This window comes from Polypterus senegalus, chromosome 15 (assembly GCF_016835505.1).
Source record: "Polypterus senegalus isolate Bchr_013 chromosome 15, ASM1683550v1, whole genome shotgun sequence".
NCBI classification, from domain to species: Eukaryota; Metazoa; Chordata; class Cladistia; order Polypteriformes; family Polypteridae; genus Polypterus; species Polypterus senegalus.
The window spans coordinates 1-52232 of NC_053168.1; the positions used below are offsets into that span (position 1 = coordinate 1).

The following is a 52232-nucleotide window of genomic DNA, read 5'->3' on the forward strand; positions in this document are numbered from 1 at the left end:
TGTCTCAGCACCACACCCTTTCTGATCCCCAACAGACCAGAGCCCAGTGGCTCTCCGGAGATTCCAAGTATGATGCTTTCCCCCATTCCCTTCATATTGCGATAAGCTATTCCCACAGAGAGCAGTCCTGTCTGCCAAAAGACAGGTGACATCACCTAACAGGGGACATCTTAACATACAAAATTTAAACCCATCAATCTCTCCACGCCATTTCCACCTTTTCAATGCTAGAATCGGTCTGGTGCCATCTCCAAGGAGCTTACTTAATGGTGCCACGTCCGCAGTGTAAAAAAGACCAAAACTAGTCCAGCTCTGGATGGTGTGGAGAGAAGCTGAAGGGACTTCTAACAGATGTCCTGGGAGCAAATGTAGAAGCAATCCTGACCCCATGGTATGACATATAGAGGCCTCTCCAGCAGAGGCCAAACAACAAAGAAGAAGAACAGAACAAGGAGAGGTTGGGATCAGCGGCAGTCACGAGATGACATTACAAACGCACAGCCATTCAGCGGCTCTTCAGGCACACAAGGCCCATCTCGTGGGACACTTCGTATCATGGAGTTGTTGCAAAACGGGAGGGGAGAGCAGTTTTAAATTGGATGGGTGCTGCTTAGATTCATGAGTCTACAGGGTGGTCCAGATCTAGTTATGCAGATCCTGATCGTCTGGATGACTCTGATTTATGTGGGGGCGATTCCAGTTCGGCGCAAAGACGATTCCTCATGTCGTCAGTTCGCACACTTCTTGATGGTCCGGGATTTTTTGGGTGATTTTCTACGTCATAAACTTAAGTTATAGCATAATGAAAACTGCATAATTAGATCTGGACCACCCTATAGGTGTGCATGTCAAAGCAAGACAAACGGACGCCGAGTGAGCAGTGAGGGGGGTGAGGGCTAACGAAGTAGGTACGCACGTGCAGTTAGCAGCTCCTGGTGGCCATTAGCACAAAACCTACGCTAATAGTATAAAGTGTCTGAGGACCCAGTGATAGCTTAGCAGGTACCGACTGAGCTGGCACAGAGCTCCCTGTGGGTACCAAGGGAGATGGCGAGGATGGAGCTTTGGTTGTCCCCTCATTGGCATTAGTCCATCTGGCTACAACCTACTAGATGTCCCAACAGGAGCTGGCAGCACCCATTACACATCTCGTACATGAGTGAAGCCAGTTAATTAGCTTTACATTACATCAGACATTACATTGACAGAACATATTGCAGGAATCTTTTCAGCTGACAAGTCACTCTGTGATTTAAAGCTGCCTTTAATAAAACTTCATAGTGATTTGGATAATAATGACGGCTTGACATTTGTTCTGTCAGGACAGTCCAAAGTCCAGAAAGCCATGTGGGTGGGGCTCGCAGTACACGGCGAATGACATCTCCAGTCACTGCGGTGTGAATTCACGTGTGCACTTGGCTACCACAGTGCACGTCTCACAGCGTCTAGTATGGCAAACGGCACTTGGAGGCGATGCCATGTCACTGGTGTCCCTTGTTTCTTGGCACTAACAGCAGACATTTGCCACTGTTGCACATGCCCATCCACGCCTCCTTCATTACCTTATGGCACCGTGACCCTGTGTTAGGATGATGACTGACTGACCACATTCTGTCTTTTACCTCTTTAATCATAAGAAAATGATTCTTGAATATTTATGTTGCTGCATTTTTAAAATGTTATTAAGATACGACTGACCTTCAGGCAGGTCTCCACACTCTTCAAATAATCCAGCATTTACGTTAGAAACGTCTTTGTGCTTTGGTTCAGAAATTGTCTCACCTACAACAAAACAAACACAGACGTTACAGGAGTTCTGATCCATTCCTCCATCTCCCCAATTTATAAATGTAATCTTTTTACTGCCCAAGTCATTCCCAGTAGCAGAGACCGGCAGGCACCAATGCCAGTCCACCACTGAGCACACTCACACATAGTGGCCAATAGAGGCCATAGAGGCCGCATCATCAGCCAGTCTAAAGAGTGCATGAAACTGGAGAACGTGAGGTAAACGCACACGGGAGAGGAATGAAAATGTAAAATCACATCGGCGGATCAGAGGAGAATCCAAGCAAAGTGTCCGGCACCAAAGTAGCAATGCTGTTCACGTGGTCACCACCTTAGGACCCATCAATCCCCACCAACACCGTGCTCAGCCACTGAATGAACCTTCTGATTTACTGCTGGAAAGTGTAAAGTAAGGACGATGACATTAGGGACGTCTGGTGGCGGCCACTGGTCTGTGACAAAGAGAAAGTTGGACCAGACAGTCCCCGGTTTGATCCTAATGCAAAGTGGAAGCCGTGTTTTGGTGGAATATGAATGTTATTAAATGAATCCACCCTGGTTCTTGTTATTACTTTTAAATAAAAGGCTTACATTCTCTCACCAGAGCAAAGAGTGAAGTTGGTGTCTGACAGCAGGGACAGCAAACATCAGCTGCATGCAGGGAAGAAAAGCAAGAAATTGCTTAGGAGGGGAACGCAAGGCAGAGTCAGCAATTTTAAGATCACCAGTTTGATAGCAAAGAGTTGTAAGGTGCTGGGCGAGCATGTCGAGTGTGAGGCTGCGCAGCACGGAGCTTCTGCTCACAAGACTTGGAGAAGAAACCAAAGCAACAGTGCAGGGAGAAGACTTCAGGCCTATACATGGAGCCCAGAGACGTGAATAGGACTTCAAGATTTCTCTAATTTAGATCTGGGTGGCAGGCAGGCAGGCAGGCAGACAGACAGACACAGAATTCATTGGTCCCCAAGGGCTATTTTAAGGGCATCGGGTAACAAAATTGGAGATGACAGATTTCTCCTCTCTTTCAAGCTCAGTCTTAGGCCAGACGCCGACCACACGACTTTGAGTCAAGGAAGACTTGATGACTGCAGTTGCCGATCTCATTGCCTCGGGAATGTCAGATTACATGACGAGGAATCGCAGAAGAAGAAAAGTTCACGTAACTTGTCAGCACACTTTCAAACTTCAAAGGCAGAGCACGCTACGACTCGCTAGGACTCTCCAAGAAGGCAATGAGCGACATTACATCACTGAAAAGTCACACCAAGTGACCTCAGTAACGTATTAGGTGACAGCTCTCATTTGTAAATCACTGCTGACCTTACAAATCACATTACTTTTAATTCACGTTACTTATTAACAATAACTGAACCCTTTATTGAGTGAGCTGACGAAGACCAAAAAGAGGGTTAAATATCAACGCGGCTCTTCTTCTCAGCCAGACGAAGCACCAACTGCTCTTGGGCGTCGTGAGGTGGCTGGGTCTTGTATATGGAGTTCGGCCGGAGAGGTCGCATTGTGTTTGATCTTTTTTTTTTTAATTTCTACTATTGGGTCCTGATGATGCATTTCTTTGCTAGCTTGCCATTGGTCAATTCTACAGTAAAAATTTGATAAAAAAAGCAAGCTAATAATGCAATAACTGAGTCAATAACTGTCCGTGTGAAATCATTCAGCATTAAAGAAGAAAGTAATCAAATAACTCATCAACGCTACATATCTGGGGACAATCCCGCCAAGTTGAACTTTTTATTGCTAATCGAGACCAAGACACATTTTTGCTTTATTTGTAACTTTACCGCCTAATTCATTGGCACAAATAAAACTGACGACAGGAGACTCTTGGAACAGCCGCACCACTAAGAAGTGTGAATCGCCTGCCACCCACTTGAGCAGCTATGACACACGTCAGTTAATAAAAATCATTTCTCATGGCCACGACTAACCTGCAGAGTGCGTCGGATTCTCTCCAGAACTTCCAACTGCTACTTCAGTCGGCTGACCAGCCTTTGGCTCAGAAGCCTTTTCAACTGCAATTAAAACAACAAGAGAAGGTGACTACACGTTTATCAAAATATGCAGCATAAATGGGGGCGCCAATGGAATACAAAAGCTGCTCTGACATGGCAGGCTGTCACTTAGTAAAGCAGAGAAGTAACAGCAAAGGCCCAGCTGAACGGCTGCTGTAAACTGGGAGTTTAGACTTGACGTGGGCTTCACTCTCCACTCCTCAGCATCCATCATGCATCTGTAAAGACACAGTGGGCATGGAGTCTCCACTTCACACAATGAGAACAAATCTGTGCCACGAACACCAAGGCGCCGGTAAGTCAGACACCCGAGTAGCAACAGGCGCTCGAAGATAACAAGGAGCTCATTGGTGGACATCACCTACATAAACATTAGATTGTCCCGTGACCGAGTAATCTCACCAACCTTTAGGATGATTTCCAAAATCACCGAGTATTACAGAATCAACCTTCGGAAAGCTGGCCTGTGGCGCGCTGCCTTGCTTCATACCTGTGTAACAAGATAGAAGAGGAAAAAGATGGTCAGTATCTCAGTTATTTACTTTATTTTATATAATCTTTAACAGCAAACACCACTGCCAGACACGTGACGGGATCAACAAGATCATCATTAAATACCAACCCTTAAGAACCGCATCAGCAGTGGGCACCAGGAGAACCCTGGATGTGCCCGACAAACGTCAAGAAGGGCACGACGACGCTGACAAAGTGGCATGAAGCATGGCTAAAGAAAAGGACCACATGGGGCCGTGGACAGGGGGTTCTGAGGTGGGCTCTCAAGGCTAGCGGGTATTTACTTCTTCTGTCCTTATACTGCGTATGTGCAAACTCTGGCGCTTATTTAATACTTTTAACATCGTTAGTGAAAAGCTTCTTTACAAAGCTGACACACGCACTTCTTTACATACTCAACGTGTCAACTTGAACTGCTGTGCGGACTTGTGCTTCTCCTGATGCGTCGCAGGTCCTTCTCATATGAAGTTAGTTAAACATTGTCGTCATGAAGGTCACCGACCCTATCAGGGTGACATCTGAAGGTCTCTAAAGTCCAACTCTCCGCCACCCTGCCTGGCCACTTGCGCCACGTGTCTGTGTTTCTTTGTGGGAAGTAAAACTTCCCCGCGTTTATGGAAGACGTGCCCTTAAGAACTGCAGCAGAATTAATTTCAGGGTAACTGGCAGGACCTGCTGGACTACAAAACTGTTTAAAGAGGTAATTAGCAAACACCTGGCAACTGTCATGGCTTCCAAGTGTCTGGTAAACGCTAGTGTCCAGCTGGGCAAGGTGAACCCGCATGTGGCAGCTGATCTGGAACTCACTGGTGAAAGAAGGACGTTCCTGTAAAGTGAAATTCCAAAAAGGAAGATAAAGACGATGACATCTGGAAAAGACCTGACCGGGCAAGTGGCATTTAAGGTTCATGTTTTGGTAAATGGTGCGTGTTCTGTGGAATAAATCTTATTTCATTTGTCATTTTTAAAGGTCTGATGTAAGCGCCGTTAATGGCAGACACCAGTGGTCAAGTGTGAGCTAACAGCCTGTTGAATAGTGACAGTCAGTCCCACTCCACCTGACTGGAGCTACACTGGGGTGACACTCGGTGACATTGTCCGAGGGGCTTTACCAGCCTCGCCTCTGCTTTCTTCCGCCCTGCGTGTCCGTCTTTCCCTTCCATCTTCTTCTCAGCACAGATTCTGTCCAACACATTTGCTCTTTTTGCTGCTCTTATCTGAGGTACAGACAGCCCTGGAGAAGATCCTCTATGGCCTTCCACCCTCAACTACAGAAGCTCGGGGGTCTCCAAATCAGCCTTGCTAGAGTTCAGTCACAACTTTGGATTGAACAAGAATTTCACAGAAAAAAATGCAATGTTTTAAAAACTACAAAAATACTTTCAGCTAACAAAACTGAGCCCAAATGCAGAAACAGATGGCAAGTCCTGAAATGTCTTATATGATTATATCTTTGGTCCTGAGGGTGTTGCTTGTAAAGTTACTACAGACACACACACACAAAACACAACATATCCTATATATCTCTAAATACGCAAAGTCCTGATCACAAACTGATATTTGGGTGGGTGACGCTTGTACTTGGCAGGTCAGTCAGCGATGCCAGCAAGGGAAAGCAAAAGAGGGCACACCTGATGAGCCCCAATTAGGGCAAAACACGAGTCACGTACTCTTTGTATTATTTGGCAGGTATCACCCATTATACATGAAATAAGATGTGTGTATATATATATATGAATATGTGATAAGTACATATATCACTCAACAGGAAAAGAGTCAAGGCCACGTATTACTACTCGGGAGGTCAGCTCTGTCTGCTCTTTCTGGGTTAACATTAATATGCCGTTGCTGAAATCAATACAAACATGAAAACCCCTCCCAGCATTCATCATCGCATCTCCCCAGCAGTCCCAGTGCTGCTACTGCAGAGCAGACCACAAAAGACCCCAGAGAGGAAGCTGCCAGATACCCTGCCGGAGGTTCAAGGAGCAAATCGGACGAGCTGCCTAGACGTGTACAGTGACAGACTAACCTGGAGGATGTGCGTCGGCAGAACTCCCACTGGGCTTCCCGTTGACCACCGGCGTTCCATTTTTGAGCAGCAGTTCAGCTGTGTGTGAAAAGAAGAGACACAATTGTGCGGTGAGCGACTCACTTCTGTACACGCAGCCTGTGTGTCCTTCTGCATAAAGCCGACAGTCTCAGATAAAGTAAACGTCCGTCTGGCGTGAGGGTCACTTGAGCCGGCAGACCTCGTGTAGCTTAAGGAGGCCGACTGGCACTTCAGGGCACACAAAGCAGGGCTGGGCAGTTTAACATTTCAAAGACCCGCTACACCAGCGCAGCTTACGGCAAATAACTCATCAACGCTACATATTTGGGGACAATTCCGCCAAGTTGAACTTTTTATTGCTAATCGAGACCAAGACACATTTTTGCTTTATTTGTAACTTTACCACTTAATTCTTTGGCACAAATAAAACTGACGACAGGAGACTCTTGGAACAGCCGCACCACTAAGAAGTGTGAATCGCCTGCCACCCACTTGAGCAGCTATGACACACGACAGTTAATAAAAATCATTTCTCAAGGCCACGACTAACCTGCAGAGTGCATTGGATTCTCTCCAGAACTTCCAACTGCTACTTCAGTCGGCTGACCAGCCTTTGGCTCAGAAGCCTTTTCAACTGCAATTAAAACAACAAGAGAAGGTGACTACACGTTTATTAAAATATGCAGCATAAATGGGGGCGCCAATGGAATACAAAAGCTGCTCTGACATGGCAGGCTGTCACTTAGTAAAGCAGAGAAGTAACAGCAAAGGCCCAGCTGAATGGCGGCTGCTGTAAAGGGTGGGGGAGTTTAGACTTGACGTGGGCTTCAGTCTCCACTCCTCAGCATCCATCATGCATCTGTAAAGACACAGTGGGCATGGAGTCTCCACTTCACACAATGAGAACAAATCTGTGCCACGAACACCAAGGCGCCGGTAAGTCAACACCCGAGTAGCAACAGGCGCTCGAAGATAACAAGGAGCTCATTGGCGGACATCACCTACATAAACATTAGATTGTCCCGTGACCGAGTAATCTCACCAACCTTCAGGATGATTTCCAAAATCACCGAGTATTACAGAATCAACCTTCGGAAAGCTGGCCTGTGGCGCGCTGCCTTGCTTCGTACCTGCGTAACAAGATAGAAGAGGAAAAAGATGGTCAGTATCTCAGTTATTTACTTTATTTTATATAATCTTTAACAGCAAACACCACTGCCAGACACGGGACGGGATCAACAAGATCATCATTAAATACCAACCCTTAAGAACCGCATCATCAGTGGGCACCAGGAGAACCCTGGATGTGCCCGACAAACGTCAAGAAGGGCACAACGACGCTGACAAAGTGGCATGAAGCATGGCTAAAGAAAAGGACCACATGGGGCCGTGGACAGGGGGTTCTGAGGTGGGCTCTCAAGGCTAGCAGGTATTTACTTCTTCTGTCCTTATACTGCATATGTGCAAACTCTGGCGCTTATTTAATACTTTTAACATCGTTTGTATGCCAGCTTTGTAAAGAAGCTTTTCACTCAGTTGTTTACGTACTCGTCAACTTGAATTGCTGTGAGGACTTGTGCTTCTCCTGATGCGTCGCAGGTCCTTCTCATATGAAGTTAGTAGAACAAATCACAGCACAGAAACTGCACTCGTTAAAGCAGTCAATGACTTGTGGGTCAATGCAGACAGAGGCCATTTATCTGTTCTCATCCTCTTAGATCTGAGTGCCAATTTGACACTATTGATCACAACATTTTTAGAAATCGCCTTAGTCAATGGGTGGGCCTCTCTGGCAGGGTCTTAAATTGGATTGAATCCTACTTGGCAGGTAGAAAATTCTTTGAATTGTAATTACCACAACTAACAAAGACCCCTGATATCCTATATGGTGTACCACAAGGCTCTATCCTAGGTCCGCTGCTCTTTTCGATTTACGTGCTTCCGTTAGGTCAGATTATCTCAAGGCATAATGTGAGTTACCACAGCTATGCTGATGACACACAGCTGTATTTATCAATAGCACCTGATGACCCGACTCTGTTGTTTCACTAACACAATGTCTTACTTGTGTTTCTAAATGGATGAATAGTAATTTTCTCAAGCTAAATAAAGATAAAAAAGAAATTGTAGTGATTGGCAATAATGGTTATAATGAGGTTATTAGAAATAAACTTGATGCATTAGGATTAAAAGTCAAGACGGAGATAAAAAGCTTAGGGGTAATTGTTGACTGTAATCTGAATTTTAAATCGCATATTAATCAGACCACTAGGACAGCAAACAAAGCAAATTCTCTTATATCATTGAAAGATGCTGAGAAATGAGTTCACACGTTTGTTTTCAGTCGTCTAGATTACTGTAACGCACTCCTCTCAGGACTACCCAAAAAAGACAGAAATCACTTGCAACGAGTGCAGAATGCAGCTGCTAGAATCCTAACTAGGAAAAGAAAATCCGAACACATTTCTCCAGTTTTGATGTCACTACACTGGTTACCTGTGTCATTCAGGATTGACTTTAAAATTCTGCTTATGGTTTACAAAGCCTTAAATAATCTCGCCCCATCTTATATATCGGAGTGTCCGACACCTTAGATTCCAAATCGTAACCTTAGATCCTGAAATGAGTGTCTGCTCAGAATTCCAAGAGCTAAACTTAAAAGAAGTGATGAGGCGGGTGGCCTTCTGCTGTTGTGCACCTAAAATCTGGAATAGCCTGCCAATACGAATTCGCCGGGCTTATACAGTAGAGCACTTTAAAACACTGCTGAAAACACATTACTGTAACATGGCCTTCTCATAACCACCTTCATTTAATCCTGATGCTCTGCATATTCAATTAATTATCATAACTATTCATGGTGGGTCTAAAATCTGTACTGTCCCCTACTCTCTCTTCTGTTTCTTTCCCGGTTTTCTGTGGTAGCGACCTGTGCCATCACCACCTAATCAAAGCCCCGTGATGTTCCTTCATTGATGGATTAAAGGCCAGAAGTCTGCATGACCATCTTCATCAAGTCCTTCTATGAGAACCCTGAATACCATGAGGACTGATTGAGGTCATTGACGTCCGGTAGAATGCCTAGAGGGGACTGGGCGCTCTCGTGACCTCAGACCCCCTGCAGATTTTATTTTTTCTCTCCAGCCGTCTGGAGGTTTTTTTTGTTTTTCTGTCCTCCCTGACCATCGGACCTTACGATCATTCTATGTTAATTAGTGTTGTCTTATTTTAATTCTTACTTTGTCTTTTATTTCTCTTTTCTTCATCACGTAAAGCACTTTGAGCTCCATTATTTGTATGGAAATGCGCTATATAAATAAATTCTGTTGTTGTTGTTAGTAGAACATTGTCATCATGAAGCTCGCCGATCCCATCCTTCTACAAAGAACATCACGGTGACATCTGAAGGTCCCTAAAGTCCAACTCTCTGCCACCCTGCCTGGCCACTTGCGCCACGTGTCTGTGTTTCTTTGTAAACCTCCCCAGCATTTATAGAAGACGTGCCCTTAAGAACTGCAGCAGAATTGATTTCAGGGTAACTGGCAGGACCTGCTGGGCTACAAAACTGTTTAAAGAGGTAATTAGCAAAGGACCGGCAACTGTTATGGCTTGGAGTGTCCGGTAAACGCCAGTGCCCAGCTGGGCAAGGTGAACCCGCATGTGGCAGCTGATCTGGAACTCACTGGTGAAAGAAGGACATTCCTGTAAAATGAAATTCCAAAAGACGATGGCATTTGAAACAAACCTTGGTTTGGTTTCCAGAACCCTCCATAAAATACAAAATTATCACTGGATACTTTTTTTTCTGGATTATCAGCATCTGGCTCCTTGATATCTGAAATTTAAAGACAGATTCAAAAACTTCATGCAATTATATCACTAATTCTTTTTTCTTTTTTAGATCCCACTTGAAACCAAAGTGCCGTTATGACCAACGCTGCACATTCTCTCTCTGATACGCCACTCACCGTTCGGCTCATTGAGGGCATTGAGCGGCGCACACACACACACACACACACACACACACACACACACACACACACACTGCGGCTGTAGCTGCTCTTTTTATCTTTACCCATCTCAGACGTCTTCTTTTGTTTCAGTCATTCTCGTGTGTATTTGTGGGTTGTTGTTTGTCTGTAAAGTGCCAAAGATGCCCCCGGGGACAGATATCTATCTATAAAACGGATGTGATTTTTCTTTTCATATGCAGATTTACTTTGGTTTACTATGAGATATGTCAGAAATACAACAACAAAAAAAAGCTTTATACGATTAACAAAAGCTTTTGACGACAGTTAAAGCAGATTTGTTCATCTCTGCACGTGGAAATTGAAAATATTGTTAAAATGGATCTCCCACAAACTTCCAAAAAGCAGCCGGCTGTAAAATGCATGGATGGAACGACGAGGACTGCGTGACGCTGAGACGGCGCGGTCAGGTGAGCTTTAGATTCGGTGCCAATTATTATGTGCAGGAAGATTTAACCGAAGTGGACAGAAACCAAGAGCAGGGAAACATGGAAAGAAATCCACAAAGGTGTCGCTTGGTACTTTACAGTTAAGACCGAGCTGTTCAAAAGTATCAAATTAACAAGAATTAGAGACGGACAACGCCAGCGATCATCAGCAGATGGACCGAACACATCAGGCCATTTAAATGATAAAAAGGAGAAAAAAAAAAAAATGGACCATTAAAACAATGAGGATTCTCCTCGACATCAGACGTGATGAGGCCTTGGACATCTGCTGGTCACCTCCCTGTCCTGCAGAACGAAACTTCTAATTTAATATTCCAACAAGAAATCCTGTCAAGTTGGAGTTGTAGGGCAGAGACAACAAAACCGAAGTCTTTTGGAGAAATTGGGGCAAACGTGAAGACAATCAAGACTCGAGTTGGGTTTGGGCAAAATAAAAGAGAATTTGTTTCTGCAGGGTCAAAGTTCAAACTGAGTGACCTCTTCGTGTTCCTCTGACTTGTTTTAATAAAGGAGATTGTGGGGAGGATTCAGACACTTCAGTCATTGAATGAGGGGACTCCATTGTGTGCAAAGCAGACATTTCAACAATGCTGTATTGCATCTCCTCTTGGGGTCACCAAGAGAAAATGGGAAAAGACGCAAGTTAGTCACATGACCTCGATGACCTGAGACGATCACAGTTAATGTGGAGTTAGTGACAATACGACGAGGGAGGGACAGACACTTCATTCATCCCCTCAGGGAAATTCAGGCATCCAGAAGCTCAAACACATCAGTTACATTGTTAACAATTATTATAAAGGCAAGGAGAGCAAACATAAATAAATAGTTAAAAAAGTCCAAACTGGTCACCTGTTACGGTGTTGGAAGGCAGAGTGGTGACCCGAGCAGGAATCACTTGTGTTGACAACGGTGTTCTAAACTCTCGCGGCGGCAGAAACAAATGATCTCCTAAAGCGCGGTGAGGGAAGACCCCTCTGAGCTGCCACAATGCTGTTGTCAAGGGCGGCCTGTACCTCCTCCACATCCTCGCCACCACAGTTCCCAGTGAGTCCACAGTCCCGCCCTGCCTCGGAGTGCTTTAAGCATTCAAACTGCCTCCCCAACAAACAGGACACTGGCAAGGACTGCCTGATGGCGTACACTGAATGGCCGGAGGACGACCAGTCTCTCCTGAGGACAAACAGCCTGCTCTGCCCTCTTCCTGTGGTGTCCCCAGACCAGTCCAGACTGTCATCAAGCCTCAATGTCCTCCCCTCCCCTTGGATGCTGACAAATTAGTCAAGTGGGAGCCCCGGCCTCCATTGGGTTCAGGACCAGGCGTTTCCTTATTGTTTCAGTCACTGAAAGCTCCAATCAGGTCGCTATGCCCCCTTCCTGCCCATTCCTTACACACGCCACAATTATTATTCCTTTTCTCAAAGTGTTTCTGTGATATTTGGGCCTCAGTCCTCACACATTATATACACTTCACGTCAACATTTTGTCATTACTGCTGTAGTTAGTTATAGGTTCAACATTTGCTGTCATCGCACACTTGGACAGATCGGACAGCCATAGTCCACCATGCAGACAGTCGCCCTGTCGATGTCAGGGTCTGCCCCATTCTCCCGTGACTCCAGCAGGACTTTCCAATCTGTACACTCACAGCATCCCCTCAAAGACCCTCGAGCCACAGGTGTCCGTCCACGTCCGGTTGCAGGCAGCCTCAATACTCAGGCTTTTGTTAGACTGTGCTCTGATTTACCGAGTGATGGGCAGGACCCCTGATGTTGGCATAACACTGTCCACTGCTTTATTTTCCCTGGTGGGACAGTTGACATACTGTGAAAAATGAGTCAAATGGGAGGAAATGTGGACAAGATTGAAATCCCTGGAAATGGGTCCGTAATCGCCTGACAGTCTTGTGAGCGATGTCACATGTCACTCTGGGCTCCGCCCAATGGTAACAATGTGACAAAAGTCTCAGAGTACATAGCATGGTTTGATAGTGACCCCCAAGAGTTCAACATCCCGAGATTTGTCCCCAAACACTGCCAGTCCCCCGTCTCTTTCCTTTCCAGTGTCTCTCATGTCTCTGTCGAGTCAGGGATGTCATCCAACAGTCTCCGTCAAACACATTAAACTACATTCACGAAACACCCGCTGGTTCTCCACAAGCGCCTTCAGCTCCTTTGTTAAGCAAAGAGTTGACATTCGCCGTGAATGTCCATCTGCCAGCCTTTAGTGTAGCACAGGCTTGAAGAGCTGAGATGTTCAACACCACCTGAATGAAGGAGCTCCTCCTGTAAACTGTCTTACTAGCCGATCCTTCACATAAGCCACTTCACTAGCCGTGCTAGGAGCCATAGGGCCGGGCCGCGCTGCGCTGCCTCTCGGTGTGGCGCGGGAAGGGTCCTGGGCCATTAACCTGCCTGTAGAAAACACTTGTTTGCTATTCCGCTGCATTTGACCCCGAGAGCTGCCCTGGCGCTTTAGTGGATGGGAGGATGATGGGGTGAAGCACACGAGGCACGCTCTGCCGTTAAGGCCAGTCCCCAACCAGTGCTTTCCACAAAGACTTTTTCTTTTTTCTCGTGTTATTTAAAAAAAGCCAAACTAGCCTGGCTGAATTAGTGCGGTACTGGGAGAGAAATGCACAAATGAAAATGGCAAACATGTTGGAAGAGCAGCCTATTCGGTCCAGCCAGACCCCAGGTAGCCGATGGCTGGGGTCCCACTTACTGCGTTTGTTTGCTTTCGCAGTCTGGTGGTCTCTTCAGATCACGGCATACAGAATTCTACAGACAAAAGGCACTCCCTGTGTTTGTCAGAAGGCTCCTCAGAGCGTGCCCTGTGATTACTTGAGTGCCCAAATACGGGTAACCTTGATGCCTAAGACAAGGGCACTTGCCATGTTTCATTTCTAATTTCATTGTCCCTTATACTTAGCCACTAAACAATAAATGGAATATTCATATGGCAATTAAAAAAGCAAACGTGTGTTAAGATAAAATGAAGAGGCAGTGGTATATGGAGGATTGAGGCTTAGGGATGACATCTCCTGCCAGATTCAAAGACATTCCTGTCAGTTCAAGTCTCACCCAGAAGGCGCTGAACGGCTGCACGTTAGCCAGAAGTGAGACTCCAGTGCAGATAAAAGAGGGGCACAATCCCAATGCTTAATGTGCCATCTGGAGTCCACGTGCCAAGTAGACATGTACATGACCCTGTGGCCACTTTTTAATAAGAACAAACGCAGATTACAAACAAAAAGCAAGGAGCCTTATTGGTTATTGTTCAGTAAAATGGTGTGTGTTCTGTAAACTATATCTTATTTAAGCATTTAAAAGGTTTGATGTTAGAGGTTTTAGCTGGAGACACCCACCGGGGCAGCAGCTGGTGGTCAAGTGTGAGCTTACGGACAGTCGACTGGTGACAGTCAGTCCCACTCCAGCAGACCGGAGCTACACTGGGGTGACACTCGCTGACATCCTCAGATGGTTTACCAGCCGCGCCTGGGCTTTCTCGTGCCCGACCTGTCTGTCTCTTACCTCCATTATCTACTCAGCACAGATTTACTCTTTGTGCTGCCCTAATCGAGAGACTCAGAGAGAAGATCCTCTGTGGCCTTCAACTACAGAGGCGCTGGGGTCTCCAAATCGGCCACTAGTCCGCATTAAACAACAATTTCATAGTAAAAATGTAACACTTAAAAAAAAAATAGGAAAAAAAAATACCTGCAGGTAATAAAATGAGCACAAATGCATAAACAGATGTCAATTCTTGAAATGTCTTATGTGATTGTATCTCTGGTACTGTGAGTGTTGTTTGTAAAGTTACCACACTAAAACACACACACACAGACAGACCGACAGACAGACAGACAGACACCTTATCACACCATATACTGTATGTACGTCAAGGCCACGTATTACTACTCGGGAGGTCAGCTCTGTCTGCTCTTTCTGGGTTAACATTAATATGCCGTTGCTGAAATCAATACAAACATGAAAACCCCTCCCAGCATTCATCATCGCATCTCCCCAGCAGTCCCAGTGCTGCTACTGCAGAGCAGACCACAAAAGACCCCAGAGAGGAAGCTGCCAGATACCCTGCCGGAGGTTCAAGGAGCAAATCGGACGAGCTGCCTAGACGTGTACAGTGACAGACTAACCTGGAGGATGTGCGTCGGCAGAACTCCCACTGGGCTTCCCGTTGACCACCGGCGTTCCATTTTTGAGCAGCAGTTCAGCTGTGTGTGAAAAGAAGAGACACGATTGTGCGGTGAGCGACTTATTTCTGTACACACGGCCTGTGTGTCCTTCTGCATAAAGCCGACAGTCTCAGATAAAGTAAACGTCCGTCTGGCGTGAGGGTCACTTGAGCCAGCAGACCTCATGTAGCTTAAGGAGGCCGATTGGCACTTCAGGGCACACAAAGCAGGGCTGGGCAGTTTAACATTTCAAAGACCCGCTACACCAGCGGAGCTAACGGCAAAGGTAAGTAAGACCCCCACCATTTCTGGCAAATGACATTACGTCTCAGGATAAGCAGTGTTAGTGGCATCCACCTGCCAAAGTACCCAGGGGGCCTTCCGTTTCCTGATTATTTCTCATTTTCAAAGTATAAACAAGTTATAACTAAACTGAATGGTCTAATTTTACTCAAACAGCTTTCATTAAAAAAGTCAAAACCCGCACTTTTAAACTACGTGGAGTCACTTGAACAGACGCGCTTCTTACCAATTTCATAATTTGGTCTCTTTACTTCATGATATTCAGACGCTATGATGAATCTCATCTGTTCAAGAAAAAGATGTCAGATATCAGTTTAAACACTGGGGGTCCATTTTACAAAGAATTACATTTGTCTTTCCAGTTATTCATTTTAATTCTCAAATAAAACACGGAATGTGACAGAAAGGCACAGGTTTGCCAAAACAAATGCAGCAAAGGCAAGATTATTGAAAAAGTCAAACAATCGTCCTTCTACCCACACAGTGGTCTCCCAATCTGGTGAGATGCTTGTGAAGGTCAAGGACGATGGGCGCCAGCCACACGCTGACAGTCCTCGGCAGCTGATCACAGAGCCACTCAGGTGCTCGGCCTCTTTGTCTCATGACTGGTCTTGAGTCGCCTGAAGAGGCCAAAGCGCCTCACAGGAAACCCACAGAAATACGAGAAGACAATCAAAGAGATGACGAAGAAGCCCAGACTCGGGACCCTTGAGGCAGTCGGTCTAAACGCTGCCCTGACATGCCATCTGTATCTCAGTGAGAGTAACGACATACGGTTGCTGTTTTATGAAACCGCTCAGCCTGTCACTACACATCTTGGGGCTTAGGTGTTGACAAGATGCCCCATTAACTTTCTGCCATGATAGTGACTGGCACATATGTTTGCTTTGGTATCCGTTAGCTAGTTAGTGTTCACAAAGACAAGGGAGTTCTTCTTTGACACACTGGAAGCACTTTAAAAAAGACCACCTGACTACTGAACACGGGGTCCTGCATCTTTTAAATGGGGGGAGTTGTGGTACCCCGGAATACACGCCAGCTCTTACATATGCTGGCAATGATTAGACAGATGTGGTGCCTCAGTGCCTTGGTAGTCGCTGGCTCTAGCAGGATGGGCAGGCATTGGAACTGAAGAGTAAGAGTTACGGGGTCCGCTTTCATTGTGCTGAAATGTTCTCCAGAAGCTTTAGGGGTTAGGGAGACCTACCTGGGTCTGCGTAGCAGAGGATGTGTTGCTACCATGACCCTCACCAAGAAAAGCATGAAGAAGATGATGAAAGAGAAGAAAATGGGGGCACGGTGGAGAAGAGCTGACTGCATCATCCCCTGGGCCAAATTCCCATAAATCACAACACTTTCTGGAGGCTTTTGGTATCACAACATACATTGGTATCGTTTCAGTAATATCTTACCTACAGAAACTAAATGGTCAACAGAATGTAACATGTTCTCAAAATATCTTGATGCTCTTCGGCTTTTCTTCAACAGTTTTATTAAAATGAATATAAAACACACACATTACCTGAATGCCACTGTGCCCATCCAAGGTCTCAATAGTCCGCGCCGTTTCTTTCAAGTAGGCTTCAAGGCTTTTAGTAACCTGATTAGCAGTTGGATCCATGAGGGGGTAAGCCTTCTTCTAAAAGATACAAGACAAGAAAGAAGGATCTCTAGGCCAAGGGGGCAGCGTGAAGGCCTGCTACTATCACCTAGTGCCAGTGGTATGGCAAACCTCACTGAAACCTAAAACCCGCACTCATCTTACTGAAGCTGCTTGTTGTAAGAAACAGCCTGACCTGGCATCAGTGCCAGGCTGGCAGGAGACTCACTCACTTTTCAAAGTATAGCATTAAAACAATTTTTAAGATAAAATCTCATAACCACCACGTCATGACTAATGGCAAGCAAACATGAATAACCACAGCAATAAAGATGTCAGTCGGCAAAACTATAGGGTGGTCCAGATCTAATTATGCAATTTTCATTAAGCTATAACTTATTAAGTTTATTACATAGAAAATCACCTGAAAAATCCCGGACCATCAAGAAGAGTGTGAACGGACAACAAGAAGAATCGTCTTCATGCCGAACTGGAATCGTCTCCGCATAAATCAGAGTCATCCTGATGATCTGGATCTGCAGAATTAGATCAGGACCACCCTGTACTGCAGGCTTAGTTATGGAGTCAAAGGGGCTGTGAGGTGCCATTCAAAGAAGCAACTTTCATTCTAATTTCTTTTCAACTACGTGCCTGTTGAAAGTTTGTGCTAGCGGTAAGTGACGTTAGTATGGAGCAGGGCCCGACTGTCGTCAACCGGCTGGCTAATTATCTTCTGAACTGGATTTATTTAATTATGGGGTTAATAAAAGTGCAACTTGGTGATGGATGACTTGTCATTAGATAAATTGATATTGATAAAGTGAAATAAATGTGTTATTTGGTCATTCTGGGGCCCTTTATCTAATACTAGCAAAATACCCACGCTTCACAGCGGAGGAGTAGCGTGTTAAACACATCATCAAACACATCATCAAACACATTTAACCATTAGTCAAATATAACACAAGTAAACACAAAATGCAGTTTTTAAATGATGGTTTTTATTATTTAGTTATGACCGTTACGCGTACAATTTCGAAATGAAACTTGCCCAACTTTTGTAAGGAAGTTGTAAGGAATGAGCTGCCAAATGTCAGCCTTCCACCTACACAGGAAGTTGGAGAATTAGTGATGAGTCAGTGAGTGAGTGAGTTTTATTAGTATAGATTAGATTTTGAACGAAGATCTAGAAACATGATAAAAAGGGCACCCTAAATGGTACAAAACTACACAGCCTGGTGCAAAACCTGTACAGCCTACAGGAGCTCCACCCACAGAGCTCCGCCTACAGCACACACAGAGCTCCGCCCACAGCGCTCCACCCTCAGAGCACACAGAGCTCCGCCCACAGCGCTCCACCCTCCGAGCACACAGGAGCTCCTTTCCTCCATGGAGTGAAACAGATGGACAGTTTGTTGACTTCAGTCCTATTTTGGATTAATAACGTTTATCTAATCTAATCTAGTAATGCTGCTGTTCAAATGAAAGCCGAGACACTTTTTGTTAACACTACTGCTCCATGGAATGTTCATTAGATCAGTCTGGATAAGAACAGGCCATTCAGCCCAACAAAGCTTACAAGTGCCATCTATTTAATTCATCTAAAACAACATCAATTGGAGTTCTGAAGGTCTCTGAAGGTTGGTTGGTTACTCCAAGTGTCTGTGGTTCTCTGTGTTTCTGTGAAATTTGCCATTAATCGGTTTCCAAGGGTGACCCCGTGTTCTTTTTGGACTCACTGCCTTCATACTTTTAAACACTTCATCTCTGTGAAGGCTCAGCTCTTTTAATCTTTCAACCCTCATAACTCATCCCCTGTAGCCCCCAGTCGCTCTTCTCTGGACCCTGTCTAGTGCTGCTATGTCTTTATGGAGACTCAAACTGCACCCAGGACTCCAGCTGAGGCCTCACCAGTGTGTTATAAAGCAGAATCTCCTGCGACTTGTACTGCACACGTCAAGGCGCTACATAACCTCCACCTGAACACTGTTGGGCAGTTCATTATGACATCTACATGAACACCCGGTAAGCGTTACACAGTCAAATGAACAATGTCCTTCTCCAGCCACAAGGAAAGGCCAGGGATTTCACGCTAAGGAACTTCCTTTTTTGATTCTGCGGACGTGTTGGGGAGTCTGCTGTGCTTTTCAATAAGAAGATCACCATTAAAAGGGCTAACATCACGAGGCCTTGCTTACTTGCTCCCCTAATTTCGTTGCTCCTTCCATTTTTACCATCACTGCAAGTCATTTGTGTTCCTTCACCACTAAGAGATCTTCTAACACTCAATATCAGCAGTCGTTTTACTTCTGTCCTCTTCACGCAGGCGTTCAGTTCATTTCTCCGCATTCTAATTATTGTGAATCAGTCACTGTGGAACTGCAATAGTTAAAGCACTACTGAAAAACACAAATAAAAAGGCCTATTTGTCATCCTACTTTCTTGGCAAAATTACTGAGACAGAAGGAACAAATTGGCTGAATGATTCCCTAAATTGGCACAATATTACTTCATAACGGGGTCGGGCTTCAGACCTTAAGAGTATTTGGACGCGCTCTTGAAGGTCCTCCGAGTAAATAAAGACTGAGGTGGCCTTCTGGTCTTCGTCCTTCTTCATCTCAGTGTGGCCTCTGATGCTCCTGATCAGGTCTTCTAGACTTGACATCTGTCGTAGAGAAAACCTCTTCAGAATCAACACGCCGAGATTCTGGGTAGGCAGGCAGTCAGAACTGACTTTACTGCAGAGCACAAAGAGCCATCTCGGATGAATGAAGTTGGCCCCTGGCTTTGGGCGAGCCTCTTATTTATTACAAGTCTCATCTGCTTTACACATTATCTCATAAAAATCGCTTCGGCTCATAGGACGTACGTGCCACCTGAAGGTGACCGTCGCCCAATCGACTCGCCATTAATTCTCACATTCCAAAAAAAAAAAAAATTGGTGGCCTTAAAGTTACTCAGTGCTCACCATTAAGTTGGCATCAGGAGGACCACCCAATTAAAAATCACTTGTTGTGCACCTCAACACAACAAATCGCAGGCAGCTGTGCCGTTAAGCAATGGCGCACAGCCTCTCGTTATCTCTGAGCTGTTAAGAATGGAAGCCGGCGGCCTTGAGCCAACAGGCATCTGCTCAAAGAAGGCCTTAATAATCAAAGGTTAAACTTTTGTACGCTGAAGTGCAATGTGCTTTGCTTTAACTTGAGTGCCTAAGTAGCGATTGATAAGCCTGGAAATATAAATTGAAATGCCATCTAAAATGTTTAGATAGTGCTAACGTGAACGTTTGCTTAGTTTTCTTAAAGCGAAAGGCCTGAAAGTTTAGTTAGTCTTCTTTCAGTCAGAAGCCTCAGCAGCTGTGTTCCCAAAGCAAACGTCTGTTTAGTGCCCTCAGAGAACACAACGTCCTTGACGCACTGAGGAATAAAACAGAACATTCGAAAGGACGGGCAGGGCCCTCGTGCCAATGAACGCTTTTAAAAGGTAACGGCTCAAAAACTATTAAGAAAGCACACTGACCCTCAGCCGAAATTCTCAACAGATCCTTCACTCAAATAGCCACCTGTACCGGCTGGAGTCCTTCAGCACTGTAGGTCATCCTGCTCTTCCTCAAAGTGAGAGCACCACTGAAAGTTATTACTTTGTCCATGTCAAGTTTCAGGGTCAAAGTGAGAGAATTCTGTAAAAACCGTCCACCGTCACCCATCAAGGTCTGGTCCTCTAGAAGTACACAGCAGTTCTTAAAGAGCCGCTGTGACTTTGCTGTCAAGATAACCAGGAGAGCACATTCTCCTCCATCACGACTAAAACACAGACACACATGAAGAAACCCTGCAGGAGAGACTCGGCATCAACAGGGACAAAGCAGGAGGCCGGGCACCAGTCCATCAGACAAGACCCTCACATCACTGCCTGCTGGCCTGTTCAGAATTCCCACATAAACAGACATACGCATCATCCAGACAGCGGTGCTCCACACACTCCAAAGGAATACTCCACTACTGGCTGTGAAAACAAAAATGTGTGACTGACACTAGTGACGGCGCTAACGGAAGAGCACGCGACCCCCGGACGAACGCGGAGGAGCACGCGACCCCCGGACGAACGCGGAGGAGCACGCGACCCCCGGACGAACGCTGAGGAGCACGCGACCCGGACGAACGCGAGGAGCACGCCACCCGGACTAACGCGAGGAGCACGCGACCGGACGAACGCGAGGAGCACGCGACCCGGACTAACGCGAGGAGCACGCGACCCCGGACGAACGCGAGGAGCACGCACCCCGGACGAACGCGGAGGAGCACGCGACCCCCGGACGAACGCGGAGGAGCACGCGACCCCCGGACGAACGCGGAGGAGCACGCGGAGGAGCACGCGACCCCCGGATGAACATCCAGCAGGTACATTTTTTCCAAATTGCTGCCAATGTGAGGTTAGCACAAGTAGAAAAGGAAAAGAGGGCAACTTGAATTTAAAATATTGACTGTGCCACTCAAAACAAACATTCAGTTGCTGGGACTTTATAGCAACTTTGCTAATCACATCACTTACCACATAATTGTATCGATGCTTCCAACTGATTACGTGAAAAATAAAATCTGCTCGGGATATGAAGCGGCACAAGGTGCAGAAATACTGAGGAGAGAGGGAAGGGGTCTTGCAGACAAACTCCACCACAAAGTTCAGCCCTGCAGATAAACAGACAGACAGACAGAAATTCATTCAATTCAAATGTTTTCCATCTTCCAAGTAAAATCTGAATATTAGAGCTCACTGGTGATAAAATGTCTTCTCTTGGCTCCTCGCTAATCAAGGCCAGGACTGGCAGTGGCGCTTCACTGATGCCACTGGAGACTCTTTAACGTTTGCCTCTCTGGACTTTACCACGAATCGACTGAACTTGCGTCTCGCTCGCTCTGCCACTTTAAACTCAAACCTACCCGGCATCTGTTTACTTGTGAAGCACTCCATCTTCTGTCTCAGAATAAAGAATCCCTTTGCCTTACAAGGACATTCCTGGCAGCCAAATAAAAAGGTAACAGTCCCCCTAATTAATAGCAGTGAATGTTCCCTGGTTGTGTCCCTTTGATTGATCTGCGCCGCTCAGCAGACAGAAGCAGGGGGACCAGAGGATGGCGGTGGTGGCGGCACATTAATGGCTTTACCTTTCAGCACAGAGAGCGCCACAACCGGGCCGTTTCTAAGGATGGCAGGCACCGCACACATTTGTCACGGCCTCTTCTCAAACTGTGACAAAGCAGGTACAAGAATCATGGACCCGTACAAAGTGTCACTGCCCACTACTTATTCACTAAGGGCTTTTTGGCATCACCCCACCTAAGCTACATACCCAAAAATAAATGGCTTTTGTATATTTTGCAATAAGTGAGCTGCAAATGGCTGAAGAGTAGCAAGTACAATACTTCACATTTTTAAAAGAAAGTATTTATGTCATTAAAACAATCTTTGTTTATACGAATATCAACTAAATAAAACACAAAATTGGTACTTTAGGGATTCTCTCTCTAAAAAAAGTACAAAGTAAAGGCATTTTAGGATCCACGACCCTGGAATTTGTTGTCTTTGGTGCCAAGTTTAAATAGATGGCATATCCCTAACATTTTAAAGTCAAACTGTCTGACAGGGCACAATCTGTCTCCTTCTGGAAACTTTTAGTTTACTGCACCTGAACAATCACTCAAAAAAGTACTGCAGTTTATATAATATATACATATAAATAAATATAATTTAGATGGGTGCAAAATTAGCTTAAATACAGTAAACAAAGGGTTATGAGAAAATGAACATCTGATGATGATGAGGATTAAATGGTGTCCAGCAGGGGTCATTCCTGGTTTGTCCCCAATTAGCACACCCGCTGTGAGCTCAGAAGCAAAGGCCGATAAGTGAGGAGCCCACAAACACATGGCAGTGCCAGGATGAACAGCAGGAGTGCACTGACTGTGGGCATCAACACTAGAATTACCAGAGCCTACAAAAAAAACTTGGAAATCAGGCCCACCTTAAATCCCTTCGCTCCCCTCCGTCAGCATCTTTTGTCTTGTAAATGTCCCTGAGCAGCAAGCAGCCTGATATCCCATTCCCCCACCGCCTCAGAATGGGCACAAAGTTCTCCCAGCTCGTGTCTTGATTATCTGGGAGTGAAGTGCTGGAGTTTTAGAGTGGAAATAATAGATCGTTATTTGGAAGACATGCATTTAATGTCTGTTCCGTTTCTACAATAATCTGTCTAAACCCATTGTTAAAACAGAAACGTTTTTCATATTTTAGTAATTAAAGACAAATTGTTGGCTTAAACTATAGAATGTGTGAAGCCTGAAGTCCAAAGATCAAATAAACACTTTCACAAAAGGTTCAAGGACGATACAGCTTCCGTGGCATAGCGGTAAGATTTGCTGACTTGTAATCCTCAGTTCAATCCTCACTGCCTCCTATATTTACCGTTTTCAGTAGAGCGCTGCTCTTACTGTTAATATTATACAATAAACACATACATTTGATTTGCATCTGTAACAGGCCGTGTACATCTATAGCACAGTAGAACCTCGGTGCACAAGCATAATTCATTCCTAAACTCTGGTCGTAAACCAATTTGGTCGTGAACCGAAGCAATTTCCCCCCATAGGATTGTATGTAAATACAATTAATCCATTCCAGACCATAAAAAAAATATATATTTACATACAGTTTGTAAGTTTTTAAGCACAAATATAGTTAATTAAACCATAGAATGCACAGCGTAATAGTAAACTAAATGTAAAACCATTAAATAACACTGAGAAAACCTTGAACAACAGAGAAAACTAACACTGCAATAGTTCGTGCTATAGCGCTACCAACAGCTGGCTAAAAGCACTTTTTTAAATGAGTTTTAAGCACAGGGGAAAAACAATGAGCATTTGAAAAAATCCGTAATTTAATAAACCACCAAGAAAAATAACATTGCAACAATGGACGCTACGAACCGATCACTGGAAACAGAAGTGAAAACAAAATCAAGCCCAGTGCCTTCCTTAACTGCCTTCCTACCTTAATGTGTCCAGCTGTGTCTCTCTTGCGCTGCCTGTGTGTGTGTGTGTGTGTGTGTGTGTGTGTGTGTGTGTGTGTGTGTGTGTGTCGTCTGTCTGCCTGCCGCTCTCTTGCTCGCTGCTCAGGAAATGCGCAGGGAAAGACTGAACATGTACACCGAAAGGGAAACTGGTTTGTGTGTTCGTATACCGAGTGTGTGGTCGTGAACCGAGGCTAAAGTTTGGCAAACTTTTTGGTCGGAAACCGAGTTGTACGTGTACCAGGACGTTCGTGAACTGAGGTTCCACTGTACAATGAGGTTATCAGAAATAAACTTGAAGCACTAGGATTGAAAGTTAAGACAGAAGTAAAAAAACTTAGGCATAACTGTTGACTGTAATCTGAATTTTAAATCGCATATTCATCAGACCACTAGGACAGCATTTTTTCACTTAAGAAACATAAGTAAAGTTAGACCTCTTATATCATTGAAAGATGCTGAGAAATTAGTTCACGCGTTTGTTTTCAGTCGACTAGATTACTGTAACACACTCCTCTCAGGACTACCAAAAAAGACATCAATCAGTGACAACGAGTGCAGAATGCAGCTGCTAGAATCCTAACTAGGAAAAGAAAATCCGAGCACATTTCTCCAGTTTTGATGTCACTACACTGGTTACCTGTGTCTTTCAGGATTGACTTTAAAATTCTGCTTATGGTTTATAAAGCCTTAAATAATCTGCTCCATCTTATATATCTGAATGTCTGACACCTTATATTCCAAATCGTAACCTCAGATCCTCAAATGAGTGTCTCCTTAGAATTCCAAAAGCTAAACTTAAAAGAAGTGGTGAGGCGGGCAGGCGGCCTTCTGCTGCTATGCACCTAAAATCTGGACTAGCCTGCCAATAGGAATTCACCAGGCTGATACGGTAGAGCAGTTTAAAACACCGCTGAAAACACATGACTGTAACATGGCCTTCTCATAACTTCACTTTAACTTAATCCTGATACTCTGTATGTTCAATTCTTCATAATAACTATTCATGGTGGCTCTAAAATCCATACTGACCCCAACTCTCTCTTCTGTTTCTTTTTCCAGTTTCTTTGAGTTGGTGGCCTGCGCCACCTCCACCTACTCAAACCTTCATGATGCTCCAACAATGATGGACTGAAAGGCAGAAGTCTACGTGACCATCATCATCAAGTCCTTCCATGAGAAACCTAAATACAAAGAGGACTGTTTGACTTATGTTAGGTAGATTGCCCAGAGGGGACTGGTCAAGCGGTCTCTTGGTCTGGAATCCCTGCAGATTTTATTTTTTTTCTCCGGCCTCTGGAGTTTTTTTTTTGTTTTTTCTGTCCACCCTGGCCAATGGACCTTACTTATTCTATGTTAATTAATGTTGACTTATTTTTTATTGTGTCTTCTATTTTTCTATTCTTCATTTTGTAAAGCACGTTGAGCTACATTTTTTTGTATGAAAATGTGCTATATAAATAAATGTTGTTGTTGTTGTAAAAGTTACCTTTTTTTCACTTTTATTCTCTCAGTCACGATCACGATACATACTACCGCCATCCCACCCCTTAAGGTCCCCCCCCAGGTCTGACGCTGTTAGCTTTTACATGAAACTGGGAACAACTGGAGATGCGAGTTTTGAGGCAATGGAGGTGGACATTCTCTGATCTGGAGGGATAAAAGCTGAGACACAAACGCTGGTGAATCTGCCTTCCCTCTTCGCATCTCACCGTCACTTGAATCTTGGTATTCAGTTTTACTGAGTGTTCCTGCTCACACTGAATTAGTACGCACCCTATGGTCCATGATGTCAAAGCCACTGACTAAAAACAGAGACATAGTTATATATGATATTTGGAATAACTCATTTTATGACCTGTACGGTACCAATCAGAAAACATTGTGGCATTGATGCTACATTATTCACATTATTCATATTCATTTGCATAACATCTTGGGGTTGTAATCACTGACCGCGTGTTTTTTTTTTTTTCTCCATGTTGCTGTATGGTGGTGTTTCTTTTGTACTGCAGAGGAAAAATAGTACAGAGAGGTCAGTTCAGTGGCGTACGTAATCATCAGATTCAAATGTTAACGGTTCACACACATGCAAGGACCGTCCTTCGCACATTACGACATGTGTACCTGTTTGTCTCTATACTGTGGTTTCTATTACACACCTTAAAGAGACAAATATATGTGACATTTTGAAGAAATCATTTTATGACCTGAATAGTACCAATCAGAAAACAGCGTCGCACTAATGCAATATTATTTGAAAGCAAACATCGTCAGATCAGGTGTGAATGTACGACATTTCTAAGAGCTTAGCTTTTTTCAGTTTCATTCTCTCAGTCACCTTCATGCTCTCCTTTGCCCCCCTTCTGATCTGACCCTAAATAACAGCGCCGTTATAAATTCATTTTCAAATAATACTGCACTAGTGCAACGCTGTTTTCTGATTGGTATTATTCAGGTTATAAAATGGTTTCTTCAAAATGTCACATATATTGTCTCGAACTTATTTTTGCCTGGTGCTGCGCTGACATCGTGCACCAGAAGGTGTGAGCTTATTCAGTGCGGCAGGAGCACGTGGGTGGCCGGTTGGTTGCGCAATAACACGCTTGACCTGGCGGCGATCAACACACACGTACTGTACAAGGCACGTGTGTGGGCCGCTGGGAAAAGAAGAGTGTTCATGGCTCACTTTGCAGAGGAGCTGTGTCGTCGCTTCTTACAAGAAGAGGAGATGGAGAAAGCAAAAGAGGATGCAACATCAATGAGCTTCTGTTCCAAGACCGCCGCTCTCCTCAGCCCCTTCAGTGTAATAGTAAGACAGCACAGAGAGAAGTGTGCGCATTGCAACAGCTACACATGTCGGAAACGTAGAAAGGACGGTCCTTGGGTGTGTGAGAACTGTTAACATTTAAATCTGATGATTGCCTATTGCGCGGAACTGACCTCTCCATACTATTGTCTTCTGCATGTCCTGGAGTACAATAGAAGCGGCACCATACGTGACAGAGTGAATAAAAGTAAAAAAAAAAGCTCTAAAAGTCCTATAAATTTACGGTGGCTGTTACACACACAAATCAAATGTATGTTTTACATCGCATAAGTATGTATTGATGGGTGAACACTTCCTGAAAGTGGAGGTGGGTTTGAGGATACGACTGTAAGTGAATGAAAAGATGGAACTTTGGAGAGAGCAACATACAATTGTCCATCACTGAAAACTGGAGGACCACCACCGCGCCCCACCTCCCAGAGCGAGGGACGGGGCTGGACGGCGGCCCTCTAAGAATTTGGACGCCTACCAATCAGGGGTCGCGTAACTATTTAGCAGTAGGGAGTCTCGCTCGTTATCGGAATTAACCAGACAAATCGCTCCACCAACTAAGAACGGCCATGCACCACCACCCACAGAATCGAGATAAAGCTATCAATCTGTCAATCCTCTGTGTCCGGGCCGGGTGAGGTTTCCCGTGTTGAGTCAAATTAAGCTGCAGGCTCCACTCCTGGTGGTGCCCTTCCATCAATTCCTTTAAGTTTCAACTTTGCAACCATACTCCCCCCAGAACCCACAGACTTTGGTTTCCCGGTTGGCTGCCCGGCGGGTCATGGGAATAACGCCGGCGGATTGCCAGTTGGCATCGTTTATGGTCGGAACCACGATGGTATCTGATCGTATCCCATGGTCGGTCTTGCGTGCCATGGTTGGCCACTTAGTGAATTATTGGTGGGCGGTGCTCTGTCTTGCATGCATCTTGCTTGCCATGGACTTGGTGAATCTATACTAATAAAAGGCAAAGCCCTCACTGACTGACTGACTGACTGACTCACTGACTCGTCACTAATTCTCCAACTTCCCGTGTAGGTGGAAGGCTGAAATTTGGCAGGCTTATTCCTTACAGCTTACTTACAAAAGTTAAGCAGGTTTCATTTCGAAATTCTACGCGTAACGGTCATAACTGAATCTTAGTTACGTACATATATATGGCCATAGCCTGCAGCTCGGTCACCGTGTGAGGCGGAGTTCCGGCCCTCATCGTCACGCCTCCCACGTAGTTGGCTGCCTGCCCATATAAGGCCGTCTGTCAGCAGCAATCCAATAGACACGCTGCCGCTACGAGGTGTTTGTCATGCCTAAGACAAATACGATATTCGCGAGATACAAGTTTAGTGAGAAGACGCAGGGTATCAACAAGACTTTTGATCACTTGGTAACGGAGTTAAAATTGCTGGTGAAGGACTGTGCTTATGCAAACGAAGATGAGATAGTCAGGGATAGACTAGTGTTTGGCACAAACTCAGCAAAAGTGCAAGAGAAACTTAAGTGCCGGGTCTGAGCTAACATTAAATAAAGCCGTGGACATCGCAAGATCGCACGAGATAGCACAAGCACAGCTGAGAACTTTCAATGCATGTACTCCGAGGGGCTCACGTGAAATGACTGTGAACGCAGTACGCAGACAACAAGCAAGACCCCCAAAGAGCGCTGAACAAAAAACGCATTACACAATTGAGACGGCAGCAATAGAATATGAAGTGACTGACGCATACAAGCAGATTCATAAGTGCAGCTACTGCGGAAACAAAGCACACGGTGGAAAAAGTCAACGTCCAGCTAAAGGAAGACAGTGCAAAAAATGTGGTAAACTGAACCACTTCGCTAAAGTTTGCAGGACTAGGAAAGGTAAATTCGTGCATGCAGTGTGTGATGTCTCAGATAAAGAGGAAGACGAGCTGCTTATTGATACAGTAAGAAAGGAACAACCCTCTGACGCTGAACAAGACTTTGAGGACATATCAATTGGAAAGCAAGGTGTAAAGTTTAAATTACGTTCATAGACACGCTGCCGCTAAATATTCACAGGCAAATCCACAAGTTAATACCGGGAATGCCTGTTAAACATCTTAGATTCACGAGTAGCGATTTGGGTAGTGAACACTTTGATGAATGAAACCTGTTATCTTTACAACAATTGACAAACACGGAATGTAACTTGAACACAACACGTCCTCCAAATACGAACCTGACTGAAAGAAATCATGAGAATCAAATCCTTGATGCCAGCAACACTCATAACAGTCACAAAACAATGACAATCAGGTTATGTTATTTTTAAAATGTTTCCTTTTCTTTTTCAGAACTTCTTTAACAAACTACTTCTCTGCTGCAAAGCGCGGGTATTTTGATATATATATTATATATATATATATATATATATATATATATATATATATATATATATATATATATATATATATATATATATATATAGATATAGATATATAGATATATAGATATATAGATATATAGATATATAGATATATAGATAAGAGCATCTCACTACTCTGAATGGTAAATTTGCTGGGGAGCCGGTTTTGAACTCACGACCTCCGGATTATAAGTCAGCAGTTTTTTGTGAAAGTGTTTATTTGATATTTGGCCACCAGCCTTCCCACATTATACATTTCATGTCTACATTAGTTATTTATTACTAAAACATGAAAACCGTTTCCGTTTTACGATGCGTTTACATAGACTGTTGTGGACAAAGAACACACATCAATTTATTTCGCCTTATAATTCTGGATAGCTCACTCCCAGATAGTCAATCATGGCAGGAACTGGGAGAACTTCTTGCCTGTTCTGTGGTATAGCAGGCTGCTTGCTGCTTGTGCTGATGGACACATTTACAATACAAGAGACGCTCATGGAGAGGTGCAAATTGATTTAAGTTGAGCCGGATTTATGAGTTTTTTCATTGACTCTGGTAATTCTAGTGTTAAAACACATCATCAAACCCAGGATCGATTCTGGCAGTAACTGTCGGGATTTGAACCAACATCCTACCAGATCCCAAGCCTCAGAGCCGCCACTCTGCTTAGGCAACATGCACATGGGATGCACTTTATCCTCGTACATGCTCTTGGATTTCCAAACGACAGTGAAATGTTGGGCATTTTGCCACCTTGGCCACACATACAGAGCAAAACAGACCTACCAATGACAGGCTCACGACGACTGGGGTTCTTCGCATAGTCATACAGGGGGCACAGACTGTCCACATTTTGTTCTCCACCTGAACACAAAAAACAAGTAGAGAAAAGGGCACTGAGAATTGAAAAAAAAAAAAAAAATCAGCACAACTTCAATCTTCAAATCATTTTTTCCTGTTTTCCGAAGGATCAGCACTGTGCTGAGCCTCTAAACTCCAATGCAAACACATGGATCGATGAACTTGAAGATGAATGAACATTAGCTAATCTTGGGCCTGCTCCAATAATGTCGGGCACATACAGTATTAACGAGGTGTCAGCAGGTTACACCTCAGCTCCTCTTTTGCTTGCCATTCTTTGCCTTGCCCAGGGGTCTCCTCCTAGTTTGAGGAGCACCACTGCCTGCTGGCCTGTTCTTCTCAGGACTTGAACTCACATCTTGAGATGACTGGACGCCCGTGGCCACCTGTGCAGTTAAACTACGTAGTGCAGGCCCTCTCTGTCTCGCTACACTCTTCTCTCCCGCTGCACACAGCTTTTCTCTTTTATTCTCCTCATTCTAATAACATATTTTCTTGTTTCTCCCGTGTGAATAAGAAGTCCATGTCTTATGGTAACCACTGTAGAATCATTAGAAACACCTTAGCATACTGTACAGATGTGTCCACATTGCCATACTTACTCCCAACAGCTCGCCTTTCCATCCTCTGGGACATAAGATGGCAAACAGTTTGACCGAGAAAACAAAAAGGCACATTAGTATTACAAAAGCAAACTGAAAAAACTACCAAATAAACTTCATTTTAAAACGTGTTAACAATAATAAGAATAATAATAATTGGGGAGATGCTCCACTCTATTCTGTGACCTGAAATTGTGCATCAGTTAACATGTGTCTTAACTTTTACTAACATTTTCAGCAGACGTTGGTCAGGTGCCTGACTGCCTTTGCAAGTCCTTGTGGTCCTAGAGCCATATTTCTCAATGTGAACTCCCTTGTGGCAGCCCACTTAAAGACCACCAAGTGAGTTGAGCTGCTGCGAGATGTGTACTTCAGGCCGGCCATGAAAGTGAGTCAAGCACAGCAGCAGGATGAGATGCCGCACTTCAGACTCTGCTTGTGCTCGCTTTAACACGCAAGTTAAGAGTAAGCAGCTACTTGACACAATTTGAACTTTACTATGCGATTAAGTGATACAACTACAGGCGTCTGTGCAAACTAGCTTGGCAGTGTCGGTCCTAAAGAAGATGAACTAAAACAAAGTTTGGGAATCGCTCAACACAATAAGGAAATATGTTGATGATAGCAGGCCATTCAGCCCAGCACAGCTCATCGTTCAGAAGTCACTCACAGCTTCCAAATATCGTGCAGATGAAAATCCCCAAGACACTGAAATATAGAAGCGGTTTTGAAATACTGAGGCTACTGAGACCTTCTGCATTGATTTAGCAGGTTTGACTGCTGCTATGCACGGCTCACCGGCTCTTCATTCTGTCCTCTATTCAGATTTCTGTCAACTCAAAGTGTCGCAAGAAGCATAACCAGAACCAACAAAAGGCCGAGCACAGGACCTCCGTCCTCGAGTCTTGGGTTACAACGACCCAGACGAACGAGAGGAGACCACTCGGCCCATCTGCTGCTCGTTTGTGTAGCTAACAGCGCGGCCAGATACGTCAAAGTCTGTGAAGGCTCCGGCTGCACCCCCAATATCTCTGGAGTTGGTTTCAGACAACAAACATTAGGGTCTCAAGATGCCAGCCTAGTAAAGATTCCAAGGATTAGTAAAACGTTTAGCTACAGGGCTCCAAAGCTGTGGACTGATCTGCCTGCATATTTAAGAGATGCCCCTTCAGTCTCAAGCTGAAGACTCACTACTTTGATGATGATGATGATGATGATAACAATATATTTGATTTTTATAGAGCCTTCCCCCTGGCAAAGCTTGACTAGACCTGCTAAACAGTTTGCATCCCAGTTTGATTGTCACTTGAATAAAATAAATGCAATATGAACTGCTACTGATCCCCTACTTCTCCTGTCTGTGCCCTGCTGTGGCACTTGATGCCAATGCTCCATGCCCAAGCGGTTTTCCTGCTCAAAGAAAGACACCAGAGATACTGGGAGCCTTGAAATCAACAAATGGGAAGAGTGAATCGTCAGATTAGTTGGCCTAGCAGAGCCTCTTACTGCACAATCAGCGGGTGCCGGTCAGTTGGCCAGGGTCGCCAGGGCTTTATTTTCTTAGTAAATAACGGCGAATCGAGTTGTGGAAGAAAACAAGCCACAATATGGGAATTTAGCAAAAGGAGGTCTTTAACAGTATTAATGCTAATCCAGAACTTTCCGTGAACGTCCCGAATACTCCATTAAAGCACTCTGCACAGCTTATAAAATCGGTTTTCTTTTGCTATTGCTTTTGCTATGACAGTTTATAGATTTACTTGTGTACTTTCACTTTTATTTATTTAAATATATCTTTAAGAAACTGTTCTTAGAGCTTTTGTTAAACAGGTTGTAAGGGAAGTTCAAACACGATAATATGACACCACTTAGACTTCAAATGACTTAAAGCCGCTCATGAGCCTGGAGGACAGAAGTCCATCCTGCCATGACAAGGCAGAAGCAGCAGCTCTGGACTTATCAGCTGGACTGGTGACGAGAACACCCAAGAAAAAGCCACCTGTCCCACGATTGTGTCCTGCCTGGCACCCGATGCTGCAGAAAAGGCTCTGTGACCCTAAATGGGATTACAAGGACTGGAGAATGTTGAGTAGCGTTAATCTGATAAAAGCAAAGGGACGGACTGACCCTGACGCCTGGTACACGCTGTGACTGAGCAGATCAGAGACATTCTGTCTGAACTCCAAAGCGTCTCCTGCTTCCTGGTACTTTACTTTGAATACAAGATCATACCAGCAGTATGGATCACGTCAAGCGCGACTCCGACTCGGAATTCAGGGTAAATACGTTGAAACCCAAGTAAAGCCTGAATAACTCTAGTGGATGGCAAAACAAAACACCGCAAAAAAAACAAAGGCAGAATATTTCAAAGCTTTCGTCCACTTTGTGGTAACTCCAAGGTAACACATCAATATTCATGAGTGGGGCGGAGCCTCCAACAAAAAACAACAGCAAACGGAAAGCAGTAAAGGCAGCTGTGGAATGAACTGAAACTAAAGCACTGCTGGACCCGAGCACCAGTGACGGCGAAGTGACCTGGACATCAAACGTTAACGTGGAGAGTGAACCCGAGGTGCGATACGACACTGCCGGCCAAACCATCGCCATATGCCCGGTGAATTTGGTCACGTGAAGCTTCACTGTGCTGCACCAGTGGCTGCTCGACTTAAAGGCAAAATAAGGACGAGGCAGATGTTAACCCTCCAAACACTTCACAATGCAGTGTCAGGGGAAATGTGGCGTGCGTTGTAGTAACTTCTAATAATGTAATGGGCACGTCCATCAGGTAGGCCAGGTGTGGACATTCTACTCTCGTGCACAAGAACCAAAAATGATTTAAAAAGCGCTCAAAGAAACACACTTCAAACATCCCGACTGCGACGTCACACGAAGGACGAGCACTAAATTCGCAGGTAGACACGTGACAGTTTGGTATTTACGGGACACTTCTGTCACAAATAAACATGTCGTCTTGTTTAAAAAAAATTTATTACTTTTATTTCATTTTTCTTTTAAACATAACGCTAAGAAGGTCAAGGGTGGGAAGTGGCAAAAACAAACAAACAAATAAGTAACTCCAAATGTGGCTAACACTGGTGTTCACATTCTGCCTTTCCCACATACACACACAAACAAATGGGAGACTTGCGCAGGTCCAGAGATGGCACCCCTTACATCTCTAGAGCACGCGCCTCGTTTTCAGTTTATCTACTTGGCGTCACATTTCAGTCACTTGTCAAACTCCAAAAGTGAGCTCTTCATGAAGTTAGTTTGAAACCGAAGCCACAAGAAGCAGCTATGGAGGATGGCACGGAGCGGCACGGCACGGCAGAATGCAAACAGCTGGCCTCCCTCGAACTTTGGACTACTGTAACACGGCACTAAATAATTTAACACGACAATTAATATGACATCATTCCTGGCCCTTCTGATAGTCAGGAATATATTCTTGTGTTTGGCAAAAACTGAAAGTTTACCCAGAAATCAAACCTGAGCAGAACATGAAGCGCAGTGATTTTCTGGCCTGGCCCGTCCCGTCCCGGGGTCTCAGCTCCCTAACCCTTTCGAGATTTTCAGTCTCAACTTTAAATGCCGTTTTACGTTTTTCCTCAGCCTGCAGCGCACCCCCAATTTGTGAATTTCACTACAGTGCGCAGTGTGTTCGGCCCTTTGTATTAACGCACTTATTGTAACTTTGACCTTTTATTTTTGATTGGTCTCAGCCGTTTACCAGCGACACTCACCTCTCGATGCGTGTTTCCCATTATATGCATCATCAGCTGGGACTCATGAAAACACGAAAGACTGCACAGCTGTAAAAAAGAGAAGACAGAAGAAGACTGTGTTACCCCCAAGGTATTCCTGCCATCTTCTTTGCTCTTTCGTTTCTATTCTGCCCTCCTTCAGGGTCCCAGCCTCTCTCTTTCTAGACTTTCTCCCATGTCAGTTTCTAAATATTTTGCATCCCAGGCTTTGCAAAGCATTCAGATGTTGGCAGAATGAAATGAATCCTCGCACACTTTAAATGCAATCTGCAACTCCATAAGTTGATGTTTCTTGCACTAACAGCCTCAAGTGTTTGACGTTTCCGTTTACCGCGTATCTCATAAATGCGCCGACCCGAACAGCGCACTGCTGTCTGCCACCCACCATATTCTGCTTCAAACACTGACTTGATTTAAGCTCTCCCTATAAAGAATCAGCTGAAATCCAAATTTACAGGAGTTCTCTGGAGGAAAGGCACTCACGATGGCACCATGGCACTTGGCCTTCAGGACTACTGGAATGCCTTATCATTGCACTCTTTCAATCATTGAGCTCCTTCTCTCCAATCAATATGCTGGCTTCCCATTAAATTGAGAGAACTGTCCTCGGATTTGCTTCCATTTATTCACACAACGTATACTTAAACAAGGACGACAAAGCAAAAGAAAGAAAAATGATTTTCCGACTGTGCCACGTCAGTCAGTCAGTCACACGGCCCCACTGTGAGCATTCAGCAATTTAGCTTTGGCACAGACAAATGACAGCAGTCTCCGCAGACCACCATTACAGACGACGCCATGTTCACTGCAAGTTATAACAGACGGTGGAGAGAATGACAGCAATTACTGAAAACCAACACGAGCAGCAGCGGCGGCCCTAACCCTAATCCTAACCCAACAAGGAATGAGGAAACAAATGTGGGGCACAGCTGAAAGACAGATCACTCCAGAGGTCTCGGGGGGCTTCATAGGCTCATCAGTACTTTATCTACCAAGCAGACCTGCAACTTCTCTAAGCTACTGACATCATCAGGCATCAAAAGGGAGAGTCAACTGTAATTAAAATTGAGAGCCCACCGCCCAATTAGAAAGCAGGGTATCAGACGAACGAACGCAGGGCTGCCGAGTTACACGGCAGTATATTCGTGGGCTGAGATGATCTCCACGAGGCTCGACTGGGCTCAGCATTTACACCAAGGATGTGAAAACCTCACTTCTCGTTCGAGACGTGCACGGAGGCCATCAACATTACCTTTTAGTGACCGGGGCACATTTTGGGACTGGCTGTTCCTTATCAAGTCCCTCTCGGTTTCCCTTTGTGGTGTCTTCTTGTCAAATGGCTCCAGCAGGTGACAGGGCTCTAAAGTGGAGGTGTCACTGCCAAGGTCAAGATGGTGTCGGATCTTAGTTATTACTCTACCAAATGTCGATAAACTGCACGATGCCTGAAGGTTTATTCTGCGGGAAATCGAAGCAGAGTTAAAGGACTGCTGCAGCCGTAACTCACCATTTCGTTTTTATTTGTTACTTTCTCGTGTTGTTTGTAGTGCTGGCTGAGAAAAATTTGAAATCATATCTTTTCATGGAGAGCAGAAACCACAAACTTTTTGAAACAATGAGCCCAGAGGTGCCAACACTGAACAGCAGTACATAATATCACAGCATCCGTGAAGTTACTCGTGTCGCATAATCCACATGTCAGGCATCCAGCCGAGTGCCCAAAACCCTTGTGCTTCTTGCTAAAATAAATATTGTTGATTAAATGTTTGTGGAAAAATGAGAGCAGCACACAAACGGGAAGCAAATGCAGACATTTCATTGATGTCAGGGCTCTTGACCAAACAATGAAGGGGCGGAGTTTCAATTTCACACCTCAATCCCATCTGAATACACTTCACTTCATGGACTCCTCGGATTTACAGCACCAATACTCTAGCAAAGAGCACACGTGATGAGCCTATGACTGGCTAGCTGACATATGGATTATGGGACACAAGCAGCAGGAGATTTGTTTCATTTTAAGGTTGTTTCTGACTACTTGTTGCTGATGCCCATTGTAATCAAAAAGTCTTCTTCATTCTGAGGCCAATAATGTCAGTCTGGCTACGATTTTTAACATTTCAATATCTGTCGGGATTTTTCTTTACTGGTTACTCCCACCATGTAAGCAAACCAGGACCTGAACATTTCCATTTGCTCCTGGTTTTACAATTGAATGCAGTGTAACTTGGTGTTGGTCATGCTGTGTAGCAGACACGGCTAGGAAACGCATGAAGGCAGGACTGAGAGACGTTACGAAGGGATGTGCAGAGCTGTAGTAACTACAGGGGAATAAAACAGATGAGCCACAGCAGGAAGTTATGGGTAACAGTAATGGAAGTTCAGTCAAGAAGTGAGGTGATGATTACTGAGCAGCAGTGTGGTGTCATGGCAAGAAAGAGCACCACAGATGGGATGTTTGCTCGGAGGATGATGATGGAGAAGGCCAGAAGGAGTTGCATTGTTTCTTTGTGGACCTGGAGAAAGAAAATGACATGGGGGCCTCGAGAGGAGCTGTGGTATTGGAAGTCGGGAGTGGCAGAGAAGTACGTAAGAGTGGTACAGGATATGTACGAGGAAAGTGTGACCATGGTGAGGTCTGCGGTAGGAGTGATGGACATCAGGGATCGGCTCTGAGCCCTTTCTTATTTGTAATAATACCAACAGATATTAGCAGTGCTGACTTTATGAACTTCTTCAATGAGAACATTAAAAATATAAAGACCGCAGATCTCAGCATCACAGTGCAAACCGCACACTAGCCTGGCAGACCCGGCCGCACGTGGCATTCAGCACTTTTGTGATTGTAATCCTGTAACTGAGCAGGAAGTCTTAACTTTAATTTCTAAAATGAAGCCCACTACTTGTTCCCTGATCCAGTGCCAACTAAACCAGTAAACAGTTCAATGAATGTCCTTGCAGTGCCCATTCTAACCATTATCAGTAATTCATTATTGCATGGCACAGTACCTGATGCGCTAAAAGTGTCCGTCACTAAATCATCACTTAAAAAGTCACACCTAGACCCACACATACTTAATAATTATAGGCCTATTTCAAATTGACCGTTTCTCCGATGTTGTCTTTAATTACAGTTATTAGTTAGGAGTGGATAGATGAGAACGACTTGTCTTTAAATACAGATAAGACAGAGATGTTAATTATTTGAGGGAGTGACGCTAATCACAACGATATTCTGTCATCATTTAGCTCAGCTGGAGTCTCCATTAATTTTACTGAATCAGCCCTCAATCTCAGCATTATCTTTGACTCTAGCAGGTCATTTAAAACACACATCACAAAGTTGTCCAAATCAGGTTTCTTCACCTTAAAACTGTTGGGAAATTAAGGCGCTTTCTAAATAAACAGAATTCTGAGAAATTAATTCACACATTTATCTCTAGTATGACTGACTACTGCAATGTGGTGTTCACTGGACGTTCAAACTGTTCTTTATTCAGCCTCCAGTTAATTCAAAATGCTGCTGCAAGAATCATTACAAGAACAAGAAAATACGAACACATAACTCCAGTTCTGAAATCCTTACACTGACGGCCAGTTAAGTTTAGGGCTGATTTTAAAATCCTCCTTTTAACATATAAAGCCTTAAATGGCGGAGGTCCGGCTTACTGGTCTGAACTTATCATGACTTACAAACGTGAGCGCACATTAAGATCTCAAGATTCCGGTCTGCTTATGACTCCAATGATTAATAAAATAACAGTGGGAGGTTGAGCTTTTAGTTACAGGACCCCCTAAACTGTGGAGTGGTCTTCCTGCTACTACAAGAGATGCCCCTTCAGTCTCAGCTTTTAAAACCCAGCTGAAGACTCACGACTTCAGTTTAGCACACCCTGACTAGAGCTGCTGATTAACTGTACAGACTGTCATTAACACTAAAACCGAAGTCACATGATAGATATAATTTGTTACTAACCTTCACCTATTCTGTTTCTCTTCTCGGTACTCAAATGTGCCACTTGGTCCCACGGCCCACCTGCCAAGTTGTTTTGTAAAGTCATCCCTGATGGAGGATCGCGGGAATCGTGGGGTAGAGGGGTCCTTTCATCGGACTGGCTGGCCCAGCGCTGGCGCAGCTATGGAAAGGCCAATGGGGGGGTAGCTTGATTGCCGAGGTCTCCAGGACTCTAAACATATCCAAATCATATTATGGGATATCACCTACTGTTAAATTCTGCTCTGCACTTGTAAAATTTGGATTTTTATACTGTATTGAGGATTTGTTCTGTTCTGTGTATTGTCTCCCTTTCATTTTGACACCCACTGCACGACCACCCTCCCTGGAAAAGGGTCTCTCTCTGAACTGCCTTTCCTGGGGTTTCTTCCATGGTTTCCCTAATAGGTTTTTTTTCTTTGGGAGTTTTTCCTTGGCTGGGGGTCTATCAAGAGACAGGGCCTGTTAAAGCCCATTGGGGCACTTCTTGTGTAATTTTGGGCTACACAAAAATAAACTGTATTGTATTGTATTGTATGGAGATTGACAGACGAGATTAGACAGGAGTCCCCGTGGACTGTGATGTTTGCTGATGACAATGTGATCTGTAGCGAGAGCAGGTTGAGGAGACACTGGAGAGGTGGAGATATGAGAGGAGAGGAATGAAGGTCAGTAGGACCACCACAACAGAATACATGTGTGTGAATGAGAGGAAGGTCAGTGGAGTGGTGAGGATGAGGGGAGTAGAGTTGATGAAGGTGGAGGAGTTTAAATACTTGGGATCAACAGTACAGAGTGATGGGGACTGTGGAAGAGAAGAGAAGAAGAAAGTGCAGGCAGGGTGGAGAAGAGTGTCAGGAGTGATTGGTGACAGACGGGTATCAGCAAGAGTGACAGGGAAGATCTACAGGACGGTAGTGAGACCAGCTGTGTTATATGGGCTGGAGACGGTGGCACAGGAGACAGAGCTGGAGGTGGCAGAGTTAAAGACGTTAAGATTTGCATTGGGTGTGACGATGATGGACAGGATTAGAAATGAGGACATTAGAGGGTCAGCTCAGGATGTACGGTTGAGAGACAAAGTCAGAGAAGCGAGATGGCGTTGTTTTGGACATGTGCAGAGGAGAGATGCTGGGGATATACTGAGAGAAGGGTGCTAAGGACAGAGCCGCCAAGAGGAACAGAGGAAGGCCTAAGAGAAGGACATGCAGGTGACGGGTGTGACAGAACAAGATGACAAGGACAGGAAGAGATGGAAGAAGATGATCTGCTGTGGCAACCCCCAACGGCAGGAGGCAAAAAAATAAGACGAGTATTGAAATCAAAGGATCATCTCATTCTCATAGTAATTCCTGCTTCCTTAATTTGCAACCAAACAGAGAAATAGCACAGTTTTTATATCATACAGTGCAAGAGACACCATTTTAGATTGTCCTTCCTCTCGTTCTGGATTACTTGCTCCTGCCTTTCATGACCACAAACTTGCTCTGAACCTTCAGGAATCGTACCAAGAAATGTAAAGCACAAGTTACATCGTCACATTCTACAACATTCTTATTCATTTCACATGCTCTTCACGCTGATGATGCAGACGTAACCGCCCCGACATTCAGGCCCCCCCTTAAAAGGTCCAGTTGGCAACACAACATACCTCACAATAAAAAGACTGTGCAGACTTAGGCTTTGGCTTGGTCTGGGGTTTTTTCTCAGCATCTTCTGTCTTCTTCTTTGCAATTTCCTCCAGTAATTTATATCCCTCAGAAAAATTGTCTTCAATGCTATCTTTTGAAAAATCCTGAACTTCACGAGCCATATTGTATGGCTTGCTTAGTCTGCAAAAATCAGGAAACATGAAACCAATGAGCCTTATTTCAGTCCCATGAAAATGATAAACACTTCCTTCTATGAACTTAACATACTAAATAATAGGCAGCAAAAGAGCCCACCAAAACAGACAAATGAAATCTTTAGCAAACAATAAAACGGCATTCGCTTAGGTTTTCAAAACCTCTTTGGCTTTAGCTTTGAAGTTATAAGTCATTGGCGCCTGGAGAAGATGGGCTTTAAACTGATTGATGACACGGACAGCGAGGGTCCGTTGGAATAATTCTGCCATTCAGCACAACAAGGGTACCCAGTTGTAGACCCCTGACAGAACATTACCCATAACATGAAGTCGAGTGTCCCCACAGTCCTGCTGCCCACCACTTTCTTGGTCATTTATTTCAGTTATGTTTGATATGAAGAAAAACTTTCAACTATTTGTGTGAAACTGACACCGAGTCTTCACGTGTGTCCCACTTTTCCATTATTTTAAACAATTTTTTTTGCAAGAAAATTGAATGGACGGTGTGATCAGGAAGCTGGCCTCCTATTTGTGCATATCCAAGGTCAGTTCACCCATGTAGCCTCAGAAACAGCATTGATCACCCCAAAGTACTTACTGCTATCAACAGAAACGTAGCAACCGATGAGCGAGGGGAGACGGGTTCAGGGTGTCACGACACCTTCGCTCTTTGCCTGACTCTCCCAGCGACACAGATAGAGGACAGAAAGCCAAACAAAAACGTGACCAAGCAGCAGACGCGGCCATAAAGTTCACATTGAACACATTTGAAGGTTACAGAGGCTCGTCCCTCAGCTCTTATCAGGCCTGTTTCTGTCAGCAGGCCTTGGAAGTTCAGCGACTCGTACAGGTGGTGGATCTCACAGGCATTTCCTTCCGATATTGGGGTGTTCTTCTAGGAGATCGATTGGGGAGAAGACATGAGAAGCTTCACTCCTACATACACAGCTCATGTTAAGACTAAGAATTCCTAAATTTCCTCATTCTTGGTTTGTTTCAAGCATTGGTGGTCAAGGCCACTGAAAATGCAGCAGGCAGGCAGTTTGACACCACAATGGATCTTTACTGGGAGCTCAGCAAAAAAAAAAAAAAAACTTAATAGATAAAAAAATATATATATACACAGACACATGTAGAAATATATATAATTAACTTGCTTTAAAATGCAGCTTTCACTCCGCATACACATTGTACTCTAATCATTTAGACCTACAAAGAAAAGCATTGGAACGGTACCATCACCTTCATCTTCATCATCCGGTTCTTCAGTGGAGAATGCTGGGGGACTGCAGTTCCAGTTGGAATTCTTCTTGCAGACACATCCTGGCCGTCGCTGTGTGTGAAAATGATCGGGTAGGGTAAGAGCTGCTGAGCCATTTGCTACCTACACACATGGACGGTGCCTTCCGAGACCCTAGGGCAGCACATTCGCTTGATTATACGTGAACAGTGGAGCCCCCCCAAGCACTGAAGGCTGCCTGAATCAACTGTCCTTACTTCAGCTGCATGTAGGCTAACATAATTAGGCACCCAAATCATGGATTTCTTCCCACAGTCCATTTCTACACAAATGACCCTTTATGAGTCACAATCGTCTTGTAAACGTGCACACGTGATCACGCCATGAACCCTGCTAGGTTGCCAGCCTGAAACAACCGTAAATGGACTCCGATAATCAACCTCATAAATAAGCAATCAGGATTCTGCAGGGCTTCGATGGCTGCTACAGCAGCGGCCCAAATAACACACCGAGATGCCCCAACCTGCAGATCTACGGTGTGCTCAGCATGGGGTGAGGAAATGGCTTAAGGAGCGGGTAGCCACTATTACCTGGCACATATAATGGCATGATTGCTGTTACAACGATCAGTACAGGCCATAAGGTAAAGCAAAGGCTCAGCTACAAACCTCGCCAATCACATCAGCAAGTTGTCTCTTCAAGCCAACTTTGCCTCAAAATAAATGAATCACGGATTGACCCAGGCCAGCGGGCCATGACGTCGTCGGTGCCGCCTTAGCATTGCAATGCCCTAGAAAGTAACGCGGGACTGCTCGCTTCATTGCCGGGATCCCCGGCCGCCCGACGAGAGTTACTTGATGTACAAGAAGCATCTCTCAAGCTGCAAGTCTTCAGCAGGTGCAATTCTAAAACAACGGCCTGCTCGATAGTTTCGCAATACACGCCGTTCTTGGGTTTCGTGTATCGTATTGGTCTTTAAGCAACCAAGTAAGTAAAAAGCAGCGCCAGGCCTCTGCATGCAAAAGCAAGTTCAGCCATCTTATTTTAATCCTTTCTCGTCACCTGGCCCAGGATGGGATTGTCACTTAACCCGCTGTCACATTCCTGGCCCTGTGCTGATAAATATTGAAGAATAACAAATCCAGGGAGCAGCCTTTAATACTGAACTCTTACAGGACCGATGCTTTACTTTGATTTACAATCTCCACACTATCACATGACACCATGAGGTTAGCGTCATTACATTTTTACACATGGCAATGGCAAACTCCTGCCGGTGGCCGAGATTTCCAACTTTAAAACAAATATTCACCTTGTTAGGAGGCAAGTTTAAGATAAATGATTCAGGGCCAAAGACTTGACAGACTTAACAGAACACAAATTTTCATTCAAGAAAGAAGGGTCACTCCATATAAGTTACAAAGAAATAAATAAAATATGCACATATACACTTTATTGGCTCGATTTCTCACAAAATGGACCCCTTTACAATGAAGGATAAGCAGAATAATACACAATGGGAGTGGACAAGATTCCAGTTTATGCCAACATGGCTGGCAAAGAATTCGAGTAAATCCTCATAGCACCAACAACAACAACATTTATTTCTATAGCACATTTTCATACAAACAGTAGCTCAAAGTGCTTTACATATTAAAGAATAGAAAAATGAAAGACATAATTATAAAACAAAATAACACCACAGCACCACATAGCACCACAATGCAGAAACACAGTTCGACAAACGCCATCCCACTACTGTCACCAAACCGTGGGGGAAATCGCTTTTCTGAAAGTACAGGAGAAGGATTTCGGTTGATTAAGTACGAACCTTATTAAAAATGTCACCAGCTGGAGTGGCAGACGTCACAGTCCTGTCATGGCATTGCTGATCTTTACCATAGCAACAACGGCAGCATATTTGTGAAAAACGACGAGGTTGGATAACAAACACCTTATCCCAAAACAGAAAGGGGAACCAACTTGTCTTGTTTTCTAAAATCAGAAAGAGAACTCAAAGTGTGCCTCCCTCACCTCTGAGGAGCACAAACGTAATTTCAGGTACGATTTGTCAAACACGGTTGAGCAGAGCACAAGTCTACAAGTCCAGCACGACCACCAGCTTCTTGAATTGATGTAAGCCAGGCCCGGCTGAAGATGACAGCAGTTAAGATTTTCACAATCAATGATAACAAAAAGTGAATGATGGCAAACGCGTAATCATAAGAAACCATTCCAAGTAAGTGTTGGGTTAGCGACTGTCTGTAACAGACCCCGTATCCAGTACAAGTGAGGTCACTCCATGTTGTGTTTTGTTCGCCTAAGAGCAGACGTGCCACTCCAGACCATCTGGAAAAAGAAGCCCTCTTGTCTCACCTATGCTGGCATTCAAGTTCTGGGTCTGCATGCTTGGCGTCCCAACAGATGCGCTTGTTCGGACAAACACCCCCTGGAGAAGTTCAGACGTGACACCTTTAATGACAACCCAAAAGAGGGTCCTTCATACTCTCATGGTGTTAAGTAAGCCTGCCACTCAAGTCTCGTCACTTCTCTTTTTCAGCAGGCCTCACCCGAATTACACGCACGTGACAACTGCAGCCAGGAATAACACTTTCAGCCCCTAAAGGTGACAAACCTTCCGAGTTCACACAATTCCATGAGACCTTCATGAATGAGAAGCAGGGTCACCATAACAAAACCATGCAAACCTAAAAGTGAGAGACGCGGCCGCGTGGATATGCCTCCCCTCTCAAGAGGGCCGTGGGTCACAGATCCTGCATACAGTGGTGTGAAAAACTATTTGCCCCCTTCCTGATTTCTTATTCTTTTGCATGTTGGTCACACAAAATGTTTCTGATCATCAAACACATTTAACCATTAGTCAAATATAACACAAGTAAACACAAAATGCAGTTTTAAAATGATGGTTTTTATTATTTAGGGAGAAAAAAAATCCAAACCTACATGACCGTGTGTGAAAAAGTAATTGCCCCCTTGTTAAAAAATAACCTAACTGTTGTGTATCACACCTGAGTTCAATTTCCGTAGCCACCCCCAGGCCTGATTACTGCCACACCTGTTTCAATCAAGAAATCACTTAAATATGAGCTGCCTGACACAGAGAAGTAGACCAAAAGCACCTCAAAAGCTAGACATCATACCAAGATCCAAAGAAATTCAGGAACAAATGAGAACAGAAGTAATTGAGATCTATCAGTCTGGTAAAGGTTATAAAGCCATTTCTAAAGCTTTGGGACTCCATCAAACCACAGTGAGAGCCATTATCCACAAATGGCAAAAACATGGAACAGTGGTGAACCTTCCCAGGAGTGGCCGGCCGACCAAAATTACCCCAAGAGCGCAGAGACGACTCATCCGAGAGGTCACAAAAGACCCCAGGACAACGTCTAAAGAACTGCAGGCCTCACTTGCCTCAATTAAGGTTAGTGTTCACGACTCCACCATAAGAAAGAGACTGGGCAAAAACGGCCTGCATGGCAGATTTCCAAGACGCAAACCACTGTTAAGCAAAAAGAACATTAGGGCTCGTCTCAATTTTGCTAAGAAACATCTCACTGATTGCCAAGACTTTTGGGGAAATACCTTGTGGACTGATGAGACAAAAGTTGAACTTTTGGAAGGCAAATGTCCCGTTACATCTGGCGTAAAAGGAACACAGCATTTCAGAAAAAGAACATCATACCAACAGTAAAATATGGTGGTGGTAGTGTGATGGTCTGGGGTTGTTTTGCTGCTTCAGGACCTGGAAGGCTTGCTGTGATAGATGGAACCATGAATTCTACTGTCTACCAAAAATCCTGAAGGAGAATGTCCGGCCATCTGTTCGTCAACTCAAGCTGAAGCGATCTTGGGTGCTGCAACAGGACAATGACCCAAAACACACCAGCAAATCCACCTCTGAATGGCTGAAGAAAAACAAAATGAAGACTTTGGAGTGGCCTAGTCAAAGTCCTGACCTGAATCCAATTGAGATGCTATAGCATGACCTTAAAAAGGTGGTTCATGCTAGAAAACCCTCAAATAAAGCTGAATTACAACAATTCTGCAAAGATGAGTGGGCCAAAATTCCTCCAGAGCGCTGTAAAAGACTCATTGCAAGTTATCACGAACGCTTGATTGCAGTTATTGCTGCTAAGGGTGGCCCAACCAGTTATTAGGTTCAGGGGGCAATTACTTTTTCACACAGGGCCATGTAGGTTTGGATTTTTTTTCTACCTAAATAATAAAAACCATCATTTAAAAACTGCATTCTGTGTTTACTTGTGTTATATTTGACTAATGGTTAAATGTGTTTGATGATCAGAAACATTTTGTGTGACAAACCTGCAAAAGAATAAGAAATCAGGAAGGGGGCAAATAGTTTTTCACACCACTGTATTTCATTGTCCACGCGGCTACAGGCACTAAAACGTTAAATATTCAGGAGCCTCGCTTCACTTGTCTTGATGTTTCTACCCCAGCAGAGGCGCCTTACGGGGCCACAAATTATATTTCACTGCCTGGAGAACAAAAGGCCAATGCTGGTGCCAGTCTGTTATCAGCGAGAGGCAGCACTCCCTTCCTTTGGGCCCCCATGGCCTCCGTCTATCTCACTCCCCCAGCTTGACAAGAGAGAAGCGCTCACACGGCCCAAGGCCGCTTGGCGGGATTACATTTGGTGTTGAATGCCAAGCTGACTCCAAGATCTTCACGGACATGTCACTGCTGAGCTCACACTACGTCTAATTGTCACGTTTGACTCTCAGCCATATTGACTGCTGATTTTCAGCATTGCTAACCCCAAGACTGATTGTATCTAAGCTCACCAAAAACTGGGCTCCTCATTACAGTATTGGTTCATTCTGATTGGCTAACATTACAACCCCCGGAGGACCTCTTGTGATCAGAAGGTGGCAAGTAAAACAGCAGCATGACGTGCGATTAAGCAAACAAAATCATTCAGCAGTCGACCCTGAAGTCAGGGAGGTCGACGGTAACACATTTTCATCTTCTCAAGATGAACACAAGAATGGAAAGCTTTCCCAGCAGCAGCTTCATGGCGTACTTTAAGTGGTCCTTCTTTGCCTATGTACAGTCAAACTCTTATTTGCATGTGCTAATCAACACGCCACACGTCGCCACTCACAGGCTCTATGACGAGGGAGCAGAACCATCAGTCCTGGAAACTTCAGTCTTCGTACCTGGAGTAACTTTCTGCACCAGCTGGGGTCTGAAGACGCAGACGGATTATTTGGTTTCAATGAACAGCTTTACTGCCAGGGAAGGAGAAGATGCGACGTATCAAAATTCACCCTGGTACACACCACCCACGCCAGGGCCCAACATGTGCATTGTTAGTTCTCAGGTGGGACCACATCAGCTGGCGGTGCGCGTCACACTCAGGATCGGCTCGATGTCCAAGTCTTTCCAGAGTGTCACAAGCGGACTGAACATTTACACATAAACGCTCCTATTTACTTATGCATGTACCCGTTTAACATTTTGGGACGTATCCTCAAAACACGGTCTTATTATGTCTAAAGGGAAGCTCTGGAATACTCTGCTCACAACAGAGATGCCATTTGGAAAACTGAACATTCCAACTAAATGCCTGTTGTTAGTTTTCAAACATGAACACCAGGGCCTCACGTATAAATGGTGTGTACGCTCACATCGTGATGTATAAAAACTAAACTTGACGTAAAGCCGCACACAGACCTGCCGTACGTACTTTTCTGCTCGGTTATACAAACTGGCAGCACCCAGTGTCAAACCAGTGCTACTCTTTCTGTGGTCTGCCTTTCTTTTCCATATTCACAAACACGACACAGGATTTATCAAATACGCCGAAATCCACTGCCTATCGCTTATAAATTTCATTCACTTGAGCGTAATCTGTAATTCTGTAACAATATAATGGTGCGTGGAATGGCCAAACTATTCCAACCACCGCGGCTGCTTTAGCGTTGTTAGAAGACATTGTAAAAGCAAGAATCAAAAGACAGCGTATTTACAGGTGATGATGACTGGCTTCCGAGTCGATTTTCATTTCCCAGAGCTCTCCTCTTGACGCTGTGTGCTCAATTGGCTTTACAAAGGCAGACTTTGAGGACTTGTGCTCCACCGGCTGCTGTGCAAGTTCTGTCCACTCTCGGGTTTTTAGCCACAGGAGCTTTCAGGGTAAACTTGCTGACCAAACAGCTATTTCACAAACATCACTGAGTTGTGCCATGCCAGCTGTATAGATGGTATTATCCACTTCTCATCCAGATAGATAAGATTTCCTTACACTGTGGTTGAACTGGAAAGCATGAAAGTGCAATTCGGAGCCACGTCCGGTTTTCCAAATGTAACTGGAGCGGTCAACTACAAGTACATTAACGTGACATAAGCCAGGGACGAATCACCAAAAGAATGAGCTGGCATTACATCATCTGTAGGTGGACAGCCTATAAAAACTGCACCTCTGCACAGTCACAGGTTCTTTTTCCAACTAGCGTGGCAAAAGGCAAGCAGCCCTTTTAAGGACAGCAAGTCACCTCAAAGAGCCACTTGAAGAGCAGAGAATCGACCCGTTGTGGTGCTCCGTGCCAGCGTGCCAGCGCCTTCACAGAATGAATTTGCTGATGTAAATAGAAAGCATTTCCACTCTATTAAAGCGCTGCTCTTTAGTCCACAGAAAGTGTGTCACTTTGTGCCAGCGTGTATGTAGCAAGCTGCATTATGTGGCACACAATCAGAGCTGGAGAGATGTGGTTTAATGAACCTGACCCTGTGCCACCAAGTCGGACAGAGTCACAGCGATGTTTGAATGGAATGAGCAGAATGTAAAAACACGTAGTCAGATGCAGCGTTTATTTTTTAACCAATTCACTTCATTTGTGTTCGCTAGCACATAGGACAGCCGTTACACTCCTTAGGTCATTGGCCAAATCTCCACCTGTTGCATCATGTGACTCCAGAACAGCGCCTGTCAGCACACAGCCAGATGGCCGCCCAGCTGTTTTAGAGGAAGAGGTGTGTGTGTGTGTGTGTGTAGTCAGTGCTTGAAGAATTGCTGGGCACGGCAGCACCATTATCTCAGCGGGGTGTCACCTTTTGTAATATCGTCTGAAACACAATAAACAGACGGCGGGCTGCAACTCAACTTTTCACAGCGACTTTGACATCTGGCCACTGCTTTTTTATTTTGTACAGTGCAACTTTCTGAACTTGAACTTCTGAACTCTGCCACACTGTATCGTCACTCCATAATTTGTTTTTGTTGCTTATACCGCTGCTTACGCTAACAAACAGCACGTTTTTCCCTGCCTCCACTTCACATTTGTTGAAATTCTTTTTTTTTTCCCCATATGCTTCTGCATTTGTCTTCTAAAAAGCACAGAAAGGAAATGGGCTATTTATATTGATTTGCATATTGAAATATGCAAAATTCTGGGCGAAGTCTGTGTGGGGCTATAGGTGTTTTGCACGTGCGTGGGGTTTATAAAGGGGAGGTGCGTGGAACTTGGTGTACGCTCAGCTTTATGCATTTGGATTTTTCTGTGCATACGCAAATATCTAGCTATGTCACCATGAATTCTACCCACGGCGTTACACACGAGGCCCCAAGACTTTATTCTTCTTAAACCTCTCTCGAGTCAGCTGAAATCCCCCTTTTGTCACTCAATAAGGTCAGCCTGCTCTACAAAAGGCATAAGCAGCATAAACTAAAATAAATCTTTGCACCAAGAAGGAACGCTTGATCAACTGCCAGTTTCTTAATACACCTTACTGCTTGCAAAAAGCACACTACATTTTGAAAGATGATCCAAAGCACTCGTGAGCAACAAGAGGAATTGGGCATTCCCATTGGCACAACTAAAGCACAGCCACGTGATCCCACCCGACAGACACCATATTGTGCCACAGCTTCAAGGGCCTGCTGTCGTAAGCGAAGAGGTAAAACAAACTCAAAGAGACCTTCACCTCTGCAGATCAAAAGGTAAATAAAAAGATTTCGTTTGATGGAAATATCATTAAAAAACCATAACTTTAAAAACGGACAACAATGAAGAGGTAGCGAGGACAATTATAAGTTACGGACCCAAGATTGTCATTAGCATGGCTGCGGCCTCGTGTAGTGATAGACAGATAGATACTTTATTAATCCCTAGGGGATTCATTACTATGGCCACTTACCTAAGCCAGGTCCTTGTCTGCTCACTGTGCTGTCACTGTCACACTGGCTTCCATTCCCCTGTGGCTGGCCCTTATGGGTTTTCCAAGACAGCATGTATAACGCCACAGCTCTCTACGCTCCAGGAGATCCAAGGTGTGACCAGATGGACTCGCCAGACCACCATTAAGACAGGACAGGCATTCTGCAACGTGTTTGTTCACAAGAAAAATAAGCTGTCGGAGGGCAGGAATACATTCAAATTCACAACTTATCTCGCTTCTCCTTCTCACATTTTCATCCTGGCTTCACTCTCTAAAAGAAACATAAGGAATTAACCTCAAAGTAATGCAGGTTTATTAATCCAGTTAATAACAAAGTTTAATTTTAGCTACCAAGTTAAGGGTGGGAGCAATCAAAGAAATAAAGAAACATATTCCTTGAATTAAACATGATCAGGTGGTTTAATTTGTGAGCAGGGATTGGAAGGGAGAATCAGCTGGTCCTGGGCAGATGCTCACAGAGATGACCTTAATGAGACTAATGGGTAGAGAAAAAGACAAAAAAAAAGAAGAGTCTGGAACCATCCAGTAAAATCCAATCCTAGCTAACTGAGTCAACGCAAAGTTTCCTCAAGGTGGTCTCCCAGAAGCGAAGGCTGGGCGCATGAATAATGAGCGACCACTCTGAGGCTTCTAAAAATAAACGGAAATCAGATACGAGGCACCCGGGCACTTGACATGTGCCATACAAAAGCTGTACCAGCACGACATGTCACTGTCATACAACACGGCATTACTGCCACCTGCTTTGGCCTCATCGACTACAGGTTTGTTTCATTTTTCTTCTCTTCAGTGTATCTTCACAAGTGCAGCAAAGTGAGAAATTATTCATTCACAAACTGCGGAGACTCGGTCAGAACTCCTCTCACACATCTGTGCTCTCAGTACTGAGCATATAGCGCCTTTGTCAGAGCAAGCATATAAAATACAACAGAAAATGACAGCCACATAACACCAGTAGAAATGTGACAAAAAGGACCCGCATGTGACCAGCTGTCGCCAGTCCGTCTGAGAGGTCGCAGTTATGGCAGGCAGATAGGCTGCCGTGCGCTGTTGATGGCCCTGCAGCCCCAAAGGGCCGTCATCGATGATAATAAGCCTGCGGATTTAATACTCGGCATGCCCCCTCTGCCAGGGCTCGCATTATAGAAAGGACAGCTCGGTGCCGGACCCTTAAAGCGTCTTGGGATGGTGGCCACTATACAGCAAGTTAGCGTTTCTCCTTCTCCGTCCAGTGTTCGAGTACTGGCGGAGCCTTCAATCAGTAACAGTCAGCTATGAAGACACAAATCTCCGTTCGTGTCAGGGCACCCCGCGAAGGCCCCGCGCTCCTCGTTACTCTTAAAGGCACGCGCAGCTGTTTCCTGTCCATCCGTTAGAATACACGCCACGGGAGTCTGGACAGGTGACATGACAGCCATTTAAGTGAAGAACAGAATCCAGAAAAGCGAGGAATCGTTCAAAACACCGACTATGTGGACTAAGAAAGAAAACAAAACTCTCAAACTAACACAAACGCCGTGAAGTTTTACTTTGGGACCGCTGAAAGCCACCAGCCAGTGCCGTAGGGTGGCGTTAGAGCGCCCCGTGAATACCGCGGTCGCGCGCTCCGAGAAGTCGCCGTGCGAATCTTTTACCAACCGATAACACGACAAGCCTGTCCCGTGAGAACAAGTCAGGTAATCCATAGGAATTGCCAAAGAAAGAAGCCTCTCCGCTAACGCGTACTTACAGTATTTACATTTTTAAAATCCAGCGGAAATGCACGACTCTGTCTCAAGGCGTCGATCCGACAGCACTTCCGGCGCAAGGCGAAGGTTTGGTCACGTGATGTGGGCGGAGAAATGGGCGCTCCTGCCCAGCCCACACTACGATGATCGATCACATTTGGGCGGGCCGGCGGGCGGCTGGTCGCTACGTGCGGAAGATGGCGCAGGCTGGAGGAGCCGAGGGAATGAGCAGCTCGTGTTCAGAGAGGTACCAGGCAGGAAAGTGGGGTTTTAAAATATCAAGCAGTAAGAACAAAAATTTTTTAAAATGACCGAGCAATATACACCCCCCTGGGAAGACCGGATGCCTTCTAACTTATAGGGATGCGAATTGATAGATAGATAGATGGAAATTAATTTACTTGTTCCCAGGGGGATTTAAAAAAAATGTAATTATATAATAACAAATAACAATCATCACGGCAGGAATAACTAAAAAGAAAGAAAACTGACTTGACAAAAGATAAAAAGAGCAGCAAGGCACTAGACAGGCGCATAAAGGAGTTTCTGGATGGGCAGTCAGAATACGACTTTAGTGCACGGAGCCGACACAGTTCAGTGACGTGAGCGCCATTAGTTCAGCCGAACTTCGTATTTATTACAATTTTATCACAAGATGACCACACTCTACATTTTACCCTTCATGCTTACACCACCAATATTTTCTCATGCTTGATGGGCAGTAATCATTTTCGGAT

At 44.7% G+C, this 52232-nt stretch overlaps 1 protein-coding gene across 7 annotated transcripts; it reads right to left on the reverse strand.

The window, feature by feature from the left end:
• Positions 1-1615: 1615 nt before the first annotated feature.
• LOC120516185 lies at positions 1616-51605 on the reverse strand. 7 transcript variants are annotated; one of them, XM_039737677.1, is made up of 18 exons: positions 51498-51605; positions 49727-50018; positions 41548-41638; positions 40111-40291; positions 34445-34513; positions 30702-30726; positions 30025-30102; positions 21514-21650; positions 16885-17001; positions 15589-15646; positions 15021-15098; positions 10130-10219; positions 7431-7514; positions 6935-7018; positions 6364-6441; positions 4225-4308; positions 3735-3818; positions 1616-1782 (listed from the first exon to the last, which is right to left on the reverse strand). In XM_039737677.1, exons 4-18 carry the CDS (start codon positions 40270-40272, stop codon positions 1631-1633), a joined length of 1380 nt encoding a protein of 459 aa, XP_039593611.1. In that variant the 5' UTR covers positions 40273-40291; positions 41548-41638; positions 49727-50018; positions 51498-51605; the 3' UTR covers positions 1616-1630. The 7 variants fall into 7 exon arrangements, with proteins under 7 accessions (XP_039593611.1, XP_039593609.1, XP_039593612.1 ...); XM_039737675.1 differs by lacking the exon at positions 41548-41638; XM_039737678.1 differs by lacking the exon at positions 41548-41638 and having other exon boundaries at positions 51507-51604.
• Positions 51606-52232: the final 627 nt, after the last annotated feature.

Coding starts and splice junctions, on each gene's coding strand:
- LOC120516185 (XM_039737675.1), bottom strand. CDS start 40,272: ATGGCTCGTGAAGTTCAGGATTTTTCAAAAGATAGCATTGAAGACAAT. Junction 17,002..21,513: donor AGCATCGATACAATTATGTG/GTAAGTGATGTG, acceptor TGTATCTTTTAG/AAGAAGGCTTACCCCCTCAT. Junction 15,647..16,884: donor ATGGGCACAGTGGCATTCAG/GTAATGTGTGTG, acceptor TTTCTTGAACAG/ATGAGATTCATCATAGCGTC.